The sequence below is a fragment of the Helianthus annuus genome, chromosome 14 (genome assembly GCF_002127325.2).
Source record: "Helianthus annuus cultivar XRQ/B chromosome 14, HanXRQr2.0-SUNRISE, whole genome shotgun sequence".
Taxonomy (NCBI): Eukaryota; Viridiplantae; Streptophyta; class Magnoliopsida; order Asterales; family Asteraceae; genus Helianthus; species Helianthus annuus.
In genome coordinates, this window is record NC_035446.2 from 102,843,343 (window position 1) to 102,915,431 (window position 72,089).

The 72,089-nt window shown below is 35.3% G+C and overlaps 2 protein-coding genes and 2 long non-coding RNA genes across 7 annotated transcripts; 2 read left to right on the forward strand and 2 right to left on the reverse strand.

Moving 5' to 3' along the window:
• Window positions 1–7,097: 7,097 nt before the first annotated feature.
• LOC110905682 lies at window positions 7,098–8,762 on the forward strand. The gene is made up of 2 exons (XR_002573337.1): window positions 7,098–7,173; window positions 8,605–8,762. It is a non-coding gene; the product is annotated as an uncharacterized LOC110905682 (long non-coding RNA).
• A 2,093-nt stretch (window positions 8,763–10,855) lies between these two features.
• LOC110908869 lies at window positions 10,856–34,041 on the forward strand. Its single transcript, XM_022153867.2, has 8 exons — window positions 10,856–11,002; window positions 11,081–11,198; window positions 19,731–19,829; window positions 25,468–26,259; window positions 26,352–26,402; window positions 27,535–28,530; window positions 30,145–31,110; window positions 33,820–34,041. The coding sequence occupies exons 1-8, from the start codon at window positions 10,989–10,991 to the stop codon at window positions 33,841–33,843; spliced, it is 3,060 nt and encodes a 1,019-aa protein (XP_022009559.1). The 5' UTR covers window positions 10,856–10,988; the 3' UTR covers window positions 33,844–34,041.
• Window positions 31,700–33,324, reverse strand: LOC110908870. Its single transcript, XR_002574956.2, has 2 exons — window positions 32,993–33,324; window positions 31,700–32,870 (listed from the first exon to the last, which is right to left on the reverse strand). It is a non-coding gene; the product is annotated as an uncharacterized LOC110908870 (long non-coding RNA).
• A 414-nt stretch (window positions 34,042–34,455) lies between the features above and the next one.
• On the reverse strand, window positions 34,456–36,622 carry LOC110905681 (DNA polymerase eta). 4 transcript variants are annotated; one of them, XM_022151246.2, is made up of 7 exons: window positions 36,408–36,615; window positions 36,011–36,131; window positions 35,813–35,924; window positions 35,545–35,712; window positions 35,296–35,392; window positions 34,916–35,002; window positions 34,456–34,752 (listed from the first exon to the last, which is right to left on the reverse strand). In XM_022151246.2, the coding sequence occupies exons 1-6, from the start codon at window positions 36,481–36,483 to the stop codon at window positions 34,962–34,964; spliced, it is 615 nt and encodes a 204-aa protein (XP_022006938.1). In that variant the 5' UTR covers window positions 36,484–36,615; the 3' UTR covers window positions 34,456–34,752; window positions 34,916–34,961. The 4 variants fall into 4 exon arrangements, with proteins under 4 accessions (XP_022006938.1, XP_022006937.1, XP_035838523.1 ...); XM_022151245.2 differs by lacking the exon at window positions 35,296–35,392 and having other exon boundaries at window positions 36,408–36,622; XM_035982630.1 differs by lacking the exon at window positions 34,456–34,752 and having other exon boundaries at window positions 34,759–35,002; window positions 36,408–36,614.
• Between the last annotated feature and the right edge of the window lie 35,467 nt (window positions 36,623–72,089).

Consider the following 72,089-nt stretch of genomic DNA (forward strand, 5'->3'; position numbering starts at 1 on the left):
GAACGTCCGTTCAATCAACCGACCTGAAAGGTAGAGATACTTCTCTGTTTTCTAAATACTACAACAAAAACTTCAAAAGTCAAGCCATCATACACAAACACATCCTTCCCAAAGGAGGAAACAATCCACTCGAAAGGTCACCCGATCGGATGACCATCCGAGCGGATTGTCACCCGAACGACCGGCTACCCGATCGGACTGCCATCCGATCGGATTGCTATCCAACCCACTGTCACTTGTTCCGATTTACGCGTCGCTTATCGTTTATGCTACCATTCTGATCAGGCTAACCTTACTCCCTAGCGCTCCCTTCAATCCATCATCGCTGTGAGTATACTCGATCTCTTTTTGCTTTACGCACTTTTGGGTGTTACATACGTTACTTATTCTAAATCACATCGAACACACCACGCAATACTTTAAACGCTAACCGTTATCGCATGTTATACGTGACATAATGAATGCTTGTTTGTTATGTTTACACATGGAATGTTGTCTACCTGCCTTAGCAACGGTAGTACTATTTGTTTGGACTCAGCACCTGTTCACTCAGGGGTTGTTAAGGACAATTTGTTACATGGCTCATAGTGGTGAGTGTGTATTACGAACTGCCTTGGGCAGTCAACCCGCAGTCATTGGTATCGATAGGTTTATGTCGATAACTAACATGCCTCATTTTACACTGTGTACGTGCTGGTTATGCGTAACGATTTCGAACTCTATTATATCTATTAAACTTGTATGCTCACCTTTACACTATGTGTATTGACCTTTACTTTAACGTATGTGACAGGTGCTTAGGATGCTTATATGCTTTGCCTGCTGTGAAATTGAGGCTAGGAAAGGTCTAGAAACAGATAAATAATTGTCTGTATTTTGAAATCTGAGTTGTCGGAACAGAACAATTTGACTAGATCTTGTCTGTAATAATTATGTTATCTTTTATAACATGGTATGGGACATGTTGCTTTAAATAATTGGTAATTATAGTTGTTATGGAAACTACTGGACAATCTGTTTCGCTCAGTATCGCGCGCCGATGATTCCGCCATCGGTTGGAGTGTGAGAGACTTGATCAATCGAATGGACAAATCGTGAAATCTATGTCCGAATGGACTATATGTAGCGGATGGACAAAACTCTTTACATAAAAGCTCCGGATGAACCTATAGATACCCAACAAGCGGATGAACAGAATTTACCAACAAACTAAATTTTGATTGGACCACTCATATTCACCAAACAATTTAACCAACAACAAAGATCACGTGATAATCTGACAATCTTAATGGGCTGATATCTTTCACATGATCTTTCCTTCTCGTGATAATCTGACAATCTTGAAAGATGAAAAAGAACTTTGAATATAATTAGACCAAACTTATTGAACTGTCATAATATCACGTGATATTACTCTGGCCACACTTGATGATAATTGAATCAACAAACACTTTGTCGGACTCTTTAATACTGATTGGATTTCACAATTTTTTTATTGATTTGACCGAGCTTTGCTTTATATTGAACCGTTGACAACCTTCACTGATCAATAGCCTTTTTCATTAAATGCACTTTGACAATAAATGGACCAAATAGGTTTTTACTATTATCTCGTGTTTAACGTTCTCAGCTTTATCGAGCTGTGCGTTTGAGTTGATTGGACCAAATATTTGCTTTTCAGAAACTCTTTTAATTTGGACCAACACCAATTTTTAATGAGCCACACATGCTATTGATTATCAGTTAGACTGAAGGGTATGGGGGGCGGCTGAGGCCCAGTTAGGACCGGCGCCGGTCCCCCACACCCCCCCCCATAGGGTCGGCTCGGCACAAGCGGCTTCCCATAGCCGGACTTGCCGTTCCTCTCTCCTCTCTCCTAACACACACACACATGTATACATACATACATATATATACATAAAGGGGCTCATCCCCCACCCCCTAGGTCCATCCTCTCCAAGCCGAGCCTACGTGGCGGCCCATCCCCTTGGGGATGAGGCTCTCCATACCCTTTAGTCTTATTGGACCGTAGAATAATATTGAACTTCACCCAAATATAAAACAAGTCCGGATGGACATTAAATTCTTTCGGATGGACCCTCTAATACTCCATCCGAGCGGATGGGTATGTCATACGGTCCGGATGAAGGTGTCTTATGAGCGGATGAACTTACTCAGCTTACGAATGGACCTTTTAGACCCTCCGGATGGACTTTTAATATCTCATTCATCCAGATGGGGACTGATATATGATCCGGATGGGTTATAATGTTCGAATGAAGTGTATGCTTGGTCCGGATGGGCTAGTTCATGCCCATCCGTCCGATTACAGACTTATTATTTTCTGCTTCTTTAACAGTCTTGATAATATATGACATAGCATATATAATTCCTTGTGCGACTATGCGTTCGATGGCACTGTTATTCACTTGGTTTCTGTTATTATCATTATTCTGGTTTTCCGGATTTACTTCGTTTAACATCTGAATTATAAACATTTATCAGGCATTAATATCACAAAATAAGATTTAATATAAACAATCACACAAGAAAATTGATCAAAAACGTCGAACATTGTGACTTTACTCTTTATATATATATATATATATATGCAACGATTTCACATTACAACTGAAAATTAAACACACTAGTAGTTGTGCATCGATATCTATTTTAGTCTATCTATTTTAGTTAGTTATATATATATAATTATATATATATATGTGAACGCGTTGTAGGATCGTGTTTTGACTCCCGAACGATTGCGAAACGACACTTACGACGTGCGGAATCCGTGCACGTGTGTGGACCGAACACAAGAATGTAATCAATCAAAGATTCTATTAAGATATGACAAATTTCTACACCTTGAATATTTCCTTTGCTACTTTCTCTCTCTAGATCTTGAATGCTCTCCAAAGAGTAGAAATGGCAAAAGTTCTAAAATGAAACCTAACAAGGGCTATTTATAGGGAAGGGGTTTAATGAAGCACTCCTTACTTAAGCTCTCCATCCGTCCGGATGGGCACCTATCCATTCATCCAGATGGACTTCCCTTTAATCTTTATCCGTTAACGTCTTGTCTTGTTCCATTTCCTGCTACGACGTACGATTGACGGAGGTGATAGACATTCGTGCACTCAAAATATATATATATATATATATATATATATATATATATATATATATATATTGTCAAAATAAAAAATTACACACATATCCATATATTATTCTAGGTGTCGTTCATCCAATACTGCATCTCACGCTCGTCATATTTCCACACGAGCTTCTCTCCTATCTGCCGGATTCTATCTCCATCTTCAACTAACTCATTGCCCCATTGGTGAAGTTCCTGCATATTTTCTTCATTCATGGGAGGTAATGGTGCTGGTATTGGGTTAGGGTATCGAGGTATGGGTTGTCCGTAAGCGTATGGGTTTCTTATTACACTCTGCCTATACCATCCGCTGTTCCAGAATGGGTCTAAAGGGTTCAAGTCGGTATACTAAGCTATGGGGTTTGGTGGGGGAATTCTGGGGATCTCATAGGGGTCGACTGTTGGGATTGGGAATTGATCCTCCTGGTTGGGTTCTAACATTTGTTGGTCTGGAAATAAGGGTAGTAGTGGTGGTTCAGCTATTTGGTTCAGATTAGGGTCTGCTGCTGTAGTGGCTAACATATGGAAATCTGCTAACTGTCTATCGAGTTCCTCTTCCCACAATGGTCTACTAACTGTTTCCTGAGTTTGTGCATTCACTTCCCTATTTGCTTTCGCTAGTGCTCCCTGTTGTTGTATTTTTTTTCATTTTTTTCCTTCTCCCATACGCTCCTCTACTAGACCATCCTCTCTTTTTAAGATGGAATGGCTCCTCCGACTGTGCCTTAAAGATAAATATTCCTTCCTCAGTATTAGCTGAGTATCCTGAGGGGATTGGCTGAGATGAGGTTCCTTCATCTTTTGGGGAACTAGCTAATTGACGATAAGCGTCAGATGTACCTTGCTCACTCATACTGTAAACTAACAAATTGTCAAATAACACACATAATAATATACATATTTAGACATAATCATATAGATTATTTCCTAACATAATTGATAAAAATTTAGGTAGAACACCTAAATGGCTGAAACCAGTGGTCGTAGCTCTGATACCACCTTCTGTCGCAGCCCCCAACCCCTGCCCCAGGAGAGGGCGGCTGTGAGCCTACTCAGAGAGCGGGTGGTATCGGTGTTTATTAATTTGGCAGCGGAATTTATACATCAGGACCGTAATTAGGAAATATTATTGTTAGAGTTAACCACCAATCTTTTATAATAACATATGGGATAAAACCCCAAGTTTCATTTGACAATACATTTGTAGGGATAAACCCTAATTATTGAAAACATAAACTCCTTTTTCATTTGGTAACTTTTATAGCCACTTTTCTAAGCCTTCAGTGCTCTCCAGCTGTCTTCTATTAGCTTCACATTAAGTTACCTGAAACGCGTTTTAAAAAGATTTTATCAGCAAGAAATACTGGCGAGTGCATCCCAGTTTAATCAAAACAATTTTATAATTTTTCAGTATTGAGAGAGATTACAATGTTTATATCTACACAGTTACTCATTCAGTACTTTCAATCCTGACTTGTAGGTCATGTTACTGGTAGTTATAATTGAAAACATTTGAGGTTTTTGTAAAAACAGTTTTTTAGTCATGTTACTCATTGGCTAACTCTTTGTCCAATAGTAACGGATTTCAAATAAGGTATACAAAAGCCCAACATACCGACAACAATTGTAGAATACATAGACTCAATCACTGGTAGTTATAATTGAAAACATTTGAGGTTTTTGTAAAAACAGTTTTTTAGTCATGTTACTCATTGGCTAACTCTTTGTCCAATAGTAACGGATTTCAAATAATGTATACAAAAGCCCAACATACCGACAACAATTGTAGAATACATAGACTCAATCACTGGTAGTTATAATTGAAAACATTTGAGGTTTTTGTAAAAACAGTTTTTTAGTCATGTTACTCATTGGCTAACTCTTTGTCCAATAGTAACGGATTTCAAATAATGTATACAAAAGCCCAACATATCGACAACAATTGTAGAATACATAGACTCAATCACTGGTAATTATAATTGAAAACATTTAAGGTTTTTGTAAAAATAGTTTGTTTAGAAAAGAGAATGTATTCACAAAAAGGTTTACAAAAAGGAGAATGACTCACATTGCTGACTTAGATAAAACTATAGCTTCCTGATGGTTCTCCTGGTTATTATCTATTAAAAATTAAACAATGCACACGTGTTAGTAAGATAACCCAAATCACATTAGCCGTACAACACGAGACATAATTCCAACGACTGAGTCAGACAGAGCCTTGACATGCATTACGGAGCTCTAGATCAATCGGGTAGGGTAACAAATACGTGATCGGGGGTTATAATACTTACAACGAGGCAGAGCTTCGCTTTTTAGGGGGTATTATTCCTGATAATAATTGCCTATCATAGAATTGAGAGAGAATTTAGAAATGAACGATGAAGAAATGAGGCATGAGGCCCCTTATATAGGCCTGGTCGATGGCGATTCGCGCCCCATGACGCCCAGCTCGATCTCCTTCGCGGCCCGCCAGAGACCTAGGGTAGGTCCTAGGTTGGTCGAGTCAAGGGTGTAGACTTCACACGCATGAGGACACGTGGCAGCCGGATGGCTCGCCTGGTGTCACTCCGTCGCGCCCCGTGACAGACCTGAGGGTCCGGATCGCGGCCCGCGAGACTCTTATTTTTTTTGTTTTTATTTGATTTTTATTAATATAAAGGTATTTTGGGGTCGTTTCTCATATACGGGGTATATTTTCGGACATTAGGGGTGTTTTTAGGATGTTTTAGGAGGCTTGTTATAAAAACAAGTATGAATAAGTATGTATGTCGAGAATAAATATCGTGTACGCATGAATTGAGCATGTATGACAAGTATTTGTAAGTTTAACGCATTTTGCAAGAATTACGAATAAGGTATCACATGTATAATTAATCCAAACGTATGAACATGTATGAAATATGTAGAACATGAATTTAAAGAAATACGAATTTTATTTATGATCCAAGTCTCGGATTTTACAATGATACAATGGAAAAGACGATTACAACAGTACAAGATTTCCAAAAATAGAAATACGAACAATGCTTTCTAATTAAGGAAAGTACGAAAAAAGCAGGGCGTTACAGTCTCCGCTCCTTTAGGAAATTTCGTCCCGAAATTTAGGAAGATATAACGAACAGTTGCGGATACTTAGTCTTCATATCACTTTCGAGCTCCCAAGTAAACTCAGTGCCATGTTTTCCTTCCCATCGAACCTTAACGATAGGAATTAGACTGCGCCTCAATTTCTTGACTCCTCGGTCCATGATCTCGACAGGTTTCTCCACAAAGTGCAAAGTTTCGTTGATTAGAAGATCTTCGAGTGGAACTTGAAGTCCTTCTTTAGCTAGACACTTCTTTAAGTTTGAAACGTGGAAGACAGGATGAACATTGTTGAGTTCTTCAGGTAGGTCCAGTCGATACGCAACCATGTGGGATAAAAACATGTATAATTTAATGTATATCAGTCACCAAAACAACTTCCAAGTAACAAAGTGAACAAGACTACACCAAGTCTCCAAACACTATCCATGTTTGGAATGCACTCGTCTAGTTTGTACTATGTTCCATGACCATCTGAATTATCCATGTGATGATTTGTGCATTGGTGAACAATAGGGTTAATGGATTCATCCAACCCATGCATGACTATACTTGACAAACTATGACTTAGACCTAGAATTCTGACTATATACATATATATAATATCTAATGTAAAACCAAACCATGGTACTTATGAAAATAATGGCAGGATATCATGTGTTAAGGTGGATAAAATCTTAGTTCTTTATTCCTCAAGCTTGGACTTTTAATGGGTGAATTAGTGCCCATGAAATACACATTAAACAGTGTCCAAATGAGTGTGTAGACAAAGATGTATTTTTGAATGTTTTCATACTTATAAATTCCCGAATCCGTCCCATCAATGAATCCATAAACTCACACACCTTTGTTTAATCTTTTAGGACAACCTCGGTGTTCCATCCTTCAAATAAATTAAAGACCCACTTTGTGGAAAGCATTTGCAAAATGTGAGTATACTTGACCCTCTTTCGTTTTAAACCACTTTTGGGCGTAACATCTATAAAATATTAAATTCACAAACACACAATCAATCTTATGCAAACACTCAATCCATTAAAAACATGCTACTTGCCATGCTTGATGTTTATACATGCTAGAGTACATTCATACAACCTATTCGTCATTAACTTTGCGAGCCTACCTTAACATGTATAGCGCTATAAGAGTAGCACACCGCCCGTTTTGGTGTTATTGTTAAGTTATCATTCTTTACGGTCTTATTCATTGTGATGATAAGATTACGCTAGTTGACACTTTGGTATGACATATAGTTTTTGCATGCTAATATGATATCTAACTTAGTATACAAAATTGCCATGTTTGGATTCGAGACTTTAAACGTATGCTATGTAAAACAAACTTGTATGCTCACCAACCTTTTTGTGTTGACATATATTTTAATACATGTTGCGGGTAATTGATGATGATACTCGGATAAATCTACTTAGGGTGGACTAGAAACGCACCCAAAATTTTATTTTATGTATTTTCCTATATGTTGTCATGCTTAATTGCAAATTGTTGTACTTTCCATTCAAGAGGTTTGTATCTTTGAAATTAGTAATGAAATGAAACTATCGATTTCTTAAATATTGTCATATTTTAGTCGTTATGATGTTTTGAGCAATCTCGTTCGTCTTACTCCGATGTTTCCGCCATCGGTTGGGGTGTGACAGTCTAGACATTATATATGATCATGCTATTACCTGAATACCTAAAACGAATAACTGTGATCGGCACGCAAAGCGGTGCACGAAAGCCAAACGTGAATTTGACACTAAGACAATACTCATCACCAGTGTTGTAAAAATCGCGACTAGGCGGTGACTAGTCGACGATCAATCGCTAGTCGGCCAGTAACTGAGTAGTTTTTTGTTAATCAGTCCATTAATTGCTAATCGGACCTAGTCGGCCAACCAAAAATCGGCAATTCGGGCCATATTCCGACAAAAAAAAACTGTAAATTCTGGCCAAAATCTCTAAATCCCGGGCAGTTTCTAACTAAAGCATGTGAATTCCAACAATCTTGTATACTTAAAAAATGAGTTGAGTAAGAGTTAAAACCTAGCTACTTAAAATATTTACCTATAAAAATGTGTATATGTATACATAAAACTAAAAATTACATATAAAAAACCCGATCCAATTAATCCTGTGTAGTCGCTAGTCCCCACCTCACCGGCTAACTAGCGTAGGGGTGAGCAAAAGGCAAAACCCGACCCTACCCGACTATTACCCGACCCGACCCGAGAACCGATCAAAAATAAAATACATAACCGATTCACTACCATATTTATTGGGTCGGTTCTGGGTTTTTATGTAATCGGGTTTGTTGGGTACTAAGTATAAGAACTGACCCGACATATTTCATTTTTCAGCATGTTTTGTTATGAACTTGGGAAGGCTACTCTACATTCACAAACCATGGGATGAAGAAGAAACACAACATTCTCCTTGATTCCGGCCTTATATACATTTCAATCCATGTTTCTATTTCAATCCATTGATGGTAGTGAGTTATTTCTTGGTTAATTTTCATTCAAATGTTATTGATAGTCATGCCTAATTTGAACTAATTTGATCATGCAAGTAAAATATGTTTGCTATGTATTAAGTAGTTCTATAATAACTGATACGAATTTGCAAGTATTTCATGCTTGATGGGGTGTTTATGCTTCAATCTAATGTTTATTATATCTTCTTGTATTTGCGTTGACTCCGAAAAGTCAACTGTTATACCTTCTTGTTATTCGCTCTGACTCCGCAAAGTCAAATGTTATATCTTCTTGTTATTCGCTTTGAATGTTATACCTTCTTGCATTCGCTTTGTCTCTGAAAACAACAATAAAACGACACCGAATAAAAAAATAATGATACATATCAGATCATGTACCCCGTCAATGAATCACAGTACCAACCATGAAGTTGACTACAAATTCAATGCAGATGATTTCTTTCTCTATACGAATGTATCTGTGGGAACATCATGCAACCGTTGTATGTTATATATTTTAGGGATTCAAGCCCCAATCGCTACTACGCTACCAGTCTTTTTTAAGTAGCACATTTCTTCGGTCCATAGGTCCAAGTCGGGTTTCACCATGAAAAGAACCGAGAACCGACCCGACCCGACCCGATTTTATATGAAAAACTAGAACCGATCTAAATACCTAGGTGCTTGAGTTCGTGTCGGGTTAGGTATATTTTCTGTTCGGTTCTCGTTTATTTTCGGTCTGGACCTAAACTTGCTCACCGCTAAACTAGCGACTAGTGAGTTCTCCAACCTTGCCCATCGCTATACTTTGAGGCTATTGGCCCATTCTCGAATGAATATTTTCATCCAAGCTTAAGGTATAACAATTACTGACCCGAGAACTGTTTCGGTAATTAATCATACACTATTGATATTAAAAATTAGATTAGCGATACGATTATATTATGCTTTGCATACTTGAGCTACTCTACTAGGTGAGTTTCATTACCCCCTTTTCTAATTGTTTTACTTGGGGTGAAAGCATGTTTACATATATACATACTTGCATATATAATCCCCACAGATACAAGTGATCAACTACGGGCCGACAGATGTGTGAATAATACTATTGGTCTGACAAACCAAATTGAACTGACACGGATGTCATAGGTTCTACAGCAAGTGCACATGTCCATGCGTATACTTTGAACACGCTATGTGGTGTTAGACATAGCTACTTGGGGCGGGAACGTAGAGATGTGGTTTATGTGGGCCACGAGGCTACAGGTAACCAGTCGATGCTTCACTTGTGTGTTTGGTATAATTACATCACATGTGTAAAACAATTATGGTCGAACTTACTTTTTAGAACAAACAAAAACCGTAAAACTCACCAAACTTTTTGTAGTTGAGCGTTTTTAATATGGTTTTTAGGTAAGATGAAAGAAGAATAATAGATTAGTTAAAAATAAAAAAATAAGAAAAAACACTTATTTTAATAAATATTTTTCAAATCCTCTATTTTAGTAAAATATTTTTTTGACCCTCATCAATTTGAGAAAATAATCATCATAAAACACCCATTTTAATAAATATTTTACAAATCACCAATTTAAAAAAAAAAAAAAAAGTTTTCCACCGACACCCAAAGAAAAGTAGAAAACTTTTTTTTTTCGATGGGACCGAAGCTACATTAACTAATTAAATCAATTCAATCACTATGAATACAAAGTCCAGTCGATATAATAAGATAAATTATTACCACTATTTTTCTTTAAATTGACATGGACATATGGTATCAACATTACCACTATTTTTCTTTAAATTGACATGGACATATGGTATCAACATAGGTTCAATAAACACAACACCCTAAGAGCATTCACATCCAAGGAATCATATTATGTGTGTGGTGTTTTTAAAATATGAAGAGTATAAAAAATGGTTGTGAGTGGATGAGAGAGAAAATGTTACTGTTCATCTGTATATTTGGGGGGACACTGTTTCCCCCCTATAATTTTTTAATATATTTTGAAATTGGTTGTGAGTGTAGGAGAAAGAAAGGGTAATGATAAAGGTATAAAAAATATTATTTAATTGAAAAAGAGAGAGAAAATATAGTGTCTTTTAGTGTAATTTATGGTGAAAATATAGTGGAATGGATGTGAATGCTCTAACTTCCTATATATAACCTACTTCTACCTTCACATACAACCATACTAGATACTAAACTCTCTAGTCCATAAAAACCCCAAACCATCTGCCACTCTTCGCTTCTCAAATTCGTCAATGGACGATAACAGGTACTTTCGATCTGATTTTGAATTCTATCACTAAAAATCTCGTCCGTAACCAAATTTTGATGAAATTTTGCTGTATAGTTGGGACAAAACTCAGTTGCCAGCATCTTCAAAAAACCTCATCTCCGAGCGTAAAAGGAGGAAGAAGCTGAATGATCAGTTGTTTGCACTAAGAGCAGCGGTCCCCAATATTAGTAAGGTGTGACTCTGCGCACTTGATTTTAGCTCCATTCACGCGTCTCTGTTTTTTTTATTTCTGTTTGAAACGCTTGAAAAATCGTGCAGATGTTAGTTGTTTATTCCTTTGGTATCGTTATTAATAATAAGGCAAGGAGGGGCGTTCCTGTTATTTTTATCACGGAACATTCTATCACGCGTGAACTTCCATATTCCCACCCCCACCTAATAGTATAACGCGTTATATTTTCCACGAAATTCATTTCCGTTATTTTCTTCACGTCTGATGGTTTTTTTTTGAGTGTAATTGTTGGTTGGGGGGAAATTGTTGGGTGTGGTGGTGAGTGATGACCACCCCCACTAAAAAAGGTTGTGAGTGATGGAAAAATGGTTGATGACATGGCGGAACTTGATTGGTGCTTATGAGTGATAGAATTCTATCACTAGTGACCACCCCCCTCCCCTAAGGTGGTGTCGGTTTGGTTATTTACATATTAACCAACAAAAAAAAACTAACCCAAAAAAAATAGACACGTGTTTTACATCGATTGAGAACAATAAAAATAAATACCGATACTGGTTCTAATAATACCGATTCCGGTACCGTTGTTGTTTGTTCGGCCGGTATCAGTTCTGTTTGTCATGGTATCAGTAGTCGTTATAGCTTACAATACCCAAAAATATACTCTATTTTGAATAAAACTCCGTTTTTAACAAAATCTATGCCGGAACGACAAAGAAGAAATTAAACAAAGTGCGTATTCAGTTTTTTAAAATTAACGAAGGGATGTAATTAAAAGAAGTTCAAATTACTTTTTGAGCTGGTTCCTTTTTAATATATAGAGTTAAATACTATTTTCTTCTGGTTTGCTAAAGTTAACTATTACATTCCAATAGTTCAAATATGGGTTGAGATCCTGTACAAACAGTGCTAATTATAAGAACCGTAAGAACAGATTTGAACCATTAATAATTAAAATTAAGGGTTGATATTGATTATAAATAAAACCCTTATAATTAAAAATTACTACTAACAAATTATAGGTAATTTTGTAAAATTACTAGTCATTTGACCATTTTTCATTAAATACAAATTCCACCAAGGTTTTTTAAACTAAAATAACTTTTATATACTTCATTATTTAAAAAAAATATATATACCATAAAATCAAGTATTTTTTTATCTTTAATATGAGTACCATATTGCTATACCTTTTTTGTATTTATAAAAGTGATTTTTAAAAAAGTTAACAAAAGGTGTTTTATAATTGTGCTGATAACGTGCTGATTATGTGTTAGTTACAAAATAATACAAACAAACATCAAAAGTAGATATAATCAGCACATCTGGTGTGCTGATAATGGAGAATGATTGAGGATGTTGTGCTAATGTCGTTTATGTTGATAATGAAGAACGATTGAGGACGATGTGCTGATAATGAAGAACAATTAAGGATGTTATGCTAATTATATAGTGGTGTGCTGATTATATTTTTTGTACTTATTTTTAATTAGTTATAAATAAATATGGTCAAAAGGTCTAAATTACCCCTAAACTAATTTTTTATTGATGGACACTTGTCAATTATGTGTTGGTTCTTACGATTCTTACAAACTTAAGTATTTGTATTTGATCCCATTCCGTTCAAATATTGCCAAAAGAGTACCGGTTGTTTCAATTTCGTTTCAGTTACATCCACTCCTGTCAACTCCATCCATCTCTATTAAAAGACAATACCTTTCTTAATAAAAAAAATCACAAGTCAAATAATAAACAAAAAAAATACATAAACATCAAGACACACTCTCTCCCCCTCTCTTTCTACATAAATATAAGTTAAATACAAAATACCCACCAATGATCCCCATTCCAATTGGTTTGGGGGAGGTGGTAAGGTTTACCTACTTAGTGGGGTTCCTGACCGGGTGGTCACGAGTTCGACTCCAAGGCCGACCCATAACCAACTGTCACGTAATTGTGGGGTTCGTGGTGTTTCGATGCCTAGCGCCTGCCCACGAATGAAACGTGATTTGTGTGAGTAGCACTTTGGTCACTGTACTATCTGCGCCAGCCATTCAAAAAAAATACAAAATACCCTAGTTCATGTCTTGGAAAGCATACTGCAACACCTGACCGTCTCGCACCACCAGAAACTGTCGGAATCTACCGACTAGTCAACTACCACCCATCCACCACCATCTTCGAAATAATTTACTTAGGTGACCCGCCACTTTTTTCCCTACACAATAACCACTGAGGCTCACCCCAAATAAGCATCTCCACATAATAGCGCCACTGATCAGGGGTGGACCTACCTTGTAACAAGGAGAAACCTTCGTTGCCCCTTGACACTTCGACGATAGTGTAAATTTTGAAAACATTTGACGTTTTTTGATTTGGTTATCCTTTTTGTTAAACGTTGCCCCTGTAAAGATTTTCTAAATTCGCCAGATGCCCACTTATAGAACCTTCTCCTCATAATAGTGTTCTTTTCCGAAAAATCTATAGCAAATATGCAATAATCCCAATCAATGTTGCTTAGAATGACGGTTTGATTACTTTCGGGCAACAAATTTGAAAGAGTTAGGGCTTTTTCTACAAATGAATTTATGGGTTTGATCGATGTCAGTTTGATGGTTTCTCATACATATGTGATTGCGTGTTCTTTGGTATGGTTCGACGATAGTGGTGAGATGTTGGTGGTTGAAGATGGTGGTAACCGAGATTAAGATAGGGGCGATGAGCAAGGTGTTGCCATGTGTTTGATTTTGAATTTATGTGTCTGATCAATTTATGCTACATGTCAGTTTGATGACTTCTCATAGATTTGTGATTGTGTGTTTTTTGGTATGGTTCAACAATGGTTGTGAGATGTTGGTGGTAAGAGAGATAAAGAAGGGGGTGATGAGTAAGGTGTTGCTCACTAGAGATGGTGGTGGTGTGCCATAGATAACCAAAGAGATTTGGGGTTACCTTTTCATATTTTAACCATAGTGATAATGGTGGAAAACCTTGAAGATGACCCCATCAGAATATTCGGGATTACATCACGGTTTATGTAGATACCTAATCGAGTCCGGACCTCCCTCAAGAGGCCGGAACATAACAAAAGGAACTCACATCTTAAGGTCCGTCTTCCTTACCACAATAATATATGCACATCCCAAAGCGCATCCCGCCGAATAACGTCATCAAAGTCAACTAGTATAAATACCTCCACCAAGTACACCACAAGTACGATTTTCTGAACCTTCGTCCCCTCTCTCTCTACCTTCTCTCTCTACAAAATACTTATCCTCACGCCAGAGGGTGGTCTCAGAGTGGCCCTCCTACCTCTGCGACAAGCATAACGGTTTATTTAGTGTGCAGGTTCAAATCTCCAAGTTGTTCAAGGTCTAATTGTGGTTACTCAGAGTCCGACCACTTTTTAGATCTTCAGTTTGTTTAATCGTCTCCGCTTCCGCTGGTGTAGGCAACGGATTCGAACTCACCACTATTAACTGTGGCAGCTTTGACAAATCTCTGGTGACTCCCATATTTATCAAAAAAAAAAAAAAAAAAAAAACCTCGGGTAATGAAAGTTAGGAGCTACATGTGGGTGACATGATTCTTTGTCTGACACTGGTAGTAGGCGATCATGGTGGTAGGTGATATGCCGATGATGGATCGCGGGAAGGTGGACGGGAGTGTGCCATTAGTCAAAGTAAATTACAAAACTCGTCCTTTTTGTTAATACCAGATTGCAAAGTGTGTCCTTTGTCTTTAAAAAGTAAAAAAACATACTCGATGCTTGCAAACTCTTGCACGTTATGTACTTTAGCCCTAACTCAGTTATTTTTCATTGTTAAATATGACCAAGTGGACCTCACATAAGGGTATTTTGGTCATTTTACCATAACTACTAAAATAAATAACTATAAAAAATAAAAGGTTTAAAATTTCAATTATAAAAAAATATATTATCTTTCTCCTCTAGAATCACAAATGAAAAAAAAAAAAAAAAAAAAACCTCAATTGATTTTGATTCATTCTACTCAAACCCATTTCCACTTTTTTCTTTCCCTTTTCAACATTCACCAATTCTTTTCAAAACGTAATGGTTGATGTCTTTTAAGGGGCATTTTTAGCCACAGCACCATCATAATGCTTCATGTAAAGGTTAAGGATTCTTAATGTCCTTTCATTTATTAGTTTCCTTGTTTTTTCTCCTTATTGGGCATTATCCTAGAAATGTCTCCCCCTCTTCATGCCCCTATAATCCCCATGGATGATGGTGTAATGGCATTATAAAAAACCTTTCACGCCCCTATAAAACCCCATTACGTATGACCTAATAGTTGTTTTTCAACAAACTACAAGGACAAAAAAATTAAGTAAACTATAATTAGCAGGCCCAATTATTAACATATTAGCCTCCAATGGACGATGACTAACAGAACCCTAACGTTGTTAGTCTCTAGTCGCTGGAAAAACTTTTTTGGCCAGAAAAAAGTTCCTAAAGGTCCGATCTAAGGTTACAAAGAGGTGTGGGACGAAAATGTTGATTTTCCGGCAAAAAGTTGAGTTTTCCGGCAAAAAAGAAGTTTTCTGGCGAACTCAATAGTTGGGGGCTTTTACTAGAAAAAAAGTTCTTAAAGGTTCGTAATAAGGTTACAAAGAGGTTTGAAACGAAAAGGTTGAGTTTTTTGGCCAAAAAGAAGTTTTTCGGCCAAAAACGTTTTTCCAGCGACCGAAGACTAATGTGTTAGGGTTCTGTTAGTCAGGGCCATTTGAGGCCAATATGTTAATAGTTGGGACTGCTAGTTGTTATTTTTGAAGTTAAGACTATTGACGGTCAACAACGAATAGTTGAGATTATTAAAATCCAATATTCGTAGTAAATATTTGGCTTGAAACAATAAACAATAAACATCGTTTATCGTGTTATGCTTATACCTAGTTAATTATTTAAAACACCAGAAATAATGATGTCACACCTTAACCGATGGCGGAATCATCGGGGCGCGACACTAGGCGAACCAGATTGCTCAAGAGAATCCATAACAACTATTAAATGACAATATTTAAATGGTTCATTGTCCCATACCAATAAACAAATATTTCAAAAACAGTCATCACGGAGTTCACATCTCTTAAATAAAACAAGTCCGACAACCTAGATTTTTATTTGCGCGTTTCTAGACTTCCTAATCCATTGCAGCAAACAGACCATCAACCTAACACATACGTTAAAATAAAAGTCAATACATAAAGTAAAGGTGAGTACACAAGTTTGCATAGATATAGTATAAAAGCGTTTACGCACAACCAGCACGTAACATGTAACGGGCGAAGCATGTAACTATCAACAATGATACCAGCTAACCACGTGACTGCGATGTAGAGTATGCGCGACACACGTTCACCGAATCGAACACGTGAAGTAAAGTGATGTGATCCTTAGCAACCTCTGTTCACAACAGGTGCTGAGTCCAAACTGTAGTACTATCGTTGCTAAAGGTGGTCTAGTGTAACACTGTATAAGCATAGTAACAAGCATTCAACAAATCACGTATAGCATGCGGGAGCGGTTAGCGTTTATAAAGTGTTTGCGTTGTGTGTTATGTTTTGATAGAAAACATATGTAACACCCAAAAGTACGTTAAACGAAAAATGGGTTCGAGTATACTCACAGAGCGTGTACTAATCAAGAAACACGATCCTCAATGGATTGAAGGGAGCATCGGGTCAGCCTGCGTACGGGAACATAAGCATAAGTCCTCCAAAGTGCTGAAACGGTCGAAAATCGGAGTGTTGGTGGGAAACAGAAGCTTCGTACGAAGGTGGGTCTTCGTATATGTGCTGCTTCCGTTGTCCAAAATCGAGTGTCTTCGCGTCGTCTTCGGAAAATCGAGTGTTTATCCCTCCAACCTTAAGCTATTGATTGAGCTTAGAGTCGAATAGGTCTTTGATTATGTCACGAAAAGAAATTGGGCTGTGTTTTGTAAAAACCAGGGCCTTCGTACGAAGGCAGCGCCTTCATACCAGGCCATGTGCTTTCATACGAAGCTGGCTTTGCATAGAACAGTCCAGTTCACAAACGTGGCTGTTTTTGGCATTCGATGTTGAGTTTTCGCCTGAATCGGATGTATTTTCGAGTCCTATTTAAGCTGGTTTCGACATTACCTCGTTCCACTATTCAGTGAATGAAATACATGCTGTTTTAGGTTCGTTTAGGGTGAAAATCAAGTTTAATCATGTTTTGAAGGGTTTTCACCTAGACTTTAACACTTGTTGAGTGGGAAATCAACAGATTTCTACTTGAGAAACCGAAGTTAGTCCCAATCCACTCGGTCAAGTGTAAATCAGTGATGAAAGAAGAAGTTTTGATGAAAAAGATGAAGATTTTTTTGTGTAAAAACAGGAATTTATGAAGAAAAGAAAGAGTTTAAGTGAAAAGATGAAGTTTTAAGTGAAAACGTACGAGTTTTAGATGAAAATCAAGTGATTCATGTGGAAATCGAAGTGGAAAATGTTGTATACTTGAAGAAAAACTGTTAAATCTTACTTGAAAATGGTCGGACAACAATTCAGCAGAGTTTCGGTATGAAATCAGCAAGTGAGAATGAATGAGGAGGGGCTTGGGTATTTATAGAAGAGGTGGGTTCGCACAGAAGACCTGGTTCGAACCGGCTGCCTTCGTACGAAGTTGCCTGGCTTCGAACAAAGGGGTTGTTTTGTGCAACTAAATCCTCGTTTCGCGTGTAGGATGCTCGTTTAATGTGTTTTGTTGCGTAAGTTAGCATTGGTACTTTAAGTATTTTAGCGTAACACTGAGTTTTGGGTCGCGTTGCGTTGCGTTGCGTTTTAGAGTGATAAATCGAGTTGGGCGAGTAGCATTGAGTTTGCGTTGCGATAGCGTTTGTGAGTAATAAGCACACACAAGTAGAGCACATAAGAACACACGTTATTACATTACTACTACTAATAACAGCGTTTGCGATTTAGCGTGCTAGTCGTGATAAGCGTATGCGGAGGCGTATGATAACCAAACAAACAAACACGACAATTTAAATAGCATTATTCTCTGTAATTCGTGTTGCGTAAGCGTTTGCGAGTATAAAGCGTTTAAACGTGCAGCAGTGCGATGTGATGAAAATGTATTTAGTGTAACATAACCTTTTATTTATATCGAATCCCGGCATACAAGACGATTACAAATCGAAATGAAAGCAAACAGGTAATGATCCGAAAAGTCGGGTTGTTACAAACGAGGTTTGGATTCATTGCTCGGTAGCATCACGTATGCTAGAATTGAACAAAATTTATATCGTGTTTATGAGTTTCTTTTTCGAATGGTATAAATATAAGGTTTAATTTGGTGAGTATAAAACTATAAATATAAGGTTTAATTTGGTGAACAAGATTTATATCATGTTTATGAGTTTCTTTTTCGAATGGTATAAATATAAGGTTTAATTTGGAGATGTGTTTTAAATTTGGTTAATAAATAATTGTTTTAATTCTAAAGAGAAAACGTTTTTAAAGATGTCAATTTTTAGTTAGCCATGGGGTAAATGCTGACTTTTTCTTATTGACCCATGTTCGAAACCGACATATTTTTTTATCACACAAGATGTTAATATACTCAATGTTCCATATAATATAAAACTAGAATTAAGCACACCCGCGTTGCGACGGGGGCCTAAAACATGCCAAATAACATCGATGCCACACCGCTGGTAGTGACCACCAACACTGAAGTTGCAGCGTGTTAATGCGAAGAAATAAGACTGGAACATATAACATATATGAAATAACTATGTCGATTTAGGACCCACGCGTTACAACAAACTTGTTAAATGGAAAAAATAGACGTAAAAACGTTGAACCACACACGCACGTTGCGCCTTGTTAACTCGCAAAATAACGTAGAAAAGAATAATTAAGTTGATGTAGGGTCCACCCGTTGCGACGAACTTGCCAAAGGAGGAAAATAGACACGTTGCGACATATCTGTTAAATGTGAAAAAAATAGACAAAAAATGTTGAACAACACACGCATGTTGCGACGTATTAACTTGCAAATTTTAGAACGAAACGTAAAACGAAAAACTTACGAAAGATAAAAAGTAATGGGGACCAAAGTTGTAAATAAAATAGTTTTGGGTTAAATTACCAAAGTTGTAAAGAAAATAGTAAACAAATGAAGAGGGTTAAAATATAAAAGATGAAAACTTTTGGGTTAAAAGTGAAAAATCATAAAAACATTTTTGAAAACTACCCCATGCTTTATGTACAATATAAAATCATTTTTGTATATATATATATATATATAGTGTGAGGTTCATTGGGGAACAATAAAAAAGTGGGGAACAATGGGGAACTGACTCAAACGAACTCCGATTGGACTCATTCCAGCGACGTTGGAACCGGCTCGTGTACAATTACACAATGCAACAATGTGTTGGTAATTTATATAATGAAAATGAAAATATACATTTATTTTGCTTTGAAGTTTGAGTCAAATTGGTTACGGATCTACAACTCACTCCTTAAAATGTTAATTTGTAGATGGACAAAGCGTCAATAATCAAGGATGCGATTGATTATATTCAAACATTGCAAGATCAAGAGCAAAGGATCCAAAACGAAGTGAACGAATTGAACAAAGTAAGCTAATTTATTTTGCTAAAATAAGCCACGTGCTTTAACATTTCAATTAATTGCTATTTTTATTTTTGATTGTTTATGTGTTTACTAGTTTAATGTTAAAGTAAGACAGGTGAATTTCCTAAATGTGTATTTGTAAATATTTTCTGAGAGAAAAAAAAAACCAAATATCCATTTATTTATTATTTATTGATTTTATATTATGTTTTGTTAAATTACACGTATGCAGGGGCGTACCCACCCTAAGCCAAGGGTGGGCGGGCGCACCCCACGAAAATATATTTTTTAGTGTTATTTTTCGCCGGAAATCCCGACCGCACCCCTTGGAATTTTTCACCCGCATCCCTTGAAAATTTTCAACCGCCCCACTTAGATTAAAAAATAATTATTAACCACTTATTCACTAAATTATTTAATTCAATTAAAGCCCAATCTTAAAATCAATTTTTATTAACACAAGCCCAAACCCAACCTAAAGAAATTTGAACTAAATAAAATAACCCAAACAGACCCATATTACATCATAACTCCAATATAGAACTAGTATGGTTTATTTATTTATTTATTTATTTATTTATTTATTTATTTATTTTGTTTTATTTGATGATTAAGAGAAAATATAGATGTGTAAGGGTTTAATCTTTTTATATTTTTTTATATTTTTTTTTTGTTGTTCTAGACTTGTAGTTAAATGATTTTGTTGTTTTATTTATAGTTTTGTTTGTTTAAATGATTAGTTACAAGTAATCAACATTTAATATTAGGGCTTGAATGTTTAAAAATATAATTGAAAGTTATGGGCTATGGTTAAACATGATTGTTTATTTTGTTTAAGTGTTTAGTGTTGTTTTATGAACTTATGGAGCAAATTTTATATGTTAGGAACAATGACTAAGAATGTAATGAACTTATGGCGTGTTTAGTATCTTTAGATGATATTTTGGATATATTTCAAAAAAAAAAAAAAAAAACCTGTAGGGCACAATTTTAAATCCGTTTGTAATTTGTAATGACGTTTGACGTATTTTTTATGACTTTAGTTTAATGTTCTTTTATTTTACATGATCCGACCCGACCCGCTATGAACCGATATTTTTATACAGTTAGTGGCCTAAAATCTTTAAAAATATTTCGCACCCCCAGAAAAAAATTCTTGGGTCTGCCAATGCACGTATATGTTTTTCTTTTTTCTTTTTTACTATTTAATGTATAGAATCGAGTGATCGCAACAAATCGAACACGTGAACATTTTTTTGTCATGACTTTATTTTATGTGTTCTCTTTTGTGCTTACTATAGCGTATGTTGATACTATGTCGAACTGAACTGGCCCGATCAAATTCCCATTACGTTTCTATGACAACGCATGAGTTGATTTATGCTATTGTGTATAAAATAATTGTATTGACTAAAACCATATTAAACATCATAAATCAAAAATTTTCAGATGTATAACTTAAAAAAAAAAAGAAAAAGTATTAATTACCCTCCCCTCTCTCTCTATCTATATATATATAAAGAGAGGGGTAAGAGTTCCTCTACAAATTACATTTTTTCTATAAAGTGCATATAGGTATTGTATTTTAATTATGTTTTAGATTTAGATTCTTATGCAATGATATATATATATATAGGGTAAGGTTCATGCGAGAACCACTTTTATTGCGAGAAACGCGACAATCAATGTGAAAACAACCAAAAATAGCTAAAAAAAACCTAAAAACCCTAACACCCCCCTCCCCCTCCAAAAAAAAAAAAAACCTAAACCGTCCTCCGAAAAAAACCTAACCCCCCCTCCAACCCTCCAAGCTAAATGCTAAAAACTAAACCCCCCAAAAAAAACCTAACCCCCCCCCCCACCCCAAAAGAAAAAAAAAAACCCTAAACCCCCCTCCCCCACCCCCCAAAAACCTAAACCCCCTCCCACCCCCAAGCTAAAATGGTAAAAACTAAACCCCCAAAAAACCTAAAAAAATCAAAAAAACACAAAAATTTGTTTTTTTTAATATTTTTTACATTAAAATTGCTACTTTTAGTAGCCAAAAAAAAAATTGGCTACTAAAGTAGCGATTTTTTTTATAAAAAATATTAATTTTTTTGTGTGTGTTTTTTTAGCTATTTTTAGGTATTTTTGTTTGTGTTCACATTCGTTCTCGCGGTTTTCGCAATAAATGTTGGTTTCTAACGAATTCTTCTCCTATATATATATAGGGTAAGGTACATTTGAGAACCGCCTTTATTGTGAAAATCATGAGAACTAATGTGAACACACTAAAAAAACCAAAAAAAACCTAACACCCACCCCCTCCCTCTAAAAACCTAACCCCTCCCCCCCCCCCAAAAAAAAAAAAAAAAACCTAACCCCCCCCCCCCACAAACCTTTTTAAAAAAATAATTTATAGCGATTTTTTAATAAAAAATATTAATTTTTTTTTGTGTTTTTTAGCTATTTTTAGGTATTTTTTGTTGTGTTCACATTGGTTCTCGCAATAAAGAATGGTTTCTAATGAATCCTTCTCCTATATATATATATAGTGAACGTACTAATCATAGCCCTTGAATATCAATACACAAGTGTAAATCAATGGACAAAATTTGATGATGAAAATACACTATTGTATTTTACGATTTAATGATGTAAATCAATGGCCATAATTTGTTCACTCAGTTCACAAATACACTAGTGTTCACTCAAGAACCCCCACTATATATATATATATATATATATATATATATATATATATATATATACTAGATTTACCACCCGCCGCAATGCGGCAGGGGATTCAATAGTTATATATCATGTTAGATGAAAGGCAAATGTTTCTCACATGACCACGAGCCTATGTGTAAAACCGAGAAAAAAATAACTAAGTCGATCTCTGATTCGCACGTTGCGACAGACCTATCAAATGGGGAAAAATTCAATGTTTTAAAAACGGTAAATACCGGCCGGTTATACCGGTATTACCGTTTCCAGATGTAAATCCGGTACGAAACACCCCGGTAAATAAGTGAAACGGCATAAGGTTTGTATCGGCTGTAAAATCCGGTAAACCGGTTTGAAACGTAATACCGGTACCGACACAGGGTTATTTTAGTTTGAGTTGGTACTTATTTTCAACATATATGTTACTGATCTTATGTGATTTTTATATATTATGATTATTCGTAACTAAAAGTTCTTATTTAATATTGTATGAAACGAAAATAGTTGATGTATTCAACACTCAAATGGCTTAAACATATCGTACACTTTCATTTGAAAGAGTTTGTTGGAAAATTGAATGATTTTCAATTATCTTTTGGATTATTTTTTTATTATGGATTTACTTTTGGATTCTCTTTAAATACGTAATCATTCATTTTTTGATTAACTTTTGAGTTGATGTTGTAATTTATGAAATTATAGAGTTAGCTAGTCAACCCGGTTGAACCGCTCGGTACAACCTGGTTCAACCGGTTGAACCATTTTTTAGCCTAATCCGGTTTGATCTAAAAACCGGTTTTTAAAACATTGGGAAAAATAGACGCGCTGCGACGGAAATGTCAAACAGGAAAAAATAGATGAAAAAACGTTAAATCCCACACGCACGTTGCGGCGTGTTAAGTCGGAAATTTAAAACGACACGTTAAACGGAGAACTTATGAAAGATGAAAAGTATATAAGAAGGCTAAAGTTTAAAGTAAAAAAAATATTGAAATTAAATTGCAAAAGATTAAAAGTTTTGGATTAAAAGTAAAAAGAATTAAAGGGGTTAAATTGCAAAAGATGAAAACTTTTGAATTAGAAGTGAAAAATCAAATTAATAAAAGGGATTAAAATACCAATGATTGAAACTTTAGACTTAAATTGCCAAAGATTGAAACTTTAGAGTTAAAAAAGAAATCAATTAAACAAAAGAGATAAATAGATTTAGTTAAATTGGTGTTTATTATTATTATTATTATTTAATAAAAGAGATAAATAAAAAAATAAGGGTGAGAAATTACTAGAGAATGACACGTGTCCAAAAAGAATTTTTGTTTATTAGTATAGAAAGATATAGGGAGAAGATCATGCGAGAATCACCTTTTATTGCGAGAACCGCGAGAACCAATGTGAACACAACCAAAAATGCCTAAAAATAGCTAAAAATCACACAAATTTTTTTTTAATATTTTTTATATAAAAATCGCTACTTTTCGAAGCAAAAAAAAAAAAAAAAAAAAAAAAAAATTTGGCCACTAAAAGTAGCGATTTGAGCATAAAAAATATTAATTTTTTTTTATTTTTTAAATTTTTTTTAGATTTTTTTAGGTTTTTTGGGGGTTTAGTTTTTAGCATTTTAGCTTGGGGGGTGGGGGGTGGGGGGGTAGGTTTTATTTAGGTTTTTTTTGGGTTTTTTGGAGGTTTAGTTTTTTGCATTTTAGCTTTGGGGGTGGGGGTGGGGGGGGTAGGTTTTTGGGGGGGTGGGGGAGGGGGTTTAGGTTTTGTTGGGGGAGTGCTTAGGTTTTTTTTAGGTTTTTGGGGGGTTTTAGTTTTTAGCATTTAGCTTTGGGGGGGGGGGGTTAAGTTTTTTTAGGTTTTTCTTAGGTTTTTTTAGCTATTTTAGGTTGTGTTCACATTGGTTCTCGCAGTTCTCACAATAAATGGAGTTCTCGCATGAGCCCCTCCCTATATATATATATATAGGTCGGTTACTGTACAAAATGCCTTAACGTACGTTGCATACGAGATTCAGTATCAACGTGCGAAATTTGGTTTATAACATGCTACTTTCATTTTTATTTTCATGCGATTTCCACATTTTTTATGTACATGCGATTTTGAGTTTTTCGGAACATGCGATTTCCCTTTTTTATGTACATGCGTTTTTCAGGTTTTTTGAAACATGCGATTTTAACTTTTTTGTAACATAACGTGCGATTTTGCCATCGCATACGCAGCGTACGTTAAGGCATATTGTACGATACACTTTTTCTATATATATATATATATAGGGGAAGGTTTAAATGAGAACGCTAAATATTGTGAGAACCGTGAGAACAAATGAAAAAACCGCGAGAACTTGGTAAAAAACAATTCAAATTCAAAAATTTTTCTACACTTATCATTATTACTCGAATACAATGTTAGAAATTTAATTACACGTTTAAATTTACGTGAATTCGTAAATAAAAAAATTTACACATGTGTAAGTTTGCCATTTACATATGTGTAAATCTGTTATATTTACACACGTGTAAAAAATCTAAAAAGAGTGATTTTGAAAAGAGAAATGAGTTATTTGATGTTATAAATTCTTTTTTTGATGTTGTATCATAATTACAATGAGGTTTGTATTAAAAAAATTGGTTTTGATTGGTTTTGTATCTTAATTCATTTGAGAACCACCTTTGTTGTGAGAACCATGAGACCCAATGTGAACACACCAAAAAACATAAAAAAACCTAACCCCCGCCCCTCCCTCCCAAAAAAAAAAAAAGAAAAAAAAAACTAATGTCTAAATTACATTTGATTGTGTCTTAAATTATTACGTTTGATGTTGCAGGAACAATCTAAAACACCATGCCCAAAATTTAAAACACATTTTACATTTACTAGAAAAAATGCTTTTTATATGTATTAACTTTTTTTTTGTCTTCAATTTACTTAGATTTATCATGATGCGATATTATCCACCACCAACAACTTCTCTCACAAAAATCTGATAGCGGAAGGTGCGTTAGGAAAGGTGTACAAAGGACAACTCAAGAGGATAAAAGTGGCCATACATAGGTTGGATTGTAAGCATGGGCAAGGAGACGAGTTAGAAGCAGAGATTTCAATGATTAAGAGTCTCGAACACAAAAATATCACATCTATTTTGGGCTATAGTGATGAGAATAATGAAAAGATCATCATTTACAAAGCATTTCACGGAACTCTTAACCAACATTTACGTAATCAAACTCTCACATGGGCCCAAAGACTTCAAATATGTTTAGGTGTTGCACGAGGCTTAAATTACATCCATTATGATTATGATGTCATACATTGTGACATCAACAGCTCTAAAATAATTTTAGAAGAAAATTGGGAACCCAAAATTTATGGTTTCGAACTTTCCACAAAGTATCCTCAAAGTTGGAGGCATCGCCTTCTCTTCTCTCGCTACTTTGACACCAATAATTTGACACCCAAATATGATGTTTACTGTTTTGGTGTGTTATTGCTTGAAGTCCTTTGTGGGAGGAAACCAGTGATTACAAACGATGGTGTTCAGGAAGAACTATATCAGATCATTGATCCTTATTTAAGAAAGCAAATGGACTCACAAACGTTGGCACACTTCACAAACATAGCGTATAAGTGCTTGAATCAACAACATGTGCAACGTCCAACGATGGATCAAATTGTCAAAGACCTTGAGGAGGTGCTGGAACTTCATTGGAAACATGCTGATCTTGTAAGCCAAATTCTTTTGTTTTGTTGTTAATCCTTTTGTCATTACTACTTATATGTTTACAAATTTGTTTTCCATCGTGGTAATTTGTACAGAATGAACACTCAAAAGCGACAGTTGAAGGTACATCATCCAACAACTTGAAGGTAAGTAATTTCTTTTTATTGGTTTGAGGTGATAATGGTATGTAAACTTGGTTTTTCACCTCAACATTGTGAAAGCATTTTATTAAATTTGATTTTCTTTAGGTGAAAATATCCAAAATAACATACCCAAAGTCAATTTCCTTAAAAGAATGAAAATGGACATTTCAACCTCAAGAAAATGTGCATGTATTATTCTTGCAGATCTGTTGCCAACGGGGTTTCCATTTACACGTTGTCAACTAGATCTGCATAAACCAGGGCCACATGGCTAAAATTCTTGCATGTACATTTATGAAGATTGAAAAGTTGATTTACATTATATGGAAAAGGTGCTTACATCATTTTCGATTGGACTTGACATTCCTTAATTGACTTCCACGTTTTCCAACACCAAAATAATACGAACACAATATTTCTCCACACTTTTTCAAAGTATGTGCTCAATAGGATCTTAAGCTCTCGGTTACAGGGCCGGCTATTGGGTCGATTAACCTGTGTCGTCGCCTAAGGCTTAAATTTTCAAAGGGCTCGAAAGAATTTTACAAGCTTTTATATATATAGTAACTTAAATATTTAATATATGCATCCATTAATTTATAATAAAAATGTTTTGAGGAGAGTGGAAGATACAATCTCAAGATATTGTTGAGGTGTCAACTTCAAGTCTAGGCTATAACCATAGGATCTATTTTTTTCTAATTCATTTTCCCTTACCACAATTTTAGGCCCATTTTTTATGTCGTTCAGGGTTTAAATATTTTTTAGAGTTCCCAAGGACGGCCTGCTCGGTTACCCTTGACATTTTTGTAACCAAATGGTATTGTTGTTTGAAACTAGTTTAATTAGTTCAATGGCATTTAAGTGTCTCAGCTCGACAAACTATTTAGCTTTAGATTTTTGGTATGAAATTTTGTTTCCATCTTTTTTTTTAACAATAAAGAATCTCACGTCTAAACCCACCCTGTTCGTGCTATGTCCAAGGTCGACTACCGCTACGAACAAATCCTAGATCCGCCACTGATCTAGATAGTGATGAACATAGTATAAATTAAAGAACAGTTTTCTTTCTAGTTTCATTATCATTCTTAGCAGCTCCAATTCTCTCCGTCTCACTTACCACATGATTATACAGATGGATTTCTTGAATATTCCACTAAGAGAAATAAGACAGGCCACAAACGGTTTCAGTCAAGCATGTTTTGTTGGGTCTGGCGGGTATGCTCATGTGTACAGAGCAAAACTTGATGTTTTAGATACACAAAGTTTGTCATCAATGGAAGGGAAGAGTAAAGATGAAGTGCCTAAGATAAGCAAAACTGTAGCTATAAAAAGGATTGCTAATAGAGCAGATGAGCAAGCTAAACAAGGGTTCTTGACAGAAATTGAATTGCTTTCTAGTTGTAAGCATCCAAATATAGTCTCTCTCCTTGGTTTTTGTGACGAAGCTGGTGAAATGATTCTTGTTTACGAGTTTGCTTTTAAAGGAAGCCTTGCTGATTATTTGGTAAGCACTGACACAGTTATCCTTACTTGGACGCAAAGAATAAAAATTTGCCTTGATATTGCGAGTGGAATTAGTTACCTTCACACTGACATGGAGGGAAAACCAAGGATAATACATAGAGATATAAAGAGTGATAACGTTTTATTCGATGAAAATATGAATGCAAAGCTTGCTGACTTTGGGCTCTCCAAATTGCATCCTACAAATCAACAACCTAGCACTATCTATTCAAAAAATATTGCAGGGACAACATTATATATGGACCCAGAATATTTGGCTACGGGTAAGTATAAAAGGGAATCAGATATTTATTCCTTTGGAGTAGTTTTATTTGAGATCCTATCTGGGAGAGTGGCATATGATTCAATTTACACTAACGAAAATGACTTGGGGCTTGCACCCATTGCAAGGAGACGATTCAGCGAGGGAACGCTAAAGGAACTAATTGATCCAAAAATAATTGAAGAAGATGATGGTCAAATTTTTACTCTTAATAGAAGACCTAATCAAGATTCATTCCACACATTTGCCAAAATCTCATATCAGTGTTTAGCAGAAACTCAAGCTAAGCGTCCAACAATCAAAGTCGTTATTCAGAAACTTCAGAAAGCATTAAAATTGCAAGTAAGTAGACGGTTTAAAATTTTACTATATTTTTCTTCATATGCTTGATCCTGTTTTTAAAGGATGGTAGGATTTTAGGATTTATTCTCACTTTAGTTTAGAATACATATGTCACAAAGTAACTTGATTTCATACGTACACACGTAGAATACCTGAATTTATATACCTTATCATTGAACATGAATGTTGTGTGTTTGTATAATCAAATATACTTCATTGTTTGAAGTTTTAAAGAAAATGTAGTGTATGCTGGGGTGGGGGGTTGGGGGGGGGGTGTTGTTCCGTCGAAGTAAGTTTATAAATGACTTAACATCAACTTTATCATCAATTCATCGCCATTTTTTATAGGTTTTCAACCATATTTATCATATACACACATATATGCATACTATATCTATAATACGTTATAATTATAAAACATTTTAGATAGAGAACATAGTAATTTCACAAATTTTTAAGATGCATATTACAACTTTTGAAACATAAGATACAAATGGTAGTGATAGTGGTGGAGGTAGCGGCAACAACAATAGCAGTACCAATAGCAGCAACATCAATAGCAACAACAGTAGCAGTAATATAGTAGTAGTTAACAATAGTAGCAGTAACAACAACGCCAATGGGGGTTGTTAATCAATCCATTGGCCGGTAAAGTAAAGCAACATTTTTCTTTTTTCATCAATTGGTGGAGAAAGCTACAAGACCGGTTTGCCAAGTAGGCCGAGTAGTTAAGCGTTATCTTAAATTAAATACTTAATTATATAATTACAAAATGTAGTAATGATAATAATACCAAAATATGTTCACTGTTTGAGGCAGACCGGGTTATATTACACTCTCCAAAATAGCCTTGATGAAACGCGCCGCATTGCGTTAGATAATCCACTAGGTTTAAATTAAGTATTATCTTATATAAATACTTAAGTAAATAATTACTAAATATTTTTAATAATAATAAAGATAATACTAATAATATTATAATTAATTAGTATTATCTAATTTAAATACTTAGTATATAATTACTAAATATTTATAATAATAATAACCAAATAAACAATGTTTAAGGCATGACATGATAGATTGTGTTCTCTAAAAAGTCTCAAAAAGTCTCATTAATACCTGCATCATCCCGTGATACTATCTTATTTAAATATGTAACTTGCCGCATCCCGTGGTACTATCTTATTTAAATATGTAAGTATAGAATAACTAAAGATTTAGATAATAATAATAATAATAATAATAATAATAATAATAATAATAATAATAATAATAATAATAATAATAATAATAATAATAATAATACACATGATTTTCTTTTAAACTCGCATTTTTTTCAAATCAATCTCCATTCAATAATGAGTCCAATGGAGTTGTGTCACTTCCAAAAAAAAAAAAAAAAAAAAAAAAAAACGCCAGGCATCAGTTTAAAGGGAAATGTTATTTACATAATTTCCATGTTATATTTGTTCGTGCTTGTGCTTGTGTGCATGTCTTGCAATTCTAAAAAGGCATGAACAAAGGGTAAAGGACAGTTCCCTTTAATCTAATGTTATGTCATTCCTACTAGCATGTACAACATTCTCCTTCATTTTAGCACATATGATGTTGCAGGGGGAAACAGTGGTACTCTTGAGGTTTCGACTTAGTGATATAGTGTCGGCGACCGAGAACTTTGCTGAAGCATACCGCATTGGTTTAGACACAATTGGGACGGTGTACAAAGCCGAACTCAATCATTTTAGCAACATTAGTTCATTGGCAAAAGAAGGGAAGAATGATGATGAACTTTCCAAGAATCGTATTACTGTGGCTATAAAACACATCACTAGCAGAGAAGGCGGGCAAGGAAAACAAGAATTCTTCGAAGAACTTGAAATGCGTGCTAGTTATAAGCATCCAAATATTGTTTCTCTTCTTGGATTTTGTGATGAAGGTGATGATATGATCCTCGTCTACGAGCCTGTGTCTGAGAGAAGCCTTGAAGACTATTTGAAAAGCGTGGATAAAACGGATACTTTTACATGGACCCAACGTCTACACACGTGTCTTGCTATTGCACATGCACTCAATCACCTTCACACCAATATAGTCAACCTACTAAGGAAAATACACATTGACATAAAGAGCGCCAACATCAAGTTAGACAAAAACTGGGGGGCGAAAATTGCTTACTTTGTGAGCTCCAAGTTACAAGCAAATCAAGAGGTAGGCATGAAAGTGTATGAGGACCCGGAATATGAAAGGACAGGTAAACTGGAAAGACGTAGTGATGTTTACTTTTTTGGAGTTGTTCTTTTTGAAATCTATTGTGGAAGGGTGGCATATGATCCGGTTTACGTAAAAGAAAACGAAGAAGGGCTTGCACCCATTGCACGCCAATGTTTCAAAGATGGAACCATACATGAAATGATCGATCCGAGCTTACAGGGAAAAATGGGTGAAGACATTTTCACTTCACCCAATAAAAAATCTTTGAACACATTCTTAAAAATTGCATTTCATTGTTTGGGAGAAGCTGCCAAGCGTCCAACAATGGAAGTGGTGATCGAGGAACTTAAGAGCGCATTAAACTTGCAAGTAAGTCTACATTTTCCAAGTACCGCATTCTTAATTTCTTCTCTTCATATATATATACTTGATCACTATTAGACTACACGGTATGGGGCATGCAAAGGGGAGGGCAAAGCCCCTCCACACCACCATACCACCCCACCAACATACTAACAGGGTGTTGCCCCTTTCCAATGTGGGGATCTCATGGGGTTGCCCCTCTTCCAACCTTGATACACTTAGAATTTTTTTTTTTCCAACCTTTGCCCTTGCCCTTAACTACTCGCACTTTTTTTTCTTATATGGAGGGCAAAGCCTACATAGTCTACGTTCTAGACCTGGCAAACGGGTCGGGTCGGGTCGGGTTGGGTCATGGGTCAAAACGGGTTCGGGTCAAAATGGATTCGGGTCAAAATGGGTCAAATAAAAAAGGGTTGTTTTGGTTCGGGTCAAAACGGGTTCGGGTCAGAACGGGTCCGGGTCAGAACGGGTTTCGGGTCGGGTTGGTTAAAAAATGTTTTTTTAAAGAGATTGTGCATATGGGGCAATTTTGTCTGGTTGAAACACGTCCGGGTTGGTTCGGGTTGAGTACGGGTCAATACTTTTTGACACCCAATCCATGCTTATTGGTCCGGGTTCGTTCGGGTCGAGTACGGGTCAAAAGAAGGAACTTGGCTGCTTAATCCACAAAGATTAAGATCGTCTTGAATGTAGTCATCATGAACTTTACAAAAGAAGCCCCTGGAACAGAAGATCCTATCACAGGTTTGTTATGAATAGCATTGATGACCTTATTCCACATCTGCGACCCTTCTTGCTTGAGATGCCAAAATTAGTGAGGATGATATTCACTTAATCTACCCCAAAACATATCATATGCCTTGTTGACACTGCTTAACCAAATCGATTAGATGCTCATAACTCCACATTTGACTCCTTGTATGGTCAACCTCTTCAACAATCTTTAGAAAATTCCCCTTTCCAAAAGGCAACAAGAACCAAAGGATCAGTTTTTAACTCCACAACATCCCCAAAAAATGCCATCTTTATCCTATAATCCAACTCATCAAACCCAAACCCGAAACCGGACCCATGTGCATCATACAAAATCCCACAAGTAACAATGTCAGGGTTTCACATTTCGAGCTTCCATTTCCAAGATCACGCCTTTAAAGCGTCTAAAATCTTTCATTTTGGCATACGCACATAGTATTGTGTTTGCGATCGTCACACTCCATTTAACTTTCCTGTAGTCCATTTCACGCATGATAGACTCCATTCCCGTTCAGCTAAGAAGACAAGCATGCGAAAGCATTCTTAAACACCACACGATGTTCGTGTTGCCGATTCTGGAATAAAGTCTAATACCCATGTCGTCTAACTTAGAAAACATGTAGTTTTCTATATAAACAACAGCCACTTTACGAATCAAATCATCGTTCAAATAAACTCTCGGTTTCAACCTCATAACCGTTCTATAAATCTTTTCCATCTTCTCCAAATCCCCAAAACTAGCATACGCCTCTAGCATTGCCATGACGGTAGAAGCTTCAATATCCATCTTTTTCGAGATCACAATCCTGTATGTTCTTTCCATCCTCTTGATCAATCCAGCTAATCAAACGGTAATTCTCGGACAATGGCTGCACACCCCAAATATATTTCATCTGGTTTAAAGCCAACACTACAATATCAACCAATTCCTCCTCAACCAACAGCCTTACAATTCTCTCGTAATTAAACACGCTAACTCGAGATTCGTCTTTGCTAGACCATTCATCAAACACCTGGTGTGCAACATTCCAACATTACAAAACAGGGAAATTTAACAATGTAAAGCTCAATTCCCCCAAATGGGTACCCTTTCAATTCATCTAACAAACAAAATTCAAAACAAATCAACATTCACCTGAAGAATCTGGTTCGATCTTGAGGTTTGATTGAGGAATCCAACAACAGCCTAGAAGAGTTCTTTGCTCCAATCTCCATCTTCTTCGAGAATCCGAACTAGGCCAGAGTCTTTATGCTTGAGCTTCTCGAATAGAGTTCGTTTGAGGGTCCAATTTTCGTGGAGATCGTCGTATTGGACTGTGTTTTGTTTGTAGCTGGTGGTTTTACGACGTGGGATATGTGCTGAAGGAGGGAGTTTGGATGAACGAGAGAATTGCGGTTTTGTCAGTAATGGTCATGGGAGGAAGGAGAATCTCCATGGCAGTTCAGGCATCATCCTTCGTTCCTCCAAAGGGCGATTTCAAAGACCCGCTTGATTTGTTCTTCAACCCTATTTCACCCACTCTAATTTTTCACTTGACCCGTAATGACCCGTTCCAGGCTTTTCATTTTATCTATTTTGACCCATCAAAAATATTATTCAACCCAAAACAACCCAAAAGCTTATTATTATGACCCAAATGGACCCAAACTCAGCTTAATGGGTTACTTTTGCCAGGCCTAGTTCTACGTGGTGCATGTGTGGCAGTGTGGAGGCTCTGCCCTTCCCCTCATGACTCCATGTAGTCTTATTAACTATTAAGTCTATTATCCTCAGCCATAATCTAACTTACTCTCCCCGGCCAACTTTTGTTTTTACAAAATTCAAGTATAATTATAATTTTTCGTATCTTTATGCTTAATGTGTTATCCGTTTAATTGTACTTGGTCTTTTTATATTTTCTAATTATTCATACTTCTAATTGTTGTTTATTATTTTGTATTTGATGTTTATATGTTTTCTAGGTCCTCGAAGGCGTGGATACATGATATTGATCGGGTTCCTCAAGCGAGTGAATACGGATGGATTTATGGAGCTTTAAAATGATTGTATTCCTAATTTCCTATAATTACGCGTTTCCAGCCTACTGTATGTAAATTATTAAGACAATAGAATTGTAAAATCAACTTCATTCAATTTGGATGTCATTTAATTAGCATCCTCAACCATTTTTTTGTTTCCTTTTACCGGATTATGTCAGTAATTTCGTAGGTGATCATTTGTCTTCGGTGTACTTAATTGTGTCTAGCTAAAGCCAAGTTATGTTGGGCAGTCACTTTCAATGGAAAACAGTGGAAGTTGGATTCGAACCTAAGGCCTCTACTAGAGGGAATCAAACACTTACAACTTCATCACCTTTTGAAAGTTAGATCATTGTTATAGTGCACCGTAAAAATCTCAGCAAAAAGACAACATGCATCTTATTTTAAATGAACCCTTTCTTTTGTTGCTTTCCATCATTAGTATACCTTTCTTTCTCAGGGAACCTTGGATGTGGTTCATGATGTTTTGAAGTCAACAAACTTTCAGTAGCTTGCTTTCATATAGAGAAATGCAAGTCTTCAATTTTAAATTTCATCATATAATGGACAAATACCAGATCAGAAAACATTTTGCATGTGTATCATGATGAAATTGAATGGGAGGGAGGAAGTAAAACAAAATTCTGTTCCCCACCACATTCAGTTTTGATGAGAGGCTGAATAGCTATAGGTTCCTAATCAAATGAAAGAACTAATTAATGTTCTAATAAACATAAAAACCATCACAAGAAGGATTAATTAACTACTTGATGGTGAGAAATCATCATCCTCGAGTTCAAACTTTTCATCAGACGATTCTCATAAAGCGTGAAACCGATATTGACCATGAAAATATCTCATGATGGAACAAGTTCCCTGGCAAAAATACAAACAAACAAAAAGACGCATCTTAGCGAATACAGTTGGCATAGCAACTATTTAACCAGCTGAAACAGAAAGACTAGTAATTCCCAACCACCACCGACAGAATTCAAGTATGACCAGAAAAATCACTCAAGCCAGCTTGGAAAAGATTTACGGAATCTTGTAGAATCTTCATTGCTCCGTGTCTCAAAGAGCAAGACTTAAAAGGGGACATTTTGTGTGAATCTGCTGCATCTGTGGACTGCAAATACAACATTAAGACAACCATGTATTAAAGAAACTAATTTACATTTTCTTTACAAGCAAAGGTTCAAGCAACCCTTTTACTGATGATGAAGTGACAAAAGTTTGTTGTGTGGGTTTATTCATACCACTGGCTAGTTTAGCCAGCATCTGCAAGATTGATATTGTATGGGTTTTTTTAATCAAAACACAATATTCTCAATATGATTATTATTCTGAGTATAGAGAGTATTAATAAAAGGTTAATAAAACGTTGTATAAGCAATCTGCAGAGCATGTAAATTCAGTCACCCATAAAACCTGCTCCACATGCTAACAGTTTATCACGGTGATCAGCATCTCTTCTCGTCAGCCATTCCCTCACAATTTCTTTCTCATCGTTTTCATTCTAAATAATTTTGGAACATGTCAAATATTCATTGTATCATCACAATATGACTAATATAAACATATGTCTCCCATAACAAGACTAAAAAAACTAAAAACTAAGAATTTATACATTGTAATGCTCAAGAATGTTGACAAATGATGCTGTCTTACCAAACTAAGCCCCAAAACATGTGATTTAAGAACTTCTTCGTCAATATTTTCCAAGTTTTCTAACGGTGTTTCTTTCAACATTGTCTCAGCAGCATCAGTAAGGTCAAGGTACACCTCATCAATCGACGCCCGCTCGCATCGACCCTTTCTTGCAAGAATAGAAACAACCTGCAATAATAAAAGCAAACATATGAAACACTTTTACCATTTGGGCACCCAAAAAGTATGCAAAATTTAAACTGTTTAGAAAGTTTTGAACTATATGAACCTCTGAACCGGCATTCCTATATATGGTCAAGTCAGCTTTACCACGGGCCATTGGGACTTGGACCAACTGAATTTGGGGACAAACTTTCTTTGCTTCATTGCCTCTCATTGAGCTTAACAACATCAAATGAGAAATGGATAAAGAGATAACAGTACCGAAAAATGTTTATAAAACTGAGATGTGAAGAATGAGTGGTACCGTTTTACACCGTCTTTTCTAGCTTCGTAACCGACAGCAATCAGACCCCCACCTTTCCAAGAGTTGTATTGAACCACAGCAGTGGGTTGGCCTCTCAAACGAGGCTGTTTTCGTTGCTCCACTAACAAATAATTAGGGGAAATTGAGAAGGTTTGGGAATATTTTAATTGAATTTTGGTGTTTAATTTTCTACAATTCATATAGCGGTTAGACTAAACAAATCGAGTAAAAATGAAATGACAGCACTTCTGAAGCCGGTTAATGGAATTCCCCCTTAACAACTCATTTATTTAGTATGATAATAAAGCAACTAATGGGAATCTGATGATATTGCGAGCAGGCAGGCAGGGTGGAAACCTAAGGATTAAGAATATACAGAAAGAAATGGAGAGAGTACCTTGGACGTAGAAGCAATCCATATCGACGTGAGCAATGATCCTGGAATCCGACGTTTCTGGTCGCGCCACCGGCATCTCTCTCTCTCTCTCTCTCTCTCCGTGGTACAAACTGCCCCCTTTTCCCCTCCAATTCAAGCTTCACCAAGGGTTTTAATTAGAGAACTAGTCGTGACAGCGTATCGTATTTTATCAAACTAGCAGGGTGCCCGCGTGATGCGGCAGGGGCGATACTTTTGCATTGTGACACTCGTTTCAGGTAATTTCCTTATTCGTATAATATTTATGATAACATTATTGTGTTGGATATATGTCATAAGTTTACACATATGTAAAAGTTTTGTTTTTTATTTATAAAAATTAATAATCAAAAGACAAAAAATAAAAGATAAGTTGTTATAATTGTAAAGTTTGTTTATTTTATTGGTTAAATTATAAAGTATAATTTTATTGTTTAAAGTTTATAACTTTTTCTAAATATCTAAATAGTACCCATCCAATAAACTTTAAGTTTAAAATTTTCGTTTTTATAAAAATAAAAAATAGTATTTGACTCGTAAGTACATTTTAGAGCTTCAACTTAAATTGTTAAATTTCGGTTTTTTTACAAATATAAAAAATTTATATTTTTATAAAATTTCAATAACTGTTTTTATAAAAAATTAGGATGATAAGAGTTTATATCTTTATTAACTTTATATCATATTAAGTTTAAATTTTTTAGTTCCTAACTAATCTTATCTATATGAGTCTACTTTTAACTAATAATCCCTAAAAATATGCAACACAATCTATAACTATACATCTAGTCAAGTTGGTAAATAATTATTTTAGAACTGACTAATATTATCTATAACAATATAGTTGAACTTATAATTCCTAAAAATTTGCAACCCAGTTTAGAATTTATCAGTTTTTTAGTTTAGCTTTAAAGTTTATTACTTTATTACTTTTTAATTAAGAAATGCAAATTATTAGATTAATATCTAAGAATAACTGCAATATTTTATAATTTCAGCTTGACTATATCTAACTGCAGTATTTATTTATTGCAACTATAGGATATTAACTTATATAAGTTCAACTAACTTGTAAATTTAGGATATTAACTTTATTTTGAACTTTATTAGTATGGTTAATAACTGCATTATATTAACACCAAAGATAAAGTTCAAATATAAAATAAACTTTATTCATACGTCTAGGTCAAACATAATAACTAAAAATGAAAAAAAATAATATAAAAACACTTGATAGATTTCATATTAGACTGCATGAAATCTGTTCCACTTCTGAATTGACACTCGACGTATTTTTAATCGGGTTTTCTAGTTTGTGCTTGAATCGGAAGTATCTTCTAATTCCTCTTCTTTGCCATTGTCCTCAGAATCGTCTAAATTAATAATCTCACTCCATTTCCATTAAGAGAGCCTCTTGGATCTCTTCCTTTGAGTCTCAAACTTTCGATCGCTATGAATGACAAAAATTAAATACAAAAATTAAAAAAAAAAGATTAAATAAACCTTAAAATTACATCTTCACTAAATTTACATTGAAGATTAAACTTGTATGGACTAAACATTGCACCATAAGAAATAATATCAATACTTTTATCACCATCATCCTGCAATAAAACACACATATAATAACATAACGAACATTTTAATATGAAAGATATACGCAAAAATAATACTTAAAAACCAGCAAAATCAATACCTTAGAAGCTTGTTCGACAAATGTGTTGTTTAAATTGGCATGTTCATCATCCAACTGAATCTGAAAAATCAAATAAGTTAACATTCACATAAAAGTAAATAAAAGAAAAAAATATTCACTGCTGCGATATAACAAAACAGACCTTTCGCAACAATTGAATTCAGATCTGGATCCATTTTTTTAAACTTTGTTTAGCAATAGATAGAGGGGTGTCCTGCTATATTTATAGTAGTAACTATAGAAGTGCATTAGGGTTTAATTTTAGATTTTCCACCCCTTTATTTAGGAAGTTTGTTGTGGTTAGTTTTAAGTTTTTATAAGATATATCTAAGTATAGATATTAGGCAGTTTTAATAAAATAAAATGTGACAGACAATATCTTCATTTTATGTTACGGTACTTTTAGTTCCTTTTGTTTTTGTTTGCATAGATGGAGCCCATTTTTGTAGATTAGGCACATTAGATCACAAGTATTAATTACTTGTACATTAACGCATAATCGACTTGTACCTTTTAATTTGTGCGTCGATATTGAACAAGACAACTACCGAAATGTCGACAAAAATGTGTAGGTCGTCATGCTATCTTTGGATTTTTTAAACAATATAGTTTATAAGATATGTCAAGAATACGTAAAAAAATGATAAGTTTGTTATGGATGAGTGAATTGTAACTAATTATCTATAATTTTGTTAAAATCTTAGGGATTTAAGTGTAATAATTTTAGGGGCTAAAAATAATAATGTTTAAAAGACCAAACTACCCTCATTTTAGGGGTCTTTCTATAAATAAAGATGGGGAAAAGTTCTTATTTATTGAGTATCTTAAAATGCCCCTCCCTCATGCATTATAATATAGTATAGATTATTGTCTTAGACTAGAGGGTATGGGGGCCGGCTGAGGCCCGGCGCCGGTCCCCCATACCGCCCCCTGGGCCCGGCTACTCAACTTCGGCTCCCACAAGACGGAGAGGATGGGCCAACTTTTCAAATTTAGAGCCGTTACGACGGCTATATTTTATTTAAAAAAAACTTTTTAACTTAAAATAAATACCCTCATCTCATCCATTTTTATACCATTTTCTCCCATTCTTCTCTCATTCTCATCCAATTTTATAAAAAACACTCCCTCTTTTTTATACAATCATGAATCCATTCAACCCAAACAACCCCAACCCGAACCAATCTAACTTTTTTTCGACTCCCGCTTACACTCCGACTATGGATCCTTCATGGGTGTCTCCGCAATTTACGTTTTCGGGTTTCCAACAATCACCCAACGCCTTCAAACAAATGTCCCAAGTTCAACAAATGCAACAATACCAAGCACTCCAACAAATTATGCAACGCAACTCGCTTGAACAATTCCAATCGCAACCGCCAACTTCCCAACCGCAACCCCCGGTTCAACTTGACGATGATGATGAAGAAGTCTTCCCCGAATCGCCACCGCAAGAGCTCAAGCGCAAAAAAACAAGGGGAAGGGGAAGACGGTTGAAACCGTACCCGAAACCGTGCCAAAAAGCGGTTCGAGAGCAAAGGCGAGACCTTGGACGAAAATAGAGGAGGAGGCGCTAGCAATGGTGTTTGTTAAGTCCTCAACTTGCCCGATTATCGGTATGAACCAAAGTTTATTTTTTAATTTAAATTTAAAAAGATTTATTTTTTATTTTTATTAATGCATTTTTTTTTAAATTTAGGGAACAACCAAACGGGTAGTAGTTTTTGAAAGGCGACAACGAAAAGATTTAACGGGATTATGGAGCAAAGCCCGATGCGTGATCTCGAATCCGTCTCGGGCAAGTGGCTTAAAATGAGCAAGACCATCAATACCTTTAACGGGTATTATAACCAAATTTACACTAATCCTCCTAGTGGAAGTAACGACGAGGACATTCTTAACCTTGCTTTGGCTAAGTGGGACTCTAAAAATTCAACGCATTTCCCGCACCTCCGAGCATGGAACGTTTTAAAGAAAGAAAACAAATGGAAGCTGGTTCCAAATGAGGTCGCAACCGCCAAACGGAGTAAAACTTCCGAGTCCGGAAGTTATAGTGCGGGAGTGTAAGACCCTTAGTCCAATTATACGATTATTATATAAATTCGACTATAATAGTGTATTTACGCTTAACCATACACTAAAAATACAGGTTCGTCAAAACATTTTAAGAAATAAAACATTTCCACATTTTATAAAACATTCGCCGTTTAAAACGTGATGACGAATCATTTCTTGGAAGCTTTGTTCTTTATGTGTTCGGTTCTTCGTTGAGCTTGATCGTCCTCCGGTAACTCAATTGGTACATACATTTCATAAAACATGAAATGAGTTAGTCATATAGCGCTTAAAACATGTCTAAACGAGTTCGCAGTCGCATTTTAACAACCAACACACTTTTGCAGTCATTTAGGTTGATTGCGGGCCGCGAGGGCTCTAGTTTAACCCCTTTCTAAAGAATGTTCACCCATCAGTAGGAATGTTCATTAAATAGTAGTAGTGTTCACTGAATAGTAGGGGTTTTTACCGAATAGTAGGAGTTTTCACTGTACAGTAAGAGTGTTCACTGTACAGTAGGAGTGTTCACTGAACAGTAGGGGTCTTCCAAATTATTCGACTCGTTCATGCATTTATCAAACAAACAAGTTTGTTTGATCCCAATTTCACATGAACCTTATAATTTCAATGTTTTCTATCATATTAGGTTCAATTCACGAGTTTATGTACATTCTTAAACCCGTTTTTACTTAAATGCTTATTTTGACCCGTTAAGGGTATTTAAGCACTTTTCCACATAATTCATGCTAGTTTATTTCTATCATCTTATTTCCACATTATTTATCAAATGATCTTCCACCACAACTATAATTGTGGTGGATTTAACGTGGCAATCATTATATTCCGAGTTTTACCCCTCGGATCGTTATTTTACGGCAAAGACTCTTATAGAGTCAAATGACCAGAGACTTACATTTTTCTCTTTTTATACTTATTCTAAGTATTTATTTAAGCATAATACTTGTTTCCAAACAACCTTTAAGGGTCGTTCGCTTGATGTAGCTTACAAGGGCGTTTTGGTCCATTTCAGCCTTTCATTTACGATGAAGGGCTTCTGTAAAGCATTGATGTGCTAAAAGTGGTTTAACTAAATTAACTAAATTAAACCCTAAACTAGACTCTCTAAGTTTTAAATTTATAAAAAAAAGACTCTCTAAAACCTAAACCACACGACCGACAAGTGTACCGATCGATGCAGTATAGCCTAAGGAAGTCCGAGTATCGAACCCAAGAGACTCTACTGATTACGCTAACGACTCTATCTAGACTTAGACTGACACGGACTTAACTAATTTGTTTATTTGATGAAAGGGGGGTTTCTAAAAGTCCTAAATAAAATATTAAAATAATGCTAAAAGACTAGACACGAACTCGAACGAAGGTTTTGACCAGTGGTGATGAAGACTACCTAGGCTAGACGCAAATTTAACTCAGAATGGATTTCTATTCGATAGTTTTGTGGTATGGAACCGGGATCTTTAAATGCTAAACCTATTAAGATACCAACTAAGCCCCTCAATCCCTCTCAAGGTGATTCTTGTGGCACTACCTAGGCGGTACGCTTACCGGTTTTCTAGATTTCCTCACAGTCCTCTAGTTTCTTGAAAGTTCCTAAATAAGACGATCTACCTCACAGCGTGAAAGTCTAAGGCAACTATGGGTTTTAATCTTGGTTTAATAGACAAGAGAATGTTTAAGGACTAGACCGATTTCTTAGACCTAGCTATAAACAAAACCGAGACCTATTAATAACCTCGAGCCTCACAGCGACAAGATTAGCAGAACACTTGATTTTATTAAATTACCGAATATTACTTCTAAGGTTACTTATGCAATTTTCACCCTAAAGGATTAATGATCTATTACGTGATATAGCACTCACCTAAATCAAGAACCCTAGCACAACCCTATTATGTGATATAGACCGTCACCAAGGATTATACGAAGCAATAAACAACGATAAAACAAATATCAAGCATGCATATACACCAAGTTAAAATTCCATAGCTTTTACAATACAAGAAAATCCATAAACCACGCCAAAAACCGAATAAAAATCCAAACTTTATTTAAACTATTGTCATGCCTAGGTAGTTAAAGGTTTTTAGCCAAGAATCATAGTCGCTAAAAAGAAACAAGTCTCAAATAAATAACAAATCATGTTCATTGGTTCAAATAACATATATAGTAAATTAAAACCAAAACACTAACTCGTTATGAACCCGGACTTGAATCTTGATCGCCGCTTTGAATCTTGAACCAATCACCTTTGTCGCTTGAAATCACCTCCACTAATTTGCTTGAAATCAACTCCAAGAATAAAAGCCACCAACAACTTTGCTTGCGTCTGATGATCCTTCTGTTCGATGTCGCAGCCGTGCGTCTGCTATCGAATATATTCTCCTTAATCCCACTGATGTGTTTCGAAATATATTAGGATCCCCCCTCTCGTGCCTCTTGTCTGATGTTTTATCGTCTGCAGTGGCGGAAGCACATGGGGGTCAGGAGGGTCAGTTGACCCTCCGGCCATCCTCCGGTAGACCAAAATTCATAACGAACCAAGATGTAATGGTGATGTTTGTTCATACTTTGACCCTTCAGTTATCATCTTAGTTGAGAGAAAAATAGAAGAGAAGAAAATAGATGAGAAGACGGTAAGATGGTGGTAATATTTTTCTCCGGTCGAGTGTCTGTGCGGTGGGAGTTCAGCCGCAAGGGTGCTTACTTCTAATGTTATGTTTAACAGATGAAGATGACAATGCACGCCCTATTTTATTAATACTGGGCTTTTCAAAACGTGGCCCAATATAAAAGGCTATCGTTTAATTATATGTTTTTTTTTTATTATTTTTGCTTGAAATACTACTTAACAACATCACCGAATAAGTTCCAACTTTTAATTGTTTGTTTATTAATTTCCTTGATTTAGCATTGAAAATATATAAATTCTTTTATTTTCTTATCTTATTGTATTTTATTTAATTACGGTTTCTTCTTATCTTATTGTTTGTATTTTACTTAATTACGGTTTCTATTAAATACATTATTATACAATATAATTTAATGTAGAGATCTATTTATATACGATAAACTTTGATACAGAAAAAGAAACTTAAAACAAATATAATAGGTATAAAAGTCTAGCTTACAACATTATAATATCGTTATAGTGGTCGTAGTACATCTACCGAAAAAATATATATCTTTGTGTATATGAAAATTACATTCCGACCCCCCGGTTATAAAAGTCTGGTTCCGCCACTGATCGTCTGGCGTGCGTCCCAAGCTCTGGGCTTATCAACTTTCATGGCCCAAAATATGTATGTAATTTAGAAACTCACGGCCCACTAGGAGTCCTCCAAATTGATGCATGTCTCTCAATTACAAAACCACAGCAGTTTTTTTTTTTTATAATATACTCTAAAGAATTGGCCGCCACAATCATCCTTAATGCCCAGTTGATTTAATATGCATGAGGTGAATAATAATAATTATCCATACTTTAATTCTTTTCAATTTCGTTGGCTGTTAGTCTTTGACGGCCCCCACAACATTACTAATATGCAGCTTCTCGTCTGGGGTATCTTAGCAGTACAAATTTCATGCGGTCCAACACCAATGGACTCAAATTATAACACTATATTTTGAAGTGGGCCTAGCCCTTTTTTTGCTTATAAAATAGAGATACTTGGCTCGGCCCAATCACAGAAAATAGATGCATTTTTACTTCGGTCACTGACGCCTCACTCTACTCAACTAGCTGGTTATTTGTTTATTATTCTTTTTCGCTCCAATTGCACCATGACCTGCCAAAACACAATATAATATAATATACTACTAAAAACTAAATAAAATAAATAAAAACTATACAATAATTATACATTTTACACGGGACAAATATATGTATTTTACCACTTATCAAGCATGTTTGACCCAAAATCCCTCTTGTAGCTATGATCTTATATTAAAGGTCATTAGGTTTTCAAAACACTATGACCATCATTTAAATCATTCGGTTTACTTATTTAAAGTAACCGAATGTCTATTAACTTCATTTAACTCTCAATGAACCTCTAGTTCAAATTGAGTAGTTAACCTATTATACATACGGTAACATACCTGACTCGGATCAATATATTGACCCGTTTTGATACCTTACCTTAGTAGCCGTTAAGCAATAGCGATGTAAATATCCATTTGATATTTATTCCTATAATCATACAACTCGACAAACCATTAGTCGATATTGTCAAAGGGTGATAATTTCACCTTTTGACCCGTTTGGTCTAAATGACCGTGAGTCTATATGAGATGATATTTATTACCATCTTATCTATATGACTCGCTCTGATTTACACCGTATAGTCATTTTACTTATAAATCATTTATTTATTCTTTTGACCCATTATAACTTATGCTATAAAGTGTCTTTCACAAAGTAACGGTTATTGTCAACAAGTGACCAAAATACCGTTTTACCCTTATTATTTGTATTGGTTTACCCTATGAGGTAACCACTCGAAACTCATTATCTATTAGTCATTGCATGACCAAATAATCGTTTTAGTCCTTTTTAACCATTAAACATGGTTTATTACCATTGTCTTTTGTTCCGAACCGCAAATGTCGTGTCGGAATATGATAATTCAAACATGACTTTCTATTATTCATAACCTATAAAACCAATAGGTATTAAATAAAAGGTGTAAGCTTTGACTTACCTAACATCCAGATTATGCTTTTCCGTCATTCTTGATTCGTTTGACCCGCTTCCTTCCCAAGCTTTCACCTAGCTTGTCAAGCGTCAAACTATCATTGTAAGTGGTAAGATGGTTAGATTAGTCATAATCATTCACGACTACTCAATCCTACGATCTTTATGTCGAAATTATCATTCGATCATATCATTGGCCAGTTTGACTTTTTAAAGTCAAACTGCCTATTGACAAAAGTAATTAGACGATGTAGCTTAACTACTCGTTTTATTACTTTGCCACTATACGGTAAGTATCCTTATTATGCTACCGTTTAATCACTTATTTATCAAATTCTTGTAACCATAAGTTACCGAATTATTACTTGATGATATTAGACATCATTTAACATGAACTTATCATCAAATTTTATCATATCATACTAAACTTATTTCATAGTAAGTATGATTATATACTCAAACACACAATTTGTTCAAGTATTTCCTGATTACTAGCATGTATGATGATTCTAATCATAATTATATCATCATACGATTAATACCCACTTATCCTAGTGTGGTAATTCATCAAATCATTCAAATTATAACATCATATGTAAAATTTTCACTTAGGGTTTGGTTCCTAAGCATGTATACATCATTAATTCAATCATAGCTTCAATAATTCATTCATAATTCGCGATTATGATGATTATCCAAATTTCAAAACTTCACAAATCATCAAAAATTGGCATACCATATGATCCCCTAGCTTGGGTGATCATTAATTCACGTTCAATTGTGAATTTAGACCTCGTTTGAGCCTTCAATTTGATGATTATGTTGAGAGTTAGGGTTTTGGCTCCTGGGGAACCTCCTGGGTTCGAACAGAACACACACTCTGAGTGTGTGTTTTGTTTTGACTTCTTTATTTATAATTTAAGTTCATAATTATCCAGGTTTGGTCCCTCTTGTTTGGTTAGTTATTAAGTAGGGCACAACCTACTTATTTCTAACAATATTCCCACGTATTAACTAGGTTAAACATTCCTAGTTAAATTAGTGGGTTCGGGGAATCTATAACTCAGTTTATTTTAAGTCCCGTTAACTCGGGCTTCTATAAACCTTATTTTCTCAAAAGCTTTCTTTCAGCTTTTAATTTAATAATAGGCTTATTTATTAAAAATCCTAATATTCATCGGATTAATTTTATCACTAATGGTACTTTACCCGTCTTTTAGTATTAACGTGGTTTGGTTACCAAACCCGTTTTCGGGGTGTTACAAGTCTACCCCCCTTAAAGAGGTTTCGTCCTCGAAACCTTTCTTACATAGTTCATTGAGTTTTTAAACTCAATGCAATTTGACCCGAGTAATCCTTTAAGCATTACTCATACCTTAACCAATTGTTAATATTACCAGAAAAGTAAGGTAATATCTTTTTGGTTATAAATCATCTACGTATCTCATACGACATAATGCAACTTGAAATAACATAATCTCGTTATTTCCACTAGTTTAGTTAACTTAGCGAAATCCACCGCTTTCATACTATCGAATTCTTTATGAATCCGTTATTTTGACCTGTTTAAAGGTCTTTAGTGAAATCTTTCACTTTTTAGCAAACATACTCTTTTGTTTTCAAATTCATTTATTCAATTCATTTATACGGAATCCACCGCTTACAAACAAACCAATTTCTTGATTTTTGTCTTAATTATCTAACACAATTTAATAGATGATATTAATGAAATTCTATAAAGCATATAAGCACATACCTTATAGCTTTATCCTTTAATCGAGCTTTTGCTCGAATTGATCTCCCGACACTTTGCTTGTGTTGCCTTATGATCCCTCAATATAGGTGATCAGCATTTTCCGTTAGTAAGGTCTCATGGGCCATCACTTTCATCATGTACTATTACCTTTGTTGTTTACTTGACTGAGTCGCCAAAAGTTGGCCACTTAGGCATATGAGTTTATAAACTATGTTTATTCTACGCTAATCTTCGTAGTGAATAGCGTATTAAACAAATTCTTAATTTGAATTTTGACCTTAACCGGTCTCACTAACTAGACTTATCAGTCCCGTTACTTTACACCCATCACTCGGGCTACAATGTGATTGTATTTCACATTATTTTTCTTGACCGTGATCGTGTTACGTCATGTTAAGGTTTACATTAGCCTTTCTTTATCGAAAACCTTTCTTTTCGAATGTATCGTCTTGCACTTTTCAGTGTCAAGACCTGTATCTTTAATATTTACTATCTAAATTCCAATCAGAATTTATATTTATAAAAACGTTATTTCTTAAAATATATGTTTGGTGTTAAGGCACCTTGTTTATATTTGCAAAATCATTTGGTTTCAAGTTTCAGATCCGTTAACCTTGACTGTAGTTCGTGACTACAATCGTTTTATTTCAGATCATTATCCCGACTCTATGACTTCTCACGTCATTTATGCGTCGGTTTATCTTATGCTCACCGTTATCTGGTTTGCGTATACTTATGCCATCTGGTATTATATTATATTTAGTCCGTTTGACTTTGTAGGATCGTGTTTCGACCCGAATGAGTCTTTCAGAGGAGTTTTCGTCAATTACAGGTGCGGAAAACAAGTAACCAACGTAGAAATAGCTTGCAAATCACTTTAAACACCTTTCTGTATTGATTTATAACAGTTTACATCCAAATCTCGATCCGGCAGCACTTCGGTACGAGTTACAAGGTCTCTACAAATGTTTCGCTTATGAGGCTATATATAGTCCTCAAGGTTTCGCTTCAATGAACACTGTCACATAAGCGGAACCTCATGATGACATAAAAGCGGAACTATATGTGACATAAAAGCGGAACCTCTACCTATGACACTATAAGCGAAACTACCTCCTATGATACATACAATCTCCTATTTTCTCGTAAAACGTGCCCTGATATAACAATCTAAGACTAAGACTCGATACAAGACGAAGTCGACAGATGCATGCACCAACAGACTCCCCCCTCAGATGTTGACGAGTCGACTATCGAGTCATGACAATGTTGTGTCTTCACGTCTTCAGTCTTGATCAGTCTCTGGGCTTCTATCTCTATCTCCATCGCTTTCTCTTGAATGTTGACATCTTTTAAGATCCTCGTCTCCAACATGCACTCCCCCTCAAATGTTGACTCTTCCTGCATAAAACTCTACCACAAACATAAGTTTTATAACAAACATTTAAGCATATAGACAACATTTGAAACTTATCACAAATCAATCAACCAATCAGATACTGATGAACCACTTGGAATTGTAACATTTTTTTCTTATCAAAACAAACACAATCTCCCAAACCAACTGTTCATCATGTTTAGCACTTGGAATTTTGTAAATCAGCTATTCAATATCAGTCGTCGAAAATCTTTTTGACTTTTTCAAAATTTATGTTAAAACACACCAAAAATCTTTTTGAATTTTCTGAAAGAAAGTAAATGCAGAAATGAACTATTTACAGATAATATTTTTGTGAGTTTGTGCAAGAGGATCATATCAGTTTTGCGACAAATCACTAACACCGTTAAGCTTTAAACATTCTCAGTTCTAAACAATTTACCTAGATTGTCAGTATGTTGGTCCACTTTAAATTTTCACACAAATTTCAATCGATTCGAGATATGATATTAATGTTTTAGAAGCTTAAACTTAATTGTGTATCACTCCACTCGAATATACTCCTGTATCCAGATCCCAATGTTCAGTCTTACATGTGAGTATACCACAGATGATATCTGTAAAGGGGTTATATGCGAGGGCCGTGAGAGCTCAGGTCGATACTTCCGTATACGCAGAGAGATGACGGCTCCGACTTTCGGTGGGTCCCCTTTAGAGGATCTTTTGTTACAACAACAAAGATTATCAATTTTATTGTTTAATCAGATTGCTGAGGGCGAGCTTATATTTCAAAGCTTTTTGCAGAAAGTATTATTCGGGGACTAGATCAGTACTTCCGTACAGCAGAAGTCCCAGAATAATACCCCAGATATCACTGAGTATAAAGACCTAGTATCTCAGAAAGAGGGATCTTTCAAACAAGATTTCGGGGGTTACCCATATATCCAAGAATAGTTACCCACGAATTAAGCAAGTTTGAATTTAGGTTTATATCTCGTTTCAATTTACTAAATGTGCGAAAACCTACTGACACATCTGCAGTAAGATTGTTTATCACATTTTGACTTTACATATCTTTAGCATGTTGTGATAGTCTACTGATGTATTATCATTTCCTCTTTTTCACAACCAAACTCATTTTTGATTTTATCATGTTTTTGGCTTTTTCAAATTTTCTAATGTTTTTGGATTTTCTGAAATTTTCTACTCCCCCTAAAATGCAAACACATTAAATAAATTTGAAAACTATCTAAGCTCTTGACCCACTAGAAACATGAAAGTAAACCAAACTATACAGAAATATGACAACTGATATCAAGACACATCAAATCGCCATTCATTTGGCATAAACAATCAGAACTCCCCCTATCAACAAACTATTTTCCCATTTAGATTTCAAAACACTTAAGTTTGTTTTAATCAAAATGGTTTTTCCGGAAAATAAGTTTGATTGATTTTACCACTTGTAAGTTTATCAATAACAAGTTCGGGGATGTGGTTCATCATATTGTCTTCCAATCAGTTGTAGGAAAATGCAAGTACAACTTAATGTCCTTGATTTACCATATGCAATCAAGCACCATCAACTCTCCTAACCACTTGTAATTATAACCAACAAATACCACTAGTAAGCAAACACAAACAAACCTTTTACCTTTTGAATGATTGACATTAACGTAGCCAAAATTTCAAGAAAGATGCCGATTCATGCTCCACGCTTACCAACCTGGGAGCTCCGGCAAGTCAGGTTTTTAGTCGAAGAAAATATCCACCCAAGCCTGACCATCCTTGGGTTTCACCGAGTCACCAGCACTCGGTTTCTTACCTTTCCTCTTCTTTTCATAAAATTCCTTAACCCCCTTGACTTTTCGATCAATCATCTTACCAAAGATATGTTGAACTTTGGGATTAAAGACCTTTTCAGCATCAAATTCCTGTTTATCATTATAAAATTGGTTAGAAATTTCAACTTTACCAATTTTCTTTTTATAATTCTCAGCCCGAAGTGATGGAAAATCCTCATCATTCACAATCAGAACTGATTTTTCGTCTTTTAAAACAGCTTCACTTATTGAAACAACATGTGGCTTAACTGACTTTATGGAATTAGTTTCATCGCCAGAAGATAGCTCCTCTGATTTTGACCTATCAGAATCATCGCTAGAGCTTTCACCAACTTTCTTAACAACCCATTTCTGGTTGTCAGATTTAGCTCTCTTCTTGTAAAACTTGTTCGAACTCTCACCAATTTCAAAGGTAGAATCTTTAAACAATTTTGTTCTATCAATTGGTGGTTCGAACTCAACCACTTTCTTTTTGAGTTTACAAGATACTCCCTGTTTCGATTGTATTGCCTTAGAACAATCTCGAGCAATATGTCCAACAATGTTGCATCGGAAACAGATTTTCGTATCTTTCTTCTGCTCAGCCATTTTCTTCATTTCATCTTGCTTCTTTGCAAGGAACTCATTGTTTGACTGTCTCCAGAAATCTTTCTTTTCTTCTTCTTCAGATGAAGTTCCTGAAACAAATGTCATTTTTGATTTAAAATCACGAACATAATTTTCATTTTTCTGTTTTTCTGTAGGAGTAAAACCAAGACCTTTCTTTTTAAAATTACCGTTATGGTTTGATCTCTTTTGGAAACCAGAACCAGAACCGTAACTCTTTTTCTTGTTTAATCTTTGTTGTACTCTTAAGGTGTATTTTTTAGGTTTTTCATTAAGACATAAGTCTTTTATTTCAGAAATATTAATTTATGTGAGTTTGAAAACCCTGTTTATCAATTTAGTTTTGATACCTCTTATTGGAAATTCCCCATCAAAATATAATTTGTCAGAATCATTCAAAGTATAAGCAACTTTAAACAATCCATCATCCAAATTAGATTTTGATAACAGAAATTTTCTATCATAAACTATTTTGTCCTGTTTTTCTGTTTGACACTGACGCAAACTCCGACTTTGACTCCTCTATGTCATCGTTTTCTAACACATGATCCACGACTTTCTTCATCAATTGAGACTGTTGATCAGTGTCAGACGATGTAAACGCAACATCAATACTATCTGGCAAGTTTACTGACGACTCTGATTCCCACTGTAAATTTGTTTCCTTTTTGACTCTTTCATCATTTGGATTTCTAGCCAGGTATCCGTTTTCCAGCGGGGGTGGACATCTGTTGTAACTAACACCTTGTTTCTTACCAGATGACGTCTTTTCAGTGTCTTTCTTCTTTTTAATCTTCTTCAGTGGAGTCTTTTCTTCAACCTTTTCTTCAGAACCTTTCTTTTCTTCAGTTACATCATTGTCCTCAAATGCCTTCAAGCTTTCAGCCATCGGATAAATCCTGTCAATGGCATAAGACGAACATGAGTAACTTTTTAATAAACGGTTAACTCTTTCAGTTTCAATTCTTTGAAGTTCCAGTTTCTGTTCGAGTTCAGCACACTTCTCAATATAGTTGTTTACAACTTTTTGCTTGACCATGAAAGCTCCTTGAAGTGTTTTCATTGCTGTAGCCTGTTCTTCACTTGTATCGTTATACATGTTCATCGCTTTGTTGAGCACATCATAAGATTACTTTAATCTGTTCATATTGTGAATCAAAGAACTATTTTGTTTCTTTACAATTTCACAATTTTCACAAATTATTGGACTCTTTTTAGCAATAGCTTCTTCATCAATCTTGAACTCTGGAACTTTCACTTTCTTTCGAATCACCAGAGTTGTTTCATCATCACTACTCACCGGTGTTTTCACCTTCTTCTTTTTCTTCTTGACTTTCTCATCCTCACTATCAATTTCTGCCATTTGTTTCAAATGTTCAGCCATTCTTTTTGCATAATACTTAGTGCCATCATCGTTATCACTGTCTTCTTCAATTCTGGCAACAAAAGCTGTATGAGCTGTAGCTTGATCAGGAATGTAGTTATCCCAAGAGAAATTCTCCCAGCTAAATCCCTCGGGTAACCTTTCATCATCTTGATCAATTACCAAGGCACTACCATCCTTTCTCTTCAAACAATCTTGATTACCTACACAAGCTCTCTTTTCAGAATCTTCAATTATAGGTCTTCCATGTGCTGTTTGTGCTTGATGTTTATTCTGTTGAGATGGTTGTTGAGCAACTTGATGGTAAATGGCTTTTCGATAGTAATCATTGTTGTTGTTGAAAGGATTCTGAGCTCCACTTGCTTCGCGATTGGTGCATTCTCTTTTGAAGTGTCCTTTCTCCCTGCAACGAAAACAAGTGACTTTAGATTTGTCAAAACCTAAAGTAGAAACATTAGCCTCACAAAGATCATCTCTCCCCGTGATCTGCTTGAATTTCTCAGCTCTCCGTAACACGCTAGCCAAACACCATTTTATGTCCATCAGCTCCATCTCTTCAGCATCTATCTGGTCGTAATCTTCCTTGGTTAGCATTGGATTTCCGATACGACCTGCAACAAAACAACTATAAGATTCTAAAACCATTCCTAACAAAGACATTTGACTTTTTGCAACTTCCTCAGAATAATATTGATCACTCTCAAGATTTAAAACAATATTGCACTGAAGTTTTCTCCCATTTTTCGTTGCTGAAATGTTTGGATCAAAAGACGGAAATGATGTGAAACTTGTTTTGCTGTTTGATCCTGATGATGAACCTCCAGGAGAATTCTTGGCATTGAAAGCAGTCTCTATTTTTGGAGATAGATTTGTAGATTTCGCGTTCACCCCTGCTTTGTAATACAATCCAATATCTTGTTCACCATCAAAATCTTTCATTCTAACAATCTTTCTCTGCTCCATTTCCTGAGCTTCCAACTTTTCAAAGAATTTGCTCAATGTTAAATCATTAAACCTCTTTTTGTTTCTCAACATCATCAAAAACATTCCCCATGTTTCATAGGGTAATGCATCAGTCAATTTTTCAATCAGTTCATCATTTGTTTTTGTGATGCTCAATCTTTTCATGCACATTACCAAATTACAATATCGTTCAATAATTTCCTTTGTAGTTTCATTCTTCAATCCACGAAATAAATCAAATTCTTTCTTTAGAAGTGATTTCTTGTTTTTAACCATCTCTTCACTTCCTTTAAACTTTGATTTTAACGATTTCCAGATCGAATATGAACTCCCATTATGCTGCAGTAATACCAAAATATCTTCCTTTACTGCTTGTTGTAGCAAGCTTAACATCATTTTCTTATTCTTATACTTCTTTTTGTCATCGGCACTCTAACATACTTCGTTTCCACACATTCCCAAGCATCCAAGTAGTTCGCTTGTACCCAATTTTCAAACCGTTCTTGCCATCCTTTATATTCCTCGATGTTTGTTAGCTTGGGCGGTTTTTGCATCGTTCCCGTTTCGTTTTCCAACATCGTGTTTTGAACAATACTCATTGGGGTAACTGGAGTAGCGAAGGCGTTATAGAATTCCTCGTCCATTTTTAAGATTTTTAACAATTTCCACAACAGTCCTTAAAAGCGGAACCCTATGTTTACAAAAGCAAAAATACTGAATTTGTTCACACAAGCGAAACCTACTGGTCAAATGAGCGAAACCTTCTGATATCGTGACACACGAGCGAAACTACTTGATCTCAGGGCCGGCTCAAGGGGGAGTGCAATAAAGCAAGAGCTTTAGGCCTTAATTTTTCTAGGGCCTCAAGTTCTAAGAAAATATATTATATTTTTTGTAATTTTGGCTTTGAAATTATTAACATTGAGGTTTATTATCTATAATTATGCGTATACAAAGATGATATATGAATAATAGATTCATAGCAAATTTTTTTCGTTTACAAAAAGGGCCCCAATTTTGCTATCCGCTTTGGGCCTAGAAAAAATTAAAAATTTTTGAGCCGGCCCTGCTTGATCTTTGAAGCGGAACCTTATGAGCGAAACCAAAAGTGACTCTAAAAGCGAAACCTTAGGAGCGAAACCTCCAAGAATGACATTTGAAGCGGAACCTTTCAAGCGAAACCACTGAGTCAAATAAGCGAAACTCCTGATATTATGTGCCTATGAGCGAAACTAACTGGTCATAAAAGCGAAACTATGGAATGTCCGTATAAGCGGAACCTATTCGGATGTAATTTTGACCCATTTTTAATGTGAATTTTAACAACAAACTTTCCAGGGTTTGTCTATATCCTATTACGCACAATCTGTGAAATTTTGAGCTGATTTTGACCGGTGAAACTTTCTGAACTGAAGAAAGAAGGTGTAGAAGTAAGAAAACTTGATGAATTCCAGCTAATCTCTGTAGAACTCCTCCTCCTGAAGCTCTGATACCACTTGTAGGATCGTGTTTCGACCCGAATGAGTCTTTCAGAGGAGTTTTCGTCAATTACAGGTGCGGAAAACAAGTAATCAACGTAGAAATAGCTTGCAAATCACTTTAAACACCTTTCTGTATTGATTTGTAACAGTTTACATCCAAATCTCGATCCGGCAGCACTTCGGTACGAGTTACAAGGTCTCTACAAATGTTTCGCTTATGAGGCTATATATAGTCCTCAAGGTTTCGCTTCAATGAACACTGTCACATAAGCGGAACCTCATGATGACATAAAAGCGGAACTATATGTGACATAAAAACGGAACCTCTACCTATGTCACTATAAGCGAAACTACCTCCTATGATACATACAATCTCCTATTTTCTCGTAAAACGTGCCCTGATCTAACAATCTAAGACTAAGACTCGATACAAGACGAAGTCGACATATGTATGCACCAACAGACTTGTTAATGTGAAATCCATCACTTATAAACAATCGAACTTTATTCTTTATTCAACCCGTTCAACCTCAAAATAGTTGAACATATTTATTGAAAGTTTCTATTTACAAAATTTTTATAGTCTTTTAGTCGTAACTCGGAATCCGAGTCCTTTGACTTTAAATCCGCGTTCCCGTCTCTCGGTTTACGCATGTGTTTATTTTCCTATCCATCAACCGGGTGATTTTACCAAAGTCTTTATTAATGCAACCTTTTAGATATGCATTAGGACTTCGTTTTGACTTGTTTGGTTGTCTTAGCGAAATCCATCGCTTTATTTAATCAAACCTTTATTCTTTATGTGACCATGCTTGATGGTCTTAAAATTTCTGAACGATGATTATCATCATCATCCTTTCTTTACTAAGACCAAAGTCAATGACTTCGATCGTCTTTTTGTATGGACAATACCTTCGTTTCTATGACCTCGCGGGTCATTTATAATTTGGTTTTACATGCCCTTTTTGTCAACCCTGGCTCTTTCGTCCATAATGACCTATTTCACGAATTCCCTTGGGTCATTTATTTCTATGCACGCCATACATCATTTTTATGGTTCCCTCGAAAACTATTTATACGAGTATGCCCATAAGATTTCTTGACCCCAAAATTCTTTCAACTTTTTTTTTCATTCGTCTCGACCTTACCACATCGAACATAACTGTGCTCATTATAAGAAGCTCATGGTATTATGCGTTCACTACTTACTTGGCCAGAGTAAGCGATCAACACATGGTACGCATGACCTTATTATAATTACCACATCACGTCCCATGTAAGTAATCTCTCAATTTATTTCAATTGGTAAAACTTTATTTAATTGCCAATTAACAATTACTAGTTTTACTCGTTTTATCCTTGAACATTTATAATATTCCTTTTATAACCATTTATAGAATCACATTCATCGATGTGATCATTACTTTTCTCAATTTGAATCCTTATTGAGAATACTTACTTGGATGATTACTTTCATCCAAGTTTATTTTTAAACTAAATTCAGTTATTATCTCATTATTCACGACTGTGAATAATACGTATCTCTACTAAATTTCTCTTGGAAACGTCATCCTGGATATGAATCCTATCCAGGTTTTCCAAGTTTTATATTCTATATGCAACTTGTCATTCACTATGTATTTGTTGCATATTTCTGTTTGCACTATAAGTTTAAGACATGTACCTTGTAGCTACTTGCCCTGATAAACTTTCCTTGTTGTTTGATCTCTCATTCGAGACCGTTTCTCCATTCCAGTCTTAAGCGCTATATGAATTACTTGTCATACTTCTGACTATTTCTTTATCGTATCGATAATTCTTTAGACTCTCGTCATCTTCGGATACGAGGGTCCTTTAGCTAAAACGTATACAAAGATTAGTAACGTTTATCATTAATAAGCGTCCGTATTACAATACAAGACTTTCTATGACACGTGTTAACACACGTAATCCGTTTAACTATATCGGTCTTTTATCGCTTTAATTAGGGTAACGTGTTTTACATGATAACTCTATGTGTTGTTTTCAACACTTTACATGCTAGACCGTTAATGTACAGAATAACTTACCGGATTTTGAGATCAAGTCTCGAACCGAACACCAATCTTTATCAAGAGCATAAGGTTTAAGTTCAAGCATAGCTTTTTTTCCCACCATACTTGAATCTCTTAAACCAGGGCTCTGATACCAACTTGTAAGACCCTTAGTCCAATTATACAATTATTATATAAATTCGAGTATAATAGTGTATTTACGGTTAACCATACACTAAAAATACAGGTTCGTCGAAACATTTTAAGAAATAAAACATTTCCACATTTTATAAAACATTCGCCGTTTAAAACGTGACGACGAATCATTTCGCGGAAGCTTTGTTTTTTATGTGTTCGGTTCTTCGTTGAGCTTGATCGTCCTCCGGTAACTCAGTTGGTACCTACATTTCATAAAACATGAAATGAGTTAGTCATATAGCGCTTAAAACATGTCTAAACGAGTTCGTAGCCGCATTTTAACAACCAACACACTTTTGCAGTCATTTAGGTTGGTTGCGGGCCGCGAGGGCTCTAGTTTAACCCCTTTCTAAAGAATGTTCAACCATCAGTAGGAATGTTCATTAAATAGTAGTAGTGTTTACTGAATAGTAGGGGTTTTTACTGAATAGTAGGAGTTTTCACTGTACGATAAGAGTGTTCACTGTACAGTAGGAGTGTTCACTGAACAATAGGGGTCTTCCAAATTATTCGACCCGTTCATGCATTTATCAAACAAATAAGTTTGTTTGATCCCAATTTCACATGAACCTTATAATTTCAATGTTGTCTATCATATTAGGTTCAATTCACGAGTTTATGTACATTCTTAAACCCGTTTTTACTTAAATGCTTATTTTGACCCATTAAGGGTATTTAAGCACTTTTCCACATAATTCATGCTAGTTTATTTCTATCATCTTATTTCCACATTATTTATCAAATGATCTTCCACCACAACTATAATTGGGGTGGATTTAACGTGGCAATCATTATTTTCAGAGTTTTACCCCTCGGATCGTTATTTTACGGCAAACACTCTTATAGAGTCAAATGACTAGAGACTTACATTTTTCTCTTTTTATACTTATTCTAAGTATTTATTTAATCATAATACTTGTTTCCAAACAACCTTTAAGGGTCGTTCGCTTGATGTAGCTTACAAGGGCGTTTTGGTCCATTTCAGCCTTTCATTTACGATGAAGGGCTTCTGGAAAGCATGGTTGACCCAAAATCCCTCTTAGCTATGATCTCATATTAAGGGTCATTAGGTTTTCAAAACACCATGACCATCATTTAAATCATTCGGTTTACTTATTTAAAGTAACCGAATGTCTATTAACTTCATTTAACTCTCAATGAACCTCTAGTTCAAATTGAGTAGTTAACCTATTATACATACGGTAACATACCTGACTCGGATCAATATATTGACCCGTTTCGATACCTTGCCTTAGTAGCCGTTAAGCAATAGCGATGTAAATATCCATTTGATATTTATTCCTATAATCATACAATTCGACAAACCATTAGTCGATATTGTCAAAGGGTGATAATTTCACCTTTTGACCCGTTTGGTCTAAATGACCGTGAGTCTATATGAGATGATATTTATTACCATCTTATCTATATGACTCGCTCTGGTTTACACCGTATAGTCATTTTACTTATAAATCATTTATTTATTCTTTTGACCCATTATAACTTATGCTATAAAGTGTCTTTCACAAAGTAACGGTTATTGTCAACAAGTGACCAAAATACCGTTTTACCCTTATTATTTGTATTGGTTTACCCTATGAGGTAACCACTCGAAAATCATTATCTATTAGTCCTTGCATGACCAAATAATCGTTTTAGTCCTTTTTAACCATTAAACATGGTTTATTACCATTGTCTTTTGTTCCGAACCGCACATGTCGTGTCGGAACATCATAATTCAAACATGACTTTCTATTATTCATAACCTATAAAACCAATAGGTATTAAATAAAAGGTGTAAGCTTTGACTTACCTAACATCCAGATTATGCTTTTCCGTCATTCTTGATTCGTTTGACCCGCTTCCTTCCCAAGCTTTCACCTAGCTTGTCAAGCGTCAAACTATCATTGTAAGTGGTAAGATGGTTAGATTAGTCATAATCATTCACGACTACTCCATCCTACGATCTTTATGTCGTAATTATCATTCGATCATATCATTGGTCAATTTGACTTTTTAAAGTCAAACTGCCTATTGACAAAAGTAATTACACGATGTAGCTTAACTACTCGTTTTATTACTTTGCCACTATACGGTAAGTATCCTTATTATGCTACCGTTTAATCACTTATTTACCAAATTCTTGTAACCATAAGTTACCGAATTATTACTTGATGATATTAGACATCATTTAACATGAACCTATCATCAAATTTTATCATATCATACTAAACTTATTTCATAGTAAGTATGATTATATACTCAAACACACAATTTGTTCAAGTATTTCCTGATTACTAGCATGTATGATGATTCTAATCATAATTATATCATCATACGATTAATACCCACTTATCCTAGTGTGGTAATTCATCAAATCATTCAAATTATAACATCATATGTAAAATTTTCACTTAGGGTTTGGTTCCTAAGCATGTATACATCATTAATTCAATCATAGCTTCAATAATTCATTCATAATTCGCGATTATGATGATTATCCAAATTTCAAAACTTCACAAATCATCAAAAATTGGCATACCATATGATCCCCTAGCTTGGGTGATCATTAATTCACGTTCAATTGTGAATTTAGACCTCGTTTGAGCCTTCAATTTGATGATTATGTTGAGAGTTAGGGTTTTGGCTCCTGGGGAACCTCCTGGGTTCGAACAGAACACACACTCTGAGTGTGTGTTTTGTTTTGACTTCTTTATTTATAATTTAAGTTCATAATTATCCAGGTTTGGTCCCTTTTGTTTGGTTAGTTATTAAGTAGGGCACAACCTACTTATTTCTAACAATATTCCCACGTATTAACTAGGTTAAACATTCCTAGTTAAATTAGTGGGTTCGGGGAATCTATAACTCAGTTTATTTTAAGTCCTGTTAACTCGGGCTTCTATAAACCTTATTTTCTCAAAAGCTTTCTTTCAGCTTTTAATTTAATAATAGGCTTATTTATTAAAAATCCTAATATTCATCGGATTAATTTTATCACTAACGGTACTTTACCAGTCTTTTAGTATTAACGTGGTTTGGTTACCAAACCCGCCGTTTTCGGGGTGTTACAGGGAGGCTCCACCGCTCGTTGTCAAATCGACATAAACGACGACCCGAAATATGACGAGGATGTGTTGTCCGTTCACGAGTCGGAATGTCCCACCGGAAGGGAAAAAGCAAAAAAAGAGGCGGTCGGAAAGCGAAAAGGGGGCGGCTCGAGTGGAGGGGGCGGCTCGGGTGGAGGGGGCGGCTTGCGGGCGGCTTCGAAAATGGACGAGTTGATAACCGAATTCCGTTCGTTCAAAGAGCTCGCGGCCGAAAAATATAGTCACAAGAGAACCGTGTCGGCCCACTATGCTCGAGCGGAGGATTTTAGGATTATGAGGTTGGATCTCGACTCGGTTCCGGAGGATGAACGCGAGGTTTATCGGAGGATGAAAGAGGAGGTTAAGAAAAAATGGACGTCGTAGGTTCTTTACTTTTTTAATCGTATCATTATTTTTTTTTCGTTTTTATGTTTACCATTTCTAGGATTAGTAATTTTATTTTTTAGGAAATGTAATTTTTTTATGTTATGAAATGAATTTATTTATGTTGTTTTATGTTGTATTTTTAATTTTTATGAAGTTTTATTAAGTTAACAAGAAAAAAGTTAGAAAATTATAAAATAATTAGGTGGGGTAACCCCATCCTCCACCCCCTTAAAATGCTCAAAATGCACGGAGGCACATCCTCCATGGGATGGTGATGTGACGCCTACGTAGCGGCCCATCCTCATGGGGATGAGCCTCTCCATACCCTCTAGTCTTATGCTAAAATTAAGGAAAGTGGTGAATACACATTTCAGCTTGGATTATTTCTTTTTGAGTAAATTGCTAAAATCGTCCCTGACGTTTATTAAAATTTTCTAGATCCATCCAAAAAAAGTTTTTTTCTCATAGGAACCACTGAGGTTTCAAAAAAGTTGTTAAATTCATCCAAAATGACTAACACTCTAACAAAACTAACTTGATAAAGGGGTAATTTAGTCATTGACAGTGGATCCATCAAGCCTAAAATTTATTACATAATATATGTCATTCAGGGGTTGTTTGGTAGCCTCTTAATGATCATTCAGATGCTACCTCTTAATGGTTTAAAACCTCTGAATGAATAAGAGGTAACCTCAAGTCTGAATGGTTAAGAGGTAACCTCTGAATGGTAAATCATCACATGTCACATTCTTCGATCTTCTCATTGGTAAAATTCTTAATGGTTCCATTAAGAGGTAGCCTCTTAATGACCATTCAGATGCTACCAAACAGCCCCTCAGTAATTAAGCTTTAACCCAATATTTTTATAACCAGACCCGGCTGCCTGACCAGTTGATCGACAAGTTAATCTGGATTAAAAGTCCATACGATGTCATAATATGAAGTCCCAGATAACAAACTTAAAATAATTTATAACAATACTTTGTTTGTTTTCATGTGTAGTTGTATTATAAAAAAAGTAAAGTTTTAAATAAACAAAATATATAGTTTCAAGAAGTAAATAGATAATTAAAGGATAATTAAAAAAAATAAAGTTTTAAATAAACAAAATATATAGTTACTAGAGTCTGGACTTACCAAAGGGGATATGATTGACAAGGGTCGGCGTTCTTAAGTGGTAGCATCATCTTTGTTTTGGCTATTACTGACCTGGACATCGACAGAGCTATCGTTTCCGGCCTGAGCTCTGATGACTGGGAGTCTGTTACGGGCTTGCGAATGTGGGAAGAAGGAAGAGCAGGCTGATTTGGGTGAAGGTTTAGATACAATGTTTGAAACAAGAGGGGTGGATGAAATTCCACATGTTGTGGAAGCCATTGCTAAAGAAAACGATGATGAACTGAAAGATTGATTGGTTTTATTTTAGAAGGAAAAAAATTTTGATGATGATATTAAAGTTACATATGAAATCAAATTATTTTTGTGCTTTTGTTATCTGTGACTCCTAGCTATGTTACTGTTATTAAACATGTTCAAAATATTACCCCCTTCGTCCCATTTTAAATGTCCAAATTTCCACTTTTGGTTGACCCAATTTAATTGTCATTTCCAAAAATGTAAATATAATTTCCAGTTTTGCCCTTACCATTACAAACTTTGATTTTTGGTTGTCCCAATTTAATTGTCATTTCTAAGGACATTATTGTCATTTTACAACCCAAAAAATAAAATACTCAAATATTTCTTAAATTGTGTGAATGTGGGTCCCATGACATCTAAAATGGGACGGAGGAAGTACTTTAATTGATAGGACATTAAAGTAAACTACTAGGCATCTTATTGTTTTTAACAACCAACCAGTAGAATTAGTATACTATTAGTTTAATAATATTAGTTCATTCTATGATTAAAAGAAATAAAAAATTGATAATTAAATTAAATACAGAAAAAATTGAGTTAAAATTAAGGTTGTCTTAAATTAAATAAATTAAAAGAATGACTAAATTACCCCTCTATCAAGTTAGTTTTGTTAGAGTGTTAGTCATTTTGGATAGATTTAGCAACTTTTTTGAAATCTCAGTGGTTCCTATGAGAAAAAAATATTTTTTGGACAGATCTAGCAAATGTAAACAAACGTCAGGGACGATTTTAGCAATTTACTCTTTCTTTTTTGTTTTTTTCTTACAAACTTTCAACCATAAGGTGCAAACGATGTTTTTAAAAGTTAAAAGCATTCACATTTCATTAATCAGATGAGTGAGTTTTACATATTAGATTGTGTGGGTGTGGTGGGCTTGTGTTTGGGCCATTGTCACACCCCGATATTTTCACGTATTACTGGTGGGGAGTATCGTGACGTAGTTGATATAATCATAGTCAATAATCACAGTTTAATGCACAACGGAAGTCTAAAAGTAATAATATTACAAACCGAATGAAAGTAATATGAGTATTACAAACGGAATGTAAAAAGGATCCACAGGCGGATCAAAACAAAAGAAGATAATTGTTCAACAGATTTTTAAGTGACAAAGCTTGCAAGACTCTTATTTATCCACTCAGGAGTACCCAGCCTATTCCGCCTAGTACCTGCACTTTAGCCTTTTGGAAAATACGTTAGTATACACTGGTAAATACAATTAACCGACTCTTTTGAAAATATTTAAGAAAATTTATTTAAATGCACAAACCATAAATAATCTTTTATAACTTGGGACAATTATTATAAAAATAATCTTGAATACAGTTTTTACATGTTTGTCGTCCGTCAGGGCCGGTTAGAAGAGCCGGACAAGATTAACTGACACACCACAAGTATAATGCCCACAAGGAAATTCCTTATTGTGGGATACCTTTTATACATACGCAACTGTCAGGTGTATGCCTACACCCCGTGCTTAAGTCGTGGCCATTTCAATGAATGAGCTGAGGATATCCAGGACATGGTCATTAACCCCTCCAAAGGCCATATACCAAACAAAACAGATTAAAACGGGTTATGTAAATATACTAATCACAATCCGATTTAAATAATTACACACCCGACCAAGCGGTATTATTATAATACCGTATCCCAAGTCCGTATAACGGAAAATAAGTTAAAAGTATTTACCTGAGCAAATTATACAAATTTATCCCAACCGTATACAATCAGCAAGTGCAAATATCTTTTACTGAGCTCCTAAATCTGGAACGAAGGTTTTAATAACCTATTAGATTTCTAACGGGTCTTACTTAAGTTTAAACTTAGACCGGTTAGTTTTAAAGGAAGGTATACAGTTCAAAACGCAAGATTAAGCGAAGACCGGATTAGAATGTGATTTAGACCCGACAAGTTTGAAGACTTGTATAATATGGGTAAACTAAACACATTCTGGATTTTGAGATAAAAATGATAAGGTTTGACCCGTTTCGGTTAATTTATGCAAACTAGTTACATAAACCGCACCGAACGCGAAAAATGCATAACGGGTAAACAAAAGAGTCCTGAACAGGTTTCCTAACTTAATATGCCTTAAATATGTTGTGATATCAGTAGGATACCTTCCATTATGCCCAAAACGGATTTAAACTCAAATTAAGCCTCGCAGGGGTATTTTTTGTCATTTTAAAGGTTATAAAAGAGATTAAATATTAATCTGAGGTTCTGGTCTAAAATGATCAGTAAAAATATTTATTCTTGCATGTCGTATCAGTAGGGTATTGCATATATGTGAAATTTATCATTGATAACCAAACTATGCACCGTAGGGGCATTTTGGTAATTTCACATAAGCTTTAAAGGTCAAATTTGGAAATTTGAGTTCAAAACTTTTACTTACTGTTAAATTATAAAAATTTACTTAAAACATCAGTAGGTATTAATTCTTATGTGTCAAAAATAGTTTTAATCCATACTATGCGTTTAAAACGCATAAAAAGTCGGTTTTAGGCGATTTTCAGGTTATATATGGAAAGTTGAGATTTTTATCAGTCCAGAAGGCTTAAAATATTTTATTTAACATATAAAATCTGTAGCAAAAGGTTTGGTATCAAAATGTTATGTAAAACTCATTTTATTAGCAAAAAGGGTATAACCGTCAATTACCGAATCAAAGCAATAACCCCATGTTATGATCAGTTTAAAAATTAATAAAAATTTTCAAAAATCCCAAAATATTATATTACATCAGTGGGTAAAAAGTTTGATGTCGAAATTTGGGTTTAAATAGGCTTTATGCTAAAAATGCCGTTTAATTAATAAAAAAGCTTTCAAATTACGATATCGAGCATAACTCCTAATTTAGACCTCAAACTGATATCAAATTTTTAGGACAAGTTTATAAATCATTAATAAAGGTTTTTGTCCTCTCACATTTTCAAAAAACTCGATTTAATGTCAAATGGGCATAATGGTCAACATTTAAGCAATTAACGAAAACATGCAAATGAATCGGATAATTAAGAAACCATGTAGCACAACCTCAGAGGGTTCTACTAACTTATAGTATGGTCCTAAAGGAACCTTAAGGCATATCTAAACTAAGCTAAATCGGGTCAGAACTGAAAGTCAAAGCAAAAGTCTTCTCTTGCGACTTTCGGTTCCGAACCGAGCCTAAACTCAGAATAGTCGGGTGGAACATGCTTAGACATGTTCTTACATTAATTACTAAGTTATTTTAGTGTTAAAACAGGTTCCATAACCTCTACATTATCAATTATGTGTTTATTTGCAAAAATAGCTTTCTGTTGACTTTTTAATATTAAGTAAGTTTGACCCGACAATTGACCAAGTTAGAGTGATAATCAGGGGGTGCCCTTTTAAGGGTTTATTACCCACATAATTACCAACTCATAGCTACTTTCAATTCGAATAATGGCTGGACCATTAGTGATTAATCACTAAGTCAAAGCTTAATTACAACGGCTTTGACTTTTGGTCATTAAGCTAATGAAACTTGAACTAGAGAGGCTAAGAATGCTTATAAAGGCTCTTAGCACGAATTAGGAGCTGAGGGAAACTTGCTTTAAGTCCAGAGAGCACCAGAGAGTGAGTTGAGAGTAAATTTTGAATGGTGCAAATGAACTAGTAACAATCAAGAGCTTATATAGCCAAATAAAATTCACAAGATCACTCCACATGAGTCTACAAGTGATTCCTGATCATCCTAGGTGTCCCCTATGCATGTAAAACAATTGGTTCAGTCCCTGAATTCGAAAACCACCATGCAAAGGCGGTGCAACAGGCTGTACAGGCATCTGTCCAATTTTTTGCACCTGATAGTTTTACGCGGCCCGCGTAAGTTTTGGCTGAGGGTCTACATGTCCCGCGTGGAGGTCAGATCCGGTCAACAAGTTTTCAAATATTGCAATTTTAGTCCCTGGTCCATATAATCTTTATTTAACTTGCGTTTATTGCACTTTTAACCCCCAAACTTGATTTTTAAGGGTCCTTACTCTTCAAACATTTAACAATAGGTCTTCGGTTAGTTACAAGGTCACCCGAACGGTCTTGAAATGCAATATTAATGCATTTGGCCCTTATTACTTGTAATCACCGCTTTGCTTATTTATATGCGTCGAAACTCCACGAATTTAATATCTGTTATTCATGGGATCAAAATAAATTATCACCTTGTTTTTGGGATCCTTAAAAGGTCATTCAGAGGTTACTTTCAACATGTTGACACTTTTAACCCCTATGTTTCACAAGATCCTTATTTCAAGTACAAACGACTTTTCAAGTTCGATAAATTATTCTTTAAAGAACACGAACGTCGTGTGAGGTCAATCAGAGGCACAAGAATGGCATGTTGACACTTTGTATCCCTTTATTAACATATTTACATTGTTTAACAATTTCAGTCCCTCAGATATAATTATTTACACGTTTAAAGTCCATGACACGTGTCTTTATTATATTGGTCTTGATTTAACGAGGTGTTACAGCCATTGATTGTGGAATCCATAAGGCGTGGAGTGGCGTGACGGGGCTGTGGCTGGGTATGGGTTGGCATGGCTTAGGATGGCCTGATCAGCCATGTATAATTTATTAGTTTTTTTTACTATTTAAGATTTCATTTAACTAAAATAGAAAATTACATATAATTTTTTAAAAACTACAAATAAAATTAAGAAAAAACTACATAAAATGAAAAAAACAAGCTACATAAAATAAAAAAAAATTAAATACTTCAAGGTTTATCCATAGCGTTGGCAATTCTGACACGAACACGATAACACGACACGAACCTACACGAAGTTATCATGTTTCGTGTTTGACCTTAATAGGTTTCGTGTCTAAAATAGGTCAACGCGTAAGACCTTAACAGGTTTCTTGTCTAAATAGGTTCAAACCCGTTAACCTATTAAGACCCGCCAAGTACATGTTAATAATTAAAAATTAAAAAATATTAAATGTCGGTGTAGACATGGGGTCATCAGTCGTGAGACCTAAGATGAATTATACACAAATATACGCGATTCTTTTTCCAAAATCCAAACCCTAATTTTTAAATCTCTCTCACAAACACCACCATTCTCAATTCGGTTCACAACTTCCCTAATTCGGTCGTGTACGTGTCTTAAACATGTCGTCTTCATGTCTTAAATTGTGTCTTAACAGGTCGTGTTTGTGTCTTAAACACGTCGTATGATACGTTGGTAATGTTTTTCGTGTCTTAACAGGTCGCTTCGTGTAACCTGTTAATTAACAGGTTCGTGTTCGTGTTTCGAAAATCTGACACGATAAGATTTCGTGTCGTGTTCATGTTTACGTGTTTTGGGTTCGTGTCTTAACAAATTGGGTTGACCCGTTATGCCAGCCCTATTTATCCATATCATATTTTTTCAAGATTTCTTCTTTCATTTGCAACGTCAACTCCAATTCTGGGCCGCTAAGATGATCGACGGGCATGGCGAGATATTTCATATCCTCGCATTTTTCTATTAGATGTGTTTTTTTATCGTGCGCGGCTTGGATGACGAACTACCAACGTCTTGCAGTTATGTTATGGGTATGGAATCAGGATGGGAAAGGTTAACGGGAATAGAAGAATCGTCGTATGGAAAGTTCGTGAACACATAGTTTCCTATATACGGTTTCCTATATACCACGCGATTCCCGCTAGTTCGGGATACGGTGAGTAGACTAAACCTTGACGCTTTTGTGGCGGGCTAGGGTTTGGGTTCTCTTGGTAACCAAAGGGGTTGGTTGGGTCGCAGTTTCGGTTAAATGGATGCATTGTAGAGGATTAAGTAGGTTAAATTTAAAAAAAAATATATACAGATAGAGGAAGTAGAGATGTAGAGAAGTGGTAAAAAAAATTGTAAAAAAAGGGTGAGTATTTATAAGGTACAAAAAAGAAATATTTTTTAAATAAATTTGTCGTTTGCTAACGGCTACCCAAACGGTCCAATTTCATTCACCAAACCTAGCTAGCCAGCTTAGACCCCCCACGACCCAACGCTATAACAACCCTCCTAAAACACCCCTGACACCCCTACACGTCCTAAAATATACCCCATAGGTGAGAAACGGGCCTAAAATACCTTTATATTAATAAAAATCAACTAAAAACAAAAATATGAGGGTCTCGCGGGCCGCGACCCAGACCCCAGGACTGTCACGGGGCGCGACGGAATGACACCAGGCGAGCCCTCTGGCTGCCACGTGTCTGGTGTGCGAGTGAAGTCTATACCCTGATTCACCAAAGCTAGATACTACCCTAGGACCCTCGCGGGCCGCGAAGGAAACTGAGGGGGCATCGCGGGGCGCGAGCCGCCTCTCGTCAGGCCTATAAAAGGAGGCTTCGGCCTCATTTGTTAACCGTTCATTTTCTTTTCTCTCTCAAAATCTCTAGTAAACATAATACTCGGGTATTATACCCCTAAAAAGCGAAGCTCTGCCTCATTGTAAGTATTATAACCCCCGATCATGTATTTGTTACCCTACTGATTGATCTAGGGCTCCGTAACGCATGTCAAGGCTCTGCCTGACTCAGTTGTTGGAGTTCTGTCTCATGTTGTATGGCTAATGTGATTTGGGTTATCTTACTAACACGTGTGCATTGTTAAATTTTTAATAGATAATAACCATGAGAAACACCAGGAAGCTATAGTATTATCTAAGTCAGAAATGTGAGTTATTCTCCTTTTATAAACTCTTTTTGTAAATACATTCTCTTTTCTAAACAAACTACTTTCAAGAAACCTCAAATGTTGTAAATTATAATTACCAGTGATTGATTCTATGTATTCTACAATTGCTGCTGGTATGTTGGGGTTTTGTATACATTATTTGAAATCCGTTACTATTGGATAAAGAGTTAGCCAATGAGTAACATGACCCACAAGTCAGAATTAACAGTACTGAATGAGTATATTGGTAGATATAAACATTGTAATCGCTCTCAATACTGTGAAATTATAAAACAGTTTTGATTAAATTGGGATGCACTCGCCAGTATTTCTTGTTGATAAAACCTTTTTAAAACGCGTTTCAGGTAACTTAGTGTGAAGCTAATAGAAGCCAGCTGAGTAGCACTCAAGGCTTAAAGATGTGGTTATAAAAGTTACCTAAATAAAAATGAGATTTATGGTCCTTATTAAACAATCTACTTATACCTTAATCTGTATGGTCCTTGAAGACTACTCTTGATTCTGGGCTGCAAGTAATGTTAAAATAAAGAAAACATGTCATTTAATCATGTTAAGTTATAGAAAAACCTTATTAAACAATCTACTCATACCTAAAAAATCCTGAAAACATCGAGAATATCTCCTTACCTCAGTCAACATACCTGCACCCTCATCACTAAAAAGAAAGGAAAAGTAATAAGAAAATGCATGAAAGAGAAGATATTAGGGCCAATTTCCCTGCAATTTGAGTGTCTTAGCACCAATTCCCTTACACTACTCCTTACCCTAATTCCCAAATTACACCCACCTATTTAGAAAAATAACAAACTATTATAAATCAATTTTGCATAAAAATAAATCTACCAGAAACAATTTGCTCCAAAATTACACTTTACATATAACCAAATTGAATCTGGCCAAATTAAGGAAGTTAAGAGCCCTAACCACGATTGTAGAACAATTTCATATCAAATAATTCTAAGCAGTATTAATTCAGACACAGCGGTAAAAAACACTAACCATAATCGAAACCGAAGGGTGGAACCCTATTGACCTGCAATCCCGGCAGAGGCAGGCGGTGGTGGCTCATTGGTTCGCGCCAGGAGCAAAGAAAAGAGGTTATGTAATGTGTGATGGATTTTATGGGACTGGAGGGGTTAGGGGAAGATGAAGATGAAGTGGGCGTCTCTTTACTTTCTGTTTCAATTATGGTGGTGGTGGTGGTGAAAGACGACCAAAGTTGGGAGATCTATTGGGAGATCTTTTGAGTGAAGGGTAGAGATGGAACAAATGGTAAAAAAATAGGTATGTAAACTTGACTTGTTTTATGTTATCTTAAAATTTTTAAGTAGATTACTTTTTTGTACATGGGAGATGTATTATATAGTATTATAGAATATAGATATATCTATACTATATATACTATATATAATGCATATCCAAAGGGCAGAAATGGTCATTTGCCACTTTTTCAACATTTACAACCCCTTAAAGCATATTGTACAATGATTTAATGCATGAGACTTCTCAGCACCCATATACACCTCTTTTGTGTAAATGGGCGGTTCTTTTGAATTTTGAATTACTATGCTAGAGCCAACTTTCTAAATTGAAACATACCCCAAAGTCTTTTCACCATAATTACTCTGCACCTTCCCCATACCCCCACCATTGCTTTGTTGAGCTTTCTTTTTGTCATTTGCAGAGAGAGAGAGAGAGAGAGAGAGAGGGGGGATAAGGAGAAAAGAGAGAGCTTAACCTTAATTCCTGATGTATTTTCTTTTATCGCCACTTCTTCGCCGATGACACCACCAGCGCCGTCGAAACCATCTCCTCCTCTGATAGAGCCTATGATCTTGGTAAGTTACGATTCTTTATTTTCCACATATGATTTTGCTTTGGCGATTTTATAAGGGTGCCTTCTGATTCATCTTTGATTTTATAATTCTATAAATTGTTTCAAGGGTTTGTTGTTTAATTCTGGCTGGAATCTGAGTCGATGGTTTCACAACTACATTGGCGTCTTCTAGGGTTTCATAAAAAGTCAAAATCAAGCAAATCTGTTGGCTCCATCACTAAAGGTAAACTCTCCATCCTCAATTGACTATGTTCTTTTGAGTATTGTAGAATGACCATGTTTCGCTCTTTCAAATTAAGCACTTCGGTCCGATCTGCAACGATGAGCTTTTCTCCTCCCCAATTTTGAAGTTAAAAAGGGGTCTGTTTGATGTTTAAAGTCAATTTTGAAGTGGAGTAGCTTCTTTCTTGTTTGTTTTCCCTAGATTTTGTTATTATATTTGTTTGTTGTTTTGGTAAATTTTAACTATAGGTCATGTAAGCTCTTTTTGTTCGGTATTGTGTGAAATTTTGATCGAAGATGGTTGTAAACTGTTATTTTTCTTTTAATCTTTTGTAGTTGTTTTGTGTAAATGTGACTTTTTATTTTGAATTTGTTGACATATCATAGTGTGAAGTTGTTTTAGTTTGACTATGTTGAATCAGATTCAACGTCCCTATGTTATGGTTCACACTCTTGTTAAGAGTTGCTAAGATATATAAGCAATTTTATAATAAACCTTTTTGATGTACGATATTATTTGAAATTAAAAAAGGAATTTAAAGTTAAATTAATATGATTGAATTCTTTGTTTAGTTGGTTGTTGATTCACTTGGTGTTTTGGACTTTGTTTGATGCATGCGTGATCAAACTTCTCATATTTGTTACCATTTTTCTTTGGTGTACTAAGGGAGTATTGTGCATTAAATGAACGTAAGCATGGATTTAAATGCATCGCCAGAACCTGAAGAAGTGAGTGTTATGGGTGAAATTCTGAGCCCATATCCTGGGTAATATCTTAAGTTATATCTTAGTTTTATGATATATGTTCATGCCCGGGATACTCATTCAGGATATTGGTAACATCCTGGATGATATCCTGAGGATCACTAACGGATTATGTGCAGGAATATGAGTCCAAGCTTGCAATGTTCATGAGGACCTTTTCTTCGGAAGACTCGCTCTAAGTTGTTCAAAGAAGGACTTTGAACCCGCTTTACCTGGTCACCAACGGCTACTAAAGAATATACGAAGGCATCCCATACTTATAGGAGATTTTGTTTTCGTTTACTAGCTATAAATAGGTGGATAAATCAGATCGAATAGGACACAACAACACTCACTGCTCTCTAACACTTTACCTCTCTCGCAACTTTCTCTTTCACAACAATCATTGTAACACTTAGCGATCTGATCAATATCCTGCACTGTATCCTGATGTTTGAAGTAATAAGAAGAACAAGGCAGCTGCGATTGTCAGCTCCCGAGGTTTTGTGCCGGCGATCTAGATTGATCAAGGGCTTTCCTCGTATATCTCGTGTCACCCCTTTTACTTTCTGCTCAATGTTTAATCAGAGATATAGCTCAATATCCTGAGCTATATCCTGAAACTGTTTTTACAAACAAGTTAACAAACATATTTCCGATACACTTTCTTAGCACACTACCTCACTTAACGAATTTGATCACTAAATTGATTAGGTAATTTTTTACCAAAACAGTGAGGAGTGAAGATAGTGCACCGGAAGAAAAACAAAGCCATCGTCATTATCATCGTGTAGAATATGGAGAGTCGGCGGTGGATATTATGCGTCGGGTACATCACTAACATTTAAACCTTGATGCTATTTGTCAGAAATAAGTTGCTTTTATATTCAATACTCATGTGTTTACACCCATTCGTATTCTTGAATCAGGAGCGTGAAGAAAGAAAGCTAAGACTGAAACGAGAACGCCCAGATGACAAACCAAAACAACAGGCTTACCAGACCATGAATGATCATTTATTTCATGTAAAGAGTCAAAGAAATTACGATAAGAGTAGGCTTCCAGCTTCCTCCGGGTAAACTCTAATCGTAGGAAGTAAAATTTGGTTAATATATTTCAAGTTGTTAGATATACATGT

Coding starts and splice junctions, on each gene's coding strand:
- LOC110908869 (XM_022153867.2), top strand. Junction 19,830..25,467: donor AAGTGAACGAATTGAACAAA/GTAAGCTAATTT, acceptor CAATTTACTTAG/ATTTATCATGATGCGATATT. Junction 28,531..30,144: donor AGAAAGCATTAAAATTGCAA/GTAAGTAGACGG, acceptor ATGATGTTGCAG/GGGGAAACAGTGGTACTCTT.
- LOC110905681 (XM_022151245.2), bottom strand. CDS start 36,483: ATGCCGGTGGCGCGACCAGAAACGTCGGATTCCAGGATCATTGCTCAC. Junction 35,925..36,010: donor AGAAAAGACGGTGTAAAACG/GTACCACTCATT, acceptor GATGTTGTTAAG/CTCAATGAGAGGCAATGAAG. Junction 35,713..35,812: donor ATAGGAATGCCGGTTCAGAG/GTTCATATAGTT, acceptor TTATTATTGCAG/GTTGTTTCTATTCTTGCAAG.